This window comes from Uloborus diversus, chromosome 2 (assembly GCF_026930045.1).
Source record: "Uloborus diversus isolate 005 chromosome 2, Udiv.v.3.1, whole genome shotgun sequence".
Classification (NCBI taxonomy): Eukaryota; Metazoa; Arthropoda; class Arachnida; order Araneae; family Uloboridae; genus Uloborus; species Uloborus diversus.
Genome location: NC_072732.1, coordinates 110,958,639 through 111,030,727, shown reverse-complemented (window position 1 = coordinate 111,030,727; position 72,089 = coordinate 110,958,639). Strand labels below are relative to the sequence as shown.

Below are 72,089 nucleotides of genomic sequence, written 5' to 3'. Positions count from 1 at the left end.
ATAGAACTTCAATTATTTCCGTAACAATGGTTGACGCTTAATAGTTTACACTACCTTTACTGCCATTTAATCGTACATGCTCAGCTGAAAATAGACCATGGAACTTAATTCTCATTCCGTAATGAGCCAAAAGTCTTATGATCATCAAAACGCAAATCCGTGTAGAGAAATGAACTTGGTAGCATAAAATTAGTCCGTAAAATCTTCTTTCAGATTTTGCATTCAGACTTCTAAAAGTTTACTAGATTATTGTCAATAAGTTTAGGTGTTATAGAGGCACTGTGAAAAGGAATGCAGTTTTCCAGTAGAAATTTGAATTTTCACGGAAAGTTTGTCTCATGATACATTCTCACTTTAGAATCATGAAAATAAAACTCCTGGAATCTTTATATATTGATCCAGTGTTTTCAAAGTCAAATATGATCCAGAATTTACTCCAGTTTCAAATGTTAGTTCAGAATTCTCAATGTTTGACGTAATTTAGAATGTCACTGTTCGATTATGATTTCGAGTTTTTAAAACACAATGTCGATCCAAAATTTTCACTGCTTCACATCGTTTCAGCAATTTCTTCAATGTTGGATATCTATCCAGAATTTTATTCAGTATTTAATATTTCTTCAAAAAATGTTTTGCCTTATTTCATTACTTTTATTTTGGAAGACAAAGTTCATCACTGCAAAAGAAAGCTTTCTCATTGAGTTGCTCCAATAACGCTTTTCTCTTTCGCTTTTTAAAATTTTAGAGTGGATTAGACATAGTTAAAAAAATTCACTGATGAAAATGATAAAATATCATTTAAGAAATGAAGGCAACAATAAAATTTTGAGGAAAATATCTCCGATATTCGGACAAAAGCATTTACCATGTGCAGCGGCGAGGAAGAGCAACAAAACACAAAATGTGCAGAGCAGACAAAGTTGAAGTTTCTTTTTCGCCGGTTTTTTTAAAAATTACAAAAGCGTTTAAACTAAACTCAAATAGCTCCAATTTTTGAGGACTCTCTCTACGTTTCAAAATTTGTCTTAGCCTTAAAACAGTTTGTGGAGTTTCAGGTAATCAGACTCAGTGTTTAATTGCTCACTTAGGAAAATGCATCATTTTTCAGATTTGTTTCAAAATCGGTTTGAACATCAAAGAGCCATCTTCGCCCAATATTGACTTTCCATAATTCGACCAATTTTTCGCCAATATTGTCTCACAGCCTAAATACAATAATGGTTGCGCATTGTTAAGCCAATATTGGGACAAGATTGTGTGCCAATCTAAGTACAATATTGTTAATGCAATAAGACGCCAATATTGGCACAAGATTATATGCCAATCTAAGAACAATATTGTTAATACAATGGGAAGCCAATATTGGCTTAATATTGCAAAAATCGTGCCAATATTGGCCAAGACATTGCCAACGTGAACAATCTCACGCCAATATTGAGTCAAGATAAAATGCTACTTGGGTTTCTATCATCTTATGGATAGCTCAATTTTATCGGTTGTATTTGTTCATCAACATGATTTCTGTATATTATAATTACTGTGAAATTTATCAGCATTAAGCTTTAAAAAAATGTTTTAACAATGAAAATCGATAGAAACGGATTTTTGCGAATTTCGCAGGAACAGTATTAATGAAAGAGAGTTTTTCTTTAAAAAAATTAATAAAGTTACTCTTACTTAAAATACACCTCCAGCTCAGTTATTCCATCCGAGGACTGCAGTTTCGTGCTTTTTAGCACTCATCAGCCCGGAATAGGAATCACATGAGCTGGAGGCGAAAAACCTCTTAAGGGAGCCAAGAGAGCCAAACAAACTGGTAGCTAATGCAAGAATTAGCAAACCAGTAACCAGATGAGCGACCGCAGCAATGCTGCGGTTCAACTCAAAGAGTGATGGCATGTCAAGGTATTTTGTAGTCAGTTACCGCCCTAAGCCAGGGCTAAGGCAGAACTACTTAAAATACACCACCAGCTCAGTTATTCCATCCGAGGACTGCAGTTTCGTGCTTTTTAGGAACTCATGTGCCTTAGCCCTGGCTTAGGGCGATAACTTACTGCAAAATACCATGCCTTATTGCCATCAATCTTTGAGTTGAACCGCACCATTGCTGCGGTCGCTCATCTGGTTTTTGCTAATTCTTGCATTCTACCAGTTTGTTTGGCTCTCTTGGCTCCCTTAAGAGGTTTTTCGCTTCCAGCTCATATGATTCCTATTCCGGGCTGATGAGGGCTAAAAAGCACGAAACTGCAGACCTCGGATGGAATAACTGACCTGGTGGTGTATTTTAAGTATTTTTGCCTTAGCCCTGGCTTAGGGCGGCAACTTACTACAAAATCTACTCTTGTTGAGGAAAATTTTTTTTTTTTGAAAATCCTCACAAGCGAAATTTATTATGAAGGTAATTTTTTTTGTTTTTAATTTGATGTTCCCTTTCGAGAACGTTGGTGTTCAAAAAATTAAAAATACGGCCGAAAACCGTCTCAAATAAGCGTATTCTTAAGGTTTCAGTAAGATAAAGGAAAATAAATAGTTAGTCTCTAAATGAGAATCTAATCCCGTTAAAAGCAAAGCAAACAAACATAGGTGAAATCTTTTCCCCTGTGGATAAAATATTTGAGCTCATCAAGAAAAAATACTAATGAACGAGCAATAAAATAGCAATATTTTCACTTTTTATTTTCATGGAAGAATAGCTCGACTCATTTCATAAGCAGCAGTTTCAAATTTCCAAAAACCCTACTTTGATAGATAACGGACTCCCCCCCCCCCCTCCCCTGGTATTTTGTAGTGCAAAATACCAGGCATTGCCCTAAAATGCAAGGAAACAACTGAACATCTAACACAAAATCGAACATCCATTTGATCACGATCGTAAATATATTGTTACAAACTCTGTAAATAGTAATTATTTTTGTGATTAATTTGTCGCAATCCAGCTAAATTTGGCGTTTATTAAATTATCTTTTATCTAAAATTATTGTAGCAACGTAACCTGTAAATAGTTTCTTGTAATGAATATACAGCCCCCGTACATTCGGCCGAAGTATACGGTCTCCTCATTTCTGAATGATAAAATTTGTGAATGGAAAGAAATAAAATAACGGTCTACGATTTTCGGGGATCTTGTGGAATATTTGAGAGTTCTCTTTCGATGTCTGTAAATAGCGTCTCGCATGATAAAAAGTCAGTCTCGAGTTAGTTTTTGCTTGTGAATCGTTGTAGTGGTACGCTGGAGAGCATGTATTGCTCTGTTTTGTGAAGCCTTTTGAGCTGTATTTTTGCTTATTTGGATATAAATACGTGTGTAACCGTTGAGTTTACGGTGTTGATTCATATTTACTGAATTGCTGATGATTAATTTAGCAATTGTTAACGATCTTTCCTGTACATAGTGTAAATAAATCTCTTGTGTTTTCTCAAGAACTGTGTCATGCTTTCAAGAAAGTTGGATGTCACACTGGATCCGTAACAATATCAAGATAATAGTGACATAAAATTTCAATAACTTCAATATTAATTTATAGCAGCGGAGTTAATATTTTTAATATATTTTGCCCTATTATACAGGGTGTCCGAAAAGTCCTTGACACATTTAAAAAATTCATAGAAAACCAACAAATTGTCGTATGAATTTGCGGTTTGCAACATAATACTTCACAGGTTCAAGAGTTTTTATGACATCGAAAAAAAAAGAGGGGGGGGGGGGAGAAGAAGAAAAAAGGCATATCGCAGTCAGGGTATCAGTATATTCTATGCTTGTAATTCTTCGTTTAGCAATTTTCATTCCTTTTTGCGTTTTCCCATGTCTATAAAAACGATTTAACAATTTGTTGGTTTTCTATGAATTTTTTAAATGTGTTAAGGATTTTTCGTACACCCTGTATAATATTTTTTTAATTTCTTTCTTTAACTTACTTTTTTCGTTTCGCATTTACTTACAAATAGTAAAAATAACATGTAAGGAAGAATAAATTGATTCATTTCTAGAAGGATAAGGGCAAAATAAGCCGTACTATTTAATTCTCAAAGATATAGACGTGTATAATTAACAATGCACTTTAATTCACAGATCGAGCCATAAAAGACCCAAAAATCCTTTTATTTAAAATAACAAATTAAATCAAAAGTCATCTTTCGCTTTTCTTTTGTAGTCTTACATCAATGTTCATTTTATAAATGAATATAAATTTAATTATCTAGGAAAAAAATATATAGATTTTAGATCAAGCGTAGATGCGTGAGGAAGGGGCATTCTCCTCATTTTTCGGTTTATAAAAGCTAAAAGTTAAAAATTCAGCTTTTATTTACGTTTTGGTGAGTTCCAATTGTAACAGAGGGGACATGAGACACAGATTTTGCTTTTAAAAAGATCATAAATCTTTCTAAGATTAAAAAATACAGACACTTCTTGCATTTATAGGAACAATGCTTGGTAAATTGACTTAAAATTGAAATTTTATTCTCATTTAACCTCCGTAATTAAATTAAATGGGTATGTAACAGAGGGGACAGAAAATGTAAACACAATTTGACAAGCACTATAATTTGTGTAAAAGTCTGTGAATTAGAACTCTTTTAAAAAAGGTGGTATTTTTTCCCTAAATGCGAATATTTCAAGGTAATAATATCATCCATAGAAATGTTTAAATCATATCCTGATTTTATATAAATGTGAAAATTAGAGTGTAACAGAGGGGACACGAGAAGTAACAGATGGGACAGCTTACGAATTTGTACTGCATTACAACAAAATATCAAAGTCAAAAATGACTTCTGTTGTTTAAAACTGGAGTAGGTAACAGAGTTGATTTAATATATGACATCTAAACACATGTTGTATCATTATAAAGGAGTGTCCACCTGTGGAGGGGGGAGGGGAGTCACATTGGTGGAAGTTGCACCATTGAAACTTTGAGGGGGATTTTTTAGAGGGTTTTTGTTCTCATTATTGGGGAAGGATGCTCTGTTGCATTTGAGGAGGCATGCCATCCACCTTGGGGGGGGGGGGGGGGGGGAGGCAATACGTTTTTGACGAAGCTCATGTTCAAGTTTGGCAAATTTATAAATAAAGTTTTACTCATATGAGATAGAACTAGAGGAAATTCAGGCCAAATATTAGAGATCTTTCAGAAAAAAAATCATAAAAATAATTTAATCTTAAAGTAGATCAAAATCTCGAAGAACAAAAAATATTAGTAAGACAGTAAAATTCTAGAAAAAATACATGTTTAATTCATTCAAAGTTGCTTTCCAAAGCAAAAGCAGTTCATTTCTGCATTCCTTCTACAGTTGGGTGATATAAAAAGCGACAGGGGATCAAAAACTGAGAAGTGCTGTTTAATAAAAAAAGTAATTGACAATTTGTTTGTACTACCAAACTTGCCACGATTTCACTGTTCAAACTGAAGAGAAATTTAATAAAATAAGAATTGTAATTAATACAGTAATCGATGAATAAGTAAGAGGAGAGTAAGTGATGAAATTAATCTCCAAAACTTTTTCGTAAAAATACACCAAAAAGTAGGCTAAAATTTTAAAAATCTAAAAATTCAGTAGCAGCAAAATTCAAGGTTTTTTTTTTTTTTTTTAATCAGATTGGGGCAGACATTTATGCATTCCTAGAATCCCAGTATGAACAGTGCCAGCAAGTGAGATTTTATTAAAAAATCTATGTCGAGCAGTAACAGAGGGGACATTCCAGTTGCGTTCCCTCTGTTGCACATTCATGTCTCCACTGTAACGGCTACATTTCTTCTAATTAGTAAAAACCTTTCAAAATTATTACAAATTATTATTAAGGTATAAAATTTTACTGTGTATAATTAAAAATGTATTAATGTGTATTGTTAAAATTCTTTAATATTTTGCATAAAGTAAACTTATTCAAAATTTTGTAACAGAGGGGACACATATACTCAGAAATAATGAACATTCCTGTATAAAATAAAACTGTATGAAAAATCACTATATTTCAAAAATTTATTGCTGCTTTAAAAAGCAACATTTTTAAAGTAAAAAATCAAAATCAGAAATGTCTCTATTCGTCTCAAATTTTAGACACAACTAAGCATGTTTGTCAAAAACAGCCATTCAATACAGAAACTTCAAAAAATTTAATTTAAAATAATATCAAATACAAAGGTATTGCTTGAAGTCCAGAAAACCGTGTTGTGGTTTCAGTTGGCGTGGAATGACACTTTTTACAATTCTCTGGATATTTTATAACCCTAGTTTATCTTCACTAATAATAAAGCTGAAAGTCTCTCTGTCCGGATATCTCTATATCTGTCAGGACCTCTGTGACGCGCATAGCGCCTAGACCGTTCGGTTGATTTTCATGAAATTTGGCAAAAAGTTAGTTTGTAGCATGGGGAGTGCACCTCCAAGCGATTTTTCGAAAATTCGATGTGGTTCTTTTTCTATTCTAGTTTTAAGAACGAAATTATCATAAGATGGACGAGTAAATTACGAAATTATCATAACGTGACACCGTAACATGGGCACAAGTCAAATGGCGAGATGCGAAATTATCATAATGTGGAGCCGTAACATGGGTACAAGCCAATTGGTGAGAAAATTCACCATGCATCATTTGTAAATATATAGGCGAACCAAAAGACCTTTTAATTCTTCTATTACGGGCAAAGCCGTGCGGGTTCACTAGTTATTAATAATCTTGATCAATGACTAAGAAATGAGTAAAATTTTATTGATAGATCATATTTAAATAAATAAAACTGAAATTTTATGCTCATAATTAAACAATAAAGTATAATTTTAAAAGAAATTCCTTAAAGGTTCTCATTGCTGCTACATCTGTTACCGGTAGATATTAAAAACTCATACGATTTTTTTTATTTTTGTAAGTTTCAAAGCTAGAAATGTTTCAAGAATGCAATATTTTAGTTGAAGCAGGGCAATTCCACGAAAATGTCAATCTGAGCATCAAAATTTCAATATTAACAAAACTATGAGTATTGTATATAATTTAAAAGCTTGAAATATATATTTGTAAATTGTACCAAACAAAATTTTAATTTGTAATTTTTCATATTGAAAATAAGCAGTAACAGATGCCTATATCTTTTCCGAATTTTGGGGTTAAAATATGACACGTGGTAATCAAATTTTTTTTCTAAAACAAATTCTAACTAAAAGGAAATAAGGTAGTGTATATTGTTGTACTCATAATACATTTTCATATTGGAATAAGTAGAATTGGAAGTTTACATCCGGAACACTGAAAATTCCTTGGTAACTGACTGACACACTTGATACGGTAACTGACTGACATTCTGTTTAACTTTAAAATGGCTGCCATGTATTTAATTTAATACTCATAAAAACAGAATTAGTTTATTTTTAGCCCTTTAAGTGACATCAAAAAACCCAACTCTTAATCTTTAAGAATTATAACATATAGTATTGATTTTATTCATTGTTTATTCTTACATAATTTAGTAATGCTTGAGCCTAAATTTCAAAAAGAATTGCCTAATATTAGGAAAATACATCGATTCAAAACAAAAGAGGAAAGCATTTTACAGTCAGTACGGCCAAGTGTCAAATTTACATTATTACAACTTTCACAGGGACGAATAAAATTCAGAAATGTGGGAAGTGATGCTAGTAAAGAGCATTTCTAGGGAGTTTCTTGTGATCTACAATATTTGATAGCAAGAATGATAGATGGTAATAGGGTAAAGGCTAAGATGAAATTCTTGATAAAAAGACTGGTTCAATCATATGAGTGGCTAAGATGATGTGGAGAAAATAGAAATAGTTTACATTTTATAACTCAATAATTTGACAAGCATGTGATCTATTTTTAAATATTGAAGAAAAGGAAAATATTTTCAAATCCTCTAGAGAGCAAGTTAGAAAAATATGAAGAGAAGGAGGTTATCTATAGAAAAAAAAATCTTATTTTAATTGCTTTTCTTTTGCGTATAGTTTCATTTACAAATTTTAAGGCTGTTAGACATTCGGTCAAACACATTTATAGATGCTACAAAAAATAATATGGAAGGAAGTGCTGCAGAGCTGCAATCGCCAATAGTTTTTGTCATTTCATGTACTACAGCTAAGGTACACCGACACTACTTTAACAAAATACTAGGTAGCACAAAATTGTTATTTTGATGTTAAAAATCAATCTTCATGTACGTTTTGCATCACCCTTGTTTTTAAACGTCATAATTAGCAAATTAAAACTATATTTTGTAGTAATTTTCTGTATGTTCTATTATTTTGTGGGTCCTCATAGGCTGAGGGTCCCGTGGTCTAGCCCTGAATCAAATAAAGTTTTGCTTTTGTGTACACTTATTTATGTTTTACTGCTTAATTCAGAATTTTTTATGTTAGGACATATAGGAAATTTACAAATGTCAGCTCACGAAGCTATTCTAATTGCTCTAATTTTGTTGTTTTAGTAATATTTCTGAAATCAATGCCGTATTCCGGAAGGTTATTCATTGTTTTTTGGTACCAATTGAAATTTCTGAATAATTCCTTTGCTTTCAGAGGAGAATATTTTATTGAATCTATATTACATTTCCCGCAGGTTGCATTCATGTCAGTCAGTTACCAGGGTTTTAACATTTTTTTAAAAATCATCAAAAATGATTTTAAAAATTCAAATATACTATTAAATTCAGCTTGAAGAAATCAATAAACTAGGAGAAAATGTTCTTTTCTTTTAAATATATATTTTGTGTTGCATGTTTGTAATATCAGTCAGCTGCCAATCTGTCAGTGAATTACCAACTTGTCGTAAATACTGCAAATCTTTATTTTAGCAATGCACTGGTCGCCAAGTATATGAATCTCATTTGTTCTAAACAGTTTTGATTCCATAAAGCGGCTGATTCAATGAAGCAACTAATTCAATAAAACTGGATTTTGGAAATTTTATTCATTAAAGTGGTTGATTCAATTTTCACTGATTCAATTAACCGGAGTCCACTGCATCACACCTAGGAAATGTATTTTCATTACTTGCCCTTTATGTAAACTTATCTATTTGTTTTGCGGCTTAATTTTAAACATTTGCATTCGTATATTTAGAAGTTTCAGAAATGTCAGTCAGTTTCCGGGATGTCAGTCAGTTACCAAGCAGTTCTAAATACAGTAAAACCTGTAAAGTTGACCACCTGTCTAAGTTGACCGCTTTTGTCAGGAACGGAATTAGTCCTATCTTATGTAATGAAGGAAAACCTCTGTAACTTGACCACCTCTCTATCTTGACCACCTGTCTATCTTGACCGCTAATATACACCGGCTTTGGTTTGGAGCATTGTAAAAAACCCTTTGTAAGTTGACCACTAGGCAAAAGCATTAGATTGTACTAAAAGTTTCATCATTTATGCCTCAAATAAGTAAACAGACATTTTAGAAAAACCTATGAATGATTATGTTTCCTTTGAAAAACATTGGACTAATGTTAAGTCTCAGAAAATGAGCCAAACTTCAATAAGGAGTTATTTTGTCGAAAAGTAGATTACCATGGTTACAAATGTACAACAAAAAATCAAATAAAGAATTTGAGTCACTTTTGACTTGTTATGAATTTTTAGGAATTGTTAATATCGAGTAAGTAGTTTTTCATAAGCAATGAGGCAATTTTTTTTTAAATCAATTCACAGAAATTTTAAATTTGTATGATACTTTACGCGTCATTCTGGTAAATAATCTCTAAAAATATTTAAGCAACATTTTTTCTTATTGTTTTAAAGTAATGTTAAACAATGAAAGTGAGTTTAAAGTATTCCAATTAGTTAGAAAATGAATGCATTCTACAGGAAATGATAAAAAAAAAATCATACCCTCTATAAGTTGACCACCTGTCTAAGTTGGCCACCAAAGTACTGCACCGCAAGCGGTCAACTTACACAGGTTTCACTGTACTGTAATTCCTTATTGTAGCAATATTTTCCAACTCAAATGCCATAGGCCGAAACTTTATTCATTGTTCTTTGATCCTGATTTGAATTTATTAAAAATTCCTTTTTACTTTCAGATAAAATATTGAATCAGTATTACTTTTCACATAGGTTGCATTCATGTCAATCAGTTACCAAGCTTTTAAAATTTTTTCTAAAATCACCTAATATGTATTTTGGAAATTCAATTATACCATAAAATTCAGCTTAAAAAGTACAATAAACCAGGAGCAAATATCTCTTTAAAAGTTAATATTTTGTAGTTTATGTTTCGAAATACTTATCGTTTTGCTCTGTGAATGTCAGTCAGTTACCCGTGGAATTGCCTAGCAACTAAAGTTACTCAGATAATTATTAACTAAACATAATTTTATGTTATTTATTTCTTAGGAACTTTCAAGTTAAATAGCAATTATTGCACAGTTTCTGGTTCCAACTGTTCAGAACACAAACTTTCTAATTAAATATAATTTTCCATAATATTTTGTACATTTACAATAATTTTTTAAATTATAATTGTAAAAATGAATGTTCTCAACATAAATTATTACAGGCCGAAGCGGCCGAGTCACTTCTGATGATTCAACCAGGCCGAAATCCATCTCTACTTTGTAATACGGTTTTTACTACAGAGAAAAAAATCAAAAGATTTGTGAACAATTTTAAATTTACCATTAATTAGGAATTTAAACCATACTTTGAATTTTCAGTATTTAATACCAGTAACGTCTTCCTTCATTAATGTACAAATACACTCCTGTTTGTGAAAATTGCAGCAACACGAAAGAATTACGCGAGTGAGCTGAAAATTGCAGGAAATGTAAAGTAGAGCATGATATGCAAATGATTAGAATTACAGACCGGTAGCACATGCGTAAGCTGAGCAGCGCCCTCTGAACGGCAGATCAAACTGAATATAAATAGACGGCTGTAACAAGGCGTGTATGATTATCGGTCGTTATATGCGAGAGTAAACGTTGACTGAATTTTTACTATGCCTCTTCGACGAAAGAAAGCGAAATTTGAGCAAAATTCGGAGTTTGAACGGGGCCGAATCGTCGGCATTCATGAAGCTGGATTGTCTTATCGTGCAGTAGCCGCTCGTGTGCAGCGTAACAGCAGCACAATAATGCGTGTTTGGAAGCAGTGGACGGACGAGGGTCGGACAGCTCAGAAATCCGGGAGTGGACCCCGAAATGTGACGTCAGCTCGCGATGACAGACATCTGGTGCGTATGGCGCTGACGGACCGCACAGCTTCTTCCAGACAATTGGCAGCACAGTGGTCAACAGATACAGGTGTTTCATTGTGTGCTTCATCAAGACGTCTGCTGCAGCATTGGCTACACGCATTGGCTGCACGCAAGGGATCCTTTATACAAGATTCCTCTCACGCAAAACCATCGCCGCCTGCGGCTACAATGGGTCAATGTGCACAGGAGCTGGCGTTCTGAATGGCAGTAGTTCGTCCCTTCTGACGAATCCCGCTTCAATTTGTGGCACCATGATGGCCGAATTCATGTCAGGCGCTATGCCGGTGAACGGCGCATTCCGGAGTGCATTATCGAACGCCACAGTGGACGAACACCCGGAGTTATTGTCTGGGTGCCATAGCATATCATGGATGATCACAATTGCTACGAATTGTGGGCAATTTGAACAGTGTCCGATACATAAATGAAGTTTTACAGTCCAAGCAATTCCTTTCCTGCAAAGATTGTCAGGGGCTGTATTCCAGCAGGATAATGCCCGTCCACATGTCGCCAGGACTGTCAAATCCTACCTTGATTCGCAGCAGGTACAGCTTCTTCCTTGGCTTGCATATTCCCCGGACATGTCACCGATTGAACATGTGTGGGATTTCGTTGGGCGGCGTCTCGCTCGTGATCCTCGTCCTGTTGCTTCGACAGACGAACTTTGGTTGCGCATACAAACAATATGGAATGTTCTTCCGCAGGCAGTGTTTCACTCCATGCTGAGTCGTGTAGCAGCTCTTATTGCGGCGCGTGGTGGCCACACAAAATATTAATTTCTATCTCTTTTTATTGTTTGTTTGGTTTGAAAATGTAATCATTTATTTGTACTACTACCACTCAACTGTGTATTAAATTTCAGTCAACTATGATGCTTCCTTCATGGTGTTGCAATTTTCACTAACAGGAGTTTACATTCATATGTGTATTTGTAATCATGAAAAATCAATTTGCCAGAATGTTTCCTTAATTAGATAAACTTTTTTGAAAACAGGGCTCTTTTCGCATGCTCGTCAACGCCGGAAAAGTACTGAGACCGCTAGGAAAGGGATACTTTGCATTCTCTATTGAGGATAGTAAGATGAAAAAAAAAGCGCTTAGGAAATATAGATAAAATGTCCCTCAGCAATTTGAAGCATCAATAAAGCATTTGACTTTTCAGAAGGAGAAATTATCAATAATAATACAAAAACATGAATTACATAGAATTACAAAAGTTTTGGAAGATAAGAAAATTCTATACGCAGTATTTCATTAATATTTATTGAAATTTATTCAGGTTAGTTACAAAACAACATTTTTTACTCATAATCCGGAGAACAGATTTCTACTATGGGAAAGAATCCAGTACTTCTTCTGAAAAACTTAACTTGTAAATAGTGTGAGTTGTTTCAAATATTACAACTTTGTTTTCACAGAACTTGGTAGAAGATATAACGAAAGGCAACTTCATACGAGGTAGCAGAATTCTTCAGTTAAAATAGAGTTGGTTGCTGTTGTAACTTGTACTGCTCGTTCTGAGGTAAGTTTTTGCTGGTAGGACCAATTCATTTTTTAACGAATTCATTTAAAGTTTCCCAGTTTTGAAGAAAAAATGCCAATCAGAATCTGAAAAACAGAAGACAAGATGGGTTTTTACTTTTAATTTTTATTATATTTTAATTTAAATCGTACTAAAACATAAAAGAATGTAGATAGTAGAGTACCTTCCAGATGAACAAAGGCTTTTATGTTTACAGTGTCATGTATGGGGAAATATTCCGCAAGGTATACTTTTGTTTCATATTTGCTATTTTTTTACAATTTTTCTTGCTGGACAGCTTCTGAGGATTCATAACGGAGAGGAAATGTTCTAAAGTGTCCCATCCACCACCGAGTCGAACTACTACATTGTTTCCACGAACCATCTGTAAATCAAAGGAAAAATAAGTGTTCTAATAGGAATAGGTTTCTAAGAATCTTTTGCAACACAATTTATTAAAACGATTATGACTTTTAAAAGCACAGGGCATGAACTGTGTTTGGGGTCCTCTCCCCTTCCCCTTTTTAATATGATGAGCGGTTTTCAATATGATGAATAAATAAAGTGTTTTAGATTTAAAATCGGTGAATGAAGTTTTTTTTTTAATTTTTAATTTTGTTTAATATTTACATCTTGCTGAAGTGCGATATGAAATTATTTCATTTTTTAAAACTTAAGATAAAAATTTGGAGACCTGCCAACTGTCGTGATCTGGGCCTTTGCGCCATGTGCCTATGCCTTAATCTGGCCCTAAACGGCGCTTACTGCTCTTATATTCAGAGTTTTGACTTCCCAAACCAACAGTAACAACGGCATTTTTAGCAAAAGTAGGGGAAGAGTGAATACAGAGAGGTATGAAAAATTAATTACAGTTTTTATTATTAAAAACACAGAAATTAAATTCTTTCAAATGGTACAATTTTTGTCACTGTAATAAGTATTATAAAAGTGGATCCAGAAAAAACCAACAAATGCACACACACACACACACACACACACACACAAAAAAAAAAAGAAGTTTCGTCTAGAACTAGACGAGCATACTTTCCCGTATACTAATATCGACTTTCTTGTTTCTGATCAATATTCTCCAAATTAGCTAAAATCGCGAGCTATTTCGAACACATTTAAAAAATATTTTAAGCTGATTTCTAGAAATAAAATATGCCTCGTACACCAAAAGAATTAGGTGCGTAAAAAGACATAAACAAACAAATAAAAATGCAACACCTTTAAACAAAGCAGCTAATACATTTTTTCCCACTAAAAAATATCTTTAACCGTTTTCAAAAAGCAAAAAAAGAATTAAAATTAAAAACTCATTAAAATATATACACTTTCAAAAATAAATGAATAAAAACAATAAAATGACAACTTAAAGAAATAATTTTCATCGTCAAAAAAAAAAAAAAAAAGCAGCTCTGTGTATATCTTTATGTAGAAACATAAGGGACTCCGAATTTTTCCGCCAAAAACTGAATATGTAAATTGAAACTTTAGAGTGAAAATAAAAGCAAATCATATTAGGAATTATTATTTCCCAGTAAAAACTATAGCTGCAGAGTCGGAGTCGGAGTCAATCTCATTTTGGGACAAAAGAGTCAGGTTTGGGAGCCGAAGGTTTTTAATTCAAAAACTCTGCGTTGGAATTGATCATTTTCCCTTAAAGTTCGCAACTCTGCCAATGTTTGCGGAGTCGGAGTCGGACTTTTTTTGATACAGCAGTAGGAGTCTGAGTTGAATTTCCAAGAGTCGGAGTCAGTCATTTTTCCTCCGTGTATAAATTTTTGCCAAAGCTACGAAGTCTGAGTCGAAGTCGAGGAGTCGGAGACGGACTAATTTTCGGGCACAGGAATCGGAGTCGGAGTCAAGTTCCTCAAAATTCTTGGAGTTGGAGTCGGGAGTAGGCCGCCGAGAGCTATTTCTAACAAAATTTGTTTAAAGAAAATTCGCCTTTAAGTTTGGGATTGCCTTGAATTTCCCCGAAGGCGCTAATGTTGTTTCTTTTTGAACTGTTCAAAATTAAACGAAAAATTGTTCAAATCAAAAAACGAAGTATGGGAAAGAGGTGTCCTCCCCAAGATCTTTCGAAAAAAAAAAAAGTGATCGAATTGGACTCGAAACGTAACGTATAACTAACGGATCATAAACGTAACGGGGGGAAGTGCGGCAGATTGTGGAAAAATACCAAAAAGGAAACATTTCAAATCCCTCGATTACAGGAAAAACCTGAAAAGTCTGAATTTTATTTCTTCATATCCGAGAAAAAAATGGCAACACATCTTTCTTTTCAATGATTTTCCGCACGCTACAAATTTTAATAAAGGCATTGTTACGGAAAGTTGAGATGAAGCACTGATAATAATTTGAATGGAGGAAAGCCTTCGAACAATAAGGATTTTATGTCGAAATCTAAGAATCATAATTTTTTTGTTTTTAATCGATATCTCCGCTAATTATTATCGGAGGATTACGTTAAATAGCCAAACATAAAGACGGAAAAATTACGAATACATCGATACCTGGTTCGATGGTTAGTACATTGGCGTCCGGGAAAAGTAACTCGGACATTATATACATAGGTACATACGCTCAATTTTTAATTAGATAAGATATTAATTATTTTTGAATTTTTTTGTTTTTTGCGATATTTTAAAGATGCATTAAGCCTTCTTTCATGCTTTTTTCTTCTTCCTTTGACTTTTACTGGGAAAGTAGGCTAATAAAAACGAAATGCAATTTTGTCTCACTGTAAGTGGGAGCAGTAACACACATATTTCTTGAATTAACGAACTTTGAAAGAATCTAAATTTGCCTGGAAAAATATGAATGATTGTTGTCGTTTGGTTATGGCATGAGTTATTGCCTTTAGCAAAGTAAATTAGGGTAACGGCACCAGTAACAGACAAGGGTCCAGAAACTAGACAGTGTATAAGTTTAGATTGATATAATAAGAACTTTAGGCGGTTAAACTGATGTTGCTGAGACTCATGAATACGGTACAAACATCTATTGTTATCAAATTGAATTTTATGAGCGAGTTGGTGTTTACAAGGCAGTGGTGGAAAGTTATGAACAAATACCACGAGATCAGCTGGCGTTTCATGTTCATTTGAATTTAGTAAAGTTTTGATCTAAAAATTAAGAACTTTTGCTCATTTTGAAGAGGAAAGGAGAATTCTGCCCATTACTCACTCTTTTCTCATCCTATTCGTTACTGGGAATCATCAGAAATGTCGTTGTCTGTTACTGGGGGCCGGACCTTTGTTCAAAATTGAGCAAATAAAAATAGAATTGACAAATCCAGAGGATCCAGAAGCAGCCAAACGTTAGATGAGATGTAGTTGCATACCGGGGAAAAAGTTTAAAAAGTCTAAATTCATTAAAAGGCTCAAAAAATTGAGTTAACCTGAGAGCGACGCCTAAAGCATGTCTGTTACTGCTGCCGTCACCCTACTGTTACAAATTCTGTAAATAGTAATTTTTTTGTGATTAATTTGTTGTAATCTAGCTAAATTTGGCGTTTATTCCGTTATTTTTCATTTAAACATATCTTAGTAACGTAACCTGTAAATATTTTCTTGTAACGTACATACAACCCTCTAACATTCATCTCAAGTATATGGTCCCTGGATAAAATTTGTGAATGGAATAAAAAGAAAATATGAGAAGCATTTCGAATTTTGTGGAAACTTCTCTAGGATTTATAAATAGCCACAGCCGACTGCAGGATGAGTTAGTCTCGAGTTAGTTTTTGCTTGTGAATCGTTTCAGCGGTGCGCTGAAGAGCATGTATTAGCTCTGTTTTGTGAAGTCTTTGAGCTGTATTTTTGCGTATTTGGATGTAAATATGTGTGTAACCGTTGAGTTTACGGTGTTAATTGATATTTGCTTACTTGCTAATGATTGATTTAGCAGTTGTAACTACGCTTCCTGTACATAGCTGTAAATAAATCTCCTGTGTTTTCTCAAGAACTGTGTCATCATTTCAAGAAAGTTTGAAGTTGTATCGCGAACTCTTAACACTACTTATCCTGTTGACACTCAGTAGTGACATCTACTGCGTATTTGTTGGGAGCTGAGATAGAATGACATAGATTTAGATGATTCTGGATTAGTAAATTGAGTTTAAGTGTCATTATGTGCTGTAGCATTAGATAAGGGTGGTATGCTTACACTTTAGCCTTTGCCTATCAGTAGTAGTGTGTTTCAGAAAATCTCAAAACTAGACTATCGGATTTCTTTTTTTTTTTTGCCATGTTGAAGTTTTAAAATTTGGAAAAATATTACATTTCGCGTATTACAATACAACAATAACAAAAAATAATGTGAGTAGAATAAGTACGAAATATATATTTGAAGGGCCACGGGGAAGAATGATCATAGTTCACCATGCTCAAATTTCCCTCATTATGTTTTTGAGCTTGAAATCTCGAATCGTTTCCAAGTTAGCCTCATTCTTCCCAGTTAAAACTCACTCACTATGATGATTCTTGCTTGAATAATATTTCTCTTGAATACTGTCTGTAATAATCTACATGTTCCCATAGGTTAACCAGAGTTTTTAGAAAAATTGACTTTAATCGTTCTTCCCCGTAGCCCTTCATTTATGTGCTATTATATAGCTTTAAAAAATCATAATTCCATTCAAGCATCCTTATTTTGTTGATGCAAGGCTTTCAAACTTATTTTATTATTATTTGAATCAAAAGGCTAGTTGTAATTAATTTTAATTTAGCCTATAATTTCTCCTCTTTTAATATATGAGGACCGTGGAAGCAGTGACCAACGAATTAATGGTGTCTTACTGTTCGCTCATTGCAAAATATTAATTTAATGACTGCCATTTTCAGACAAAGAAAATTAACAACATCATTCTTTTGAAAAAATAAACGTTAGTTGATAGGCTAATGTAAGATTGATAAAACCAGTCTGTATTTTTACCTAACCGTTTTAGAAACAGTGGAGATATTTTACTTCTATGAGTTCAAACTATGATAAAATAGTTATTTTTCTTACATGATATTTGAAAGCTGACATTTTTCTATAATATTGTTCACGGTATGTCAACTTGATTTTTCAAAATCTTACCAGGCTGGAAATAGCTAAAAAATTGCTATCGTCTCACTATTCTCCCTGTCTCACTGTACGCACTTATTCCTTACTACTAGAGATAAACTGCAAAATTATTGCATGCACTTGGTTCGGAATTAAGAAGAGGCCCTTTATCAATGCATAAAGTTGTCTAGTTTGGGATGTAATTCGAACCAAACTACTTAAATTTACGTTCCGAAACTTACCACTTTTTGCATTTATGATGAGGTTCCTCGTAAATATCACGTGTATGAAGCACGTTCATTTTTAGCCTACTTTCCCAGTAAAAGTCAGAAAAAGAAGAAAAATGCAAGAAAGAAGGCTTAATGCATCTTAAAAATATCGCGAAAAACAAAAAAAAGTCAAAAATAAATAAAATAATTAAATAAATATCGAAAAATTAAAAATTGGAAAGTAGGGTATTGAGATGGGGAAAAATGTCTGTCGGTCTGTCGGTCTTTCGGTATGTCGGTCTGTCTGTCTGTCTGTCCCCCCCTAATAACTTTTGAATGAATAGTCCGATTTGAACAAACTTTTTTTTGTTCGAAAGATCTCAGCGAGAACATCTCATTCCCATATTTCACTTTTTGATTTGAACTATTTTTTGTTCAATTTTGAACAGTTCAAAAAAACTTAACATTAGCGCCTACGGGGAAATTGAAGGCAATTCTGAACTGTGAGGCGAATTTGCTTCAAACAAACTTTGTAGGAAAAAGCTTTTGATAAAAACTTGTATATAAAATATCTTTTTGATTTGAACAATTTTCCGTTCAATTTTGAACAGTTTAAATCCCTTAACATTAGCGCCTACGGGGAAACTGAAAGTCAATGTAGATTCCGTACTTGAAGGCGGATTTACTTCAAACAAATTTTGTTGGAAATACAGTGAAACCTGTGTAAGTTGACCACTCGCGGTGCAGTACTTTGGCGGTCAACTTAGACAGGTGGTCAACTTATAAAGGGCGGTATTTTTTTTTTGTCATTTCTTGCACCATATATTAATTTTTTTTGAGGAGTTCACCCTTACTCTTTCTGTTCAACTCCACTTTCATTGTTTAACATTATTAAAAGTGAAACAATAATTAAAAATACTATTCAAATACTTTTGTTAATTTTCCCTTGTTTTTAACTATATTAGACACTGTAGTTTTAGAAATTCCATTATTTTCTCTGACTTTATCCATACTCAATTATTTTTAATATTTCATACTTTTTATTAATCTCAAGTTCCACTAACTTTCTTTTGAAGCCTTTTTATATAAAACTTATAGCACGAAAAGCAACAAGCTCGACTCTCCCAGTTCATAAAGGCAAAATTAAAATGTCCTATCTCTTAATCCCTTGCGCCAGAAACATGTAACTTTACTCATTACCAGGCCCAGGTCTGCTTACCCGCAGTGTAAGGAGCCCGCGTCCTTAAAGGAGCTAACGGCCCTAGAAATTGAAGAAAAATAGAAAAAAAAAAAGACTAGCACTAAGGCTTGTTTGCTTTATAAATAGACACTGCTGGCCACTAGGGAGGGGCCCTACATATTTTGTTGCCTGGGGGCCCAAAATGTATAGATCCGGGTCTACTCTTTTTAGCAGAATTCCTGTGTTGCCGCAACGTATTGCAACTGAAAGAAAAGACTTTAAACTTTTCTACTGACACCTATTTTCATTGAACAGAGTACAAAAAGCTATCTCGAATAGAACAACAAATTAAAAACAAGTTTGGAGAATAAAGAGAAGAATAAGCTTTATGCTGCTGTTTAGTTAGTAAAATGCTAGTATGTCATCAAAGCATTAAAAACATTCTTTGAAAGCTATCAAAATATATATATATATATATTATTTTATTATTATTATAAATAAATAAATAATAAAATAAAATAATATGCTGAAGAAAGTTTAAAAAAATAAACCAAGTGGTCAACTTACAAAAGGGTTTTTACAATACTCCAGACCAAATTTGGCGTACATTACTGGTCAAGATAGACAGGTGGTCAACTTACAAGAATGGTCAACTTTACAGGTTTTACTGTAGCTCTTGACGCCAAACTCCAGACTCCAACTCTGAAAATTTAGGGGCACCTGACTCCGACTCCGACTCCTGTGCCCGACAATTAATCGGACTCCGACTGCCCGACTTCGACTCTGACTTCGCAGCTTTGGCAAAAATTTATACACGGAGGACAAATGACTGAGTCCGATTCTCGGATATTCGACTCCGACTCCTTTATCTCAAAATGAGATTGACTCCGACTCCGACTCCGCAGCTATGATTTTAACTGCGAAATAATTATTGTTGATATGACTTTTTTTTATTTTCACGCTAAAGTTTTAATTTAGGTATTTAGTTTTCGGGGAATAAACTCGAAGTCATTAATGTTTCTACATAAAGATATGCGCAGACGATTTTTTTTTTGACATTTTATTGTTTTTTTTTTTGTTTTGTTTTGTTTTGTTTTGGTAAGTGCATTAATTCATTAAAAAAAATGTTTTTGGCAACAGGGGAAAAAGAAACGATTTTTTTTGATATGATGTATTTATTTTAATGAGCTTATTAATTTTAATTATTATTTTTTCGTTTTGAAAGCTGTTAAAGATTTTTTTAATGGAAAAAGTGTATTAGCTGCTTTGTTTAAAAGTTGCTGCTATTTTATTTGTTCGTTTTTTTTTTTAAATACATACAGTGGCTTCCAAAAGTCTTCGTACACCTACGACTTTCAACGAAATAGGCCCCAATCAATTGGTTAGAATTAATATTTCGGAACAGGTATTTAATTATAAGATCAATGATCAATTTGTAACAAAATACATGAAATTTTTAAAAAAATATTAAAACCTAATTTTTTAAAAATCAAAAACCAAAAAGTGCCGGAAATTTTATTTTACAAAAGTCTTCGTACACTTTATAAAATGTCTATATATTATTGAATAATCTAACTTTTGATTAAGTTATTAATTAGTAGAATATCATACAGTATTCACAACATCTTTTAAACGTCTGGGAATAGATTTCATTCTTTTTCTTTCTTTTTTTTTTGCGTAATTTCTGAGTAAGTGTTCTACCACACTTCGAGTCTTACTGTTTCTAGCTCTATTTTCGTTTTAAAGCCCTATTTTCGTAATCTAGCCTCCAGATATCTTTAAATACGTTACACTAATTTAAAATCTGGAGATGTAGGGGGTATTTTCTAAACTTCAGGACAATTTTCGTGGCACTAGACGCAAATGTTGAAAACCGTGTGCTTCTTATCGTTATCTTGATACAAGACAAAGTTGTTTCCAATAACCAAATTTTTGGCTAAGAGTTCAAAATTGGTTTTTAAAATATTTAAAGGAACAGCATGATTCATTATTTCATCAAAAAATTACAAACTACCAAGTCCTGATGCTGATATGCACCCTCACACTAGAACACCTCCACCGTCCTGATTAACTGATCCAAATAAGTTCTTAAGATTAAGTGCCTAATTTTTGAGTTCTACTTACAGTTATGAAACAATTTAACCAAAAATGTTGAATTAATTTTTATCTGTAAGTAAGACGTGATTCTAAAACGTTTTTAGCCTATTTATAATTGATTTTGCGACGAAAAGCGTAAGCTTTCTGTTTTTCGCACGACCAAGAAAATTTCTGCGGGAAGAGGTCCCATTTAATCCAGCAAATCAGAAAACTTGGCGAACAATTTTAGGTGAAAACTAAATTTAATATGTTTAATTTAACTTTGCAAAAACGCTTACAGCACTTAAATGTGTATTTTTCATAAATTTTTTAACTTTAAATCTCCGATCACGTTTTGTCAACTTTGCCGGTTGACCTTTTCTTACCTTGTTTACGGTCCGATTCCTTTCTAGCATTTTATCAAACACTTTACTGTACAAACAAATAAATTAATTAATTTAGAGTCATTTCAAACCAATTTACCAATACTGTGGGAAAAAAATTCAAATTTTTGAATGATGTTTGCGGTTTTTTACGAATACCAGCCATTTTACACTAATAAGAACAATATTAAGGAATAAATAAACAGAAAGTTAAAGCCAAATGACTTAAAAGGGTCAACACAATGCAAAAATATTAATAAAACGGCATATGATAATTTTAATCATGAATTTTTTCGAAAATATTTGAGTGTACGATGACTTTTGTGGCGTGTTATTTCTCTGTATCTTCGTTTTCTGACCCATTTCAAAAAGAAGATCCGTCAATATTTTGAAAAAAAAAAAAAAAAAAACCAATAGGTTGTATTTAGAATGATATAGGAATGATGTGAAAAAACATTGGACTTCATATTCGAATTCAGTTTCGAGTTATTTTAGTTTTACTAAAAAATTTCAAAGTGTACGAACACTTTTGGGAGCCACTGTATCTGTTTTTTTAGATGAGTGAGGAATATTTTATTCCTAGAAATCAGCTTAAAGTATTTTAAAATTATGTTTGAAAAAATTTGCGATTTTAGCTATTTTTGAGAATATTGATCAGGTACTAGAAAGTAGTACGGGTATACGGGAAAGTAGGCTCGTCTAGTTCTAGACAGAACTTCTTGTTGAAGTTCGTGTAGTAAATATGTTAGTTTGCTCATTGTTAAAATCCAAACGAAAATAGGCAATTTACTTTTTCACGAGCAAATATTTTTTCTCAGTATTGTTTCTTAAAACTGACACTTTAATTGAATGAAATTTATTTTAGATGTGATTTTAAACCCCTTGTAATTTTTTACTAAATATTAAAAAATAAATAAATAAATAAATACACAGAACAATTAATATCATTAAAACAATTATAAATCAATAAATTAGCTCATTTCCTGCAATAAGTATACCTTGAATACAAACTTTAAAAAAAGAATAATTACAATCTTACTATTATTATATGCGAAAGTTTGTCTGTATGGATGTATGGATGTATGGATGTTTGTTACTCTTTCACGCAAAAACTACTGAACGGATTTTGATAAAACTTTACAATAATATAGCTTATGCATCAGAATAACACATAGGGTAGTTTTCGTCGCGTTATGGGGGGCAAAACCCCCTTAGGGGGACAATAAAACACAATTTTTGTATAAATTCTCTAATATTGGGATGAAAAAATACTTGCACATATTTACATTATATGTCCATCGAAAGCTCTGATTTTTCTGCTGAAGATGGCACCTGTTCGAAATTTCTAAGTAGAATAAGAAACGAGTTATGAGCTTTTTAGTTCCATGTTCGAAGGCTTTCCTCAACTCAATACAGTATTTAGTGTATCATCTCAACTCCCTGTCGATAGCGACAATTGTTGTATTGTTGACTATCTTTGCTTTTCGTGACTGTTCAAGGCTTTTCTCAAGTCAAATCTTGAAGTAAGATTTTTGCACAAGATTGGCAAAAAATACATGATTTGGCTGATCATTTTCCACTTAAACGGAACTTTAATGTAATTAATGGTTTTTATTATTATTTATGCCGATTGAACACTTATTCATTATCCAATCAACCAGCAGATCGCCAAAATGTTTGCAGAAAGATTTCCGTAGCTGATGCATTTGGCAGTTTTTTCAACGTCGCTGTTTTTGAAGCCGAAGACTACGTCATAATGTTTCTCAGCTTTCACCATGTAAACAAAATATCGCCAATCAAAGAATTTTCAAAAGACTTTTTTTACTGTGTTAAATAATCCAGCAACTAAATTAGGCAAATCCATATACAGCACAAAAACTTCCATTAATTTCCCTTTTTGCACAATTTCAAACAATCACCAGATTTTACTACTTATTTTGGAAACATTTCGGATGAAACTGTTTAGCGCCATTTTATGGTGACCAAAAGTATCTCAGCATCTGGCGACGATATCTCTGTAACGAAAATTAACATCATATCGTTTTACAAAGTAAGGAAAGAAGGGGGGAGCATCATCGAAGGTACCCCAAAACGACTCTCGCAAATTCGGTAAAATCGCACTAAGAGCCCACAATGATTGAAATTTCCCAAAATAACTAAAGCAAGTATAAGGGGATTACGAGCGCAGCTACTTTTTTTAATCACTTAATACTTCATTAGCCATACAGAGAAGGTTTTAGACTCCATGTTTAAAAAAAAAGTATCAACAGATTAATCATTTTAGACATGAGAAGATTAATTTCATGTTTTGGGAATTTGTATATGCTTAAATATATTGCTTTCGTTTCTAAATCAATACTATTTTGTTCTTTATACTTATTGCTGTTTTAGTTTTATGGGTAAGGAAGAAACTCAATTTTTAATCACGTCAAAAAGATGTGTTTTAAATTCTTTCACTTAAAACAGAAAACAAAAGCAAGTAACGTTTTTTTCTCATAATTATTACTGACCCAGGCAACGCCGGGTATTTTTGCTAGTAATAAATAAATAAATAAATAAATAAATAAATAAATAATGCGTTTTAGATGTCTACTGTACAGTTCACCGACAAAAAGAACAGATAGGAGAATTGAATCTCTTTCAAATCTTTTTTTTTTGCCTCTATTCACTGCATACTAAAGGTGTAAGTATTTCAAGGGACTTCTTACGCACTCTAAGACGCTATTATATTGTATTTTTGTCTTTCATAATCGTTCCATAGTTTTTGTGCAGTTTTAGAGATCACAGACGCTAATAAAAACATCAGTGTCTAGGGGAACAAACCAGAACCCTTGCCCTGGATGGCAATATCCTGGTGGGGGGGAGGGTGTCAAGTTTCCTTATTCTTGTGTTTTTTTCGTTGAAAATTGATAGAAAAATTGAAGGAAGATGTGTAAAGGAGGCAGTTTTAGAATTTGATCCCGATCGGAGAAATCAAAGATCCGACAATGAAAAACATCACTTTTCTAAACATTTGAATGTACAATTCTCTACGTTGACCGTGCTTTTATCTGTGTAGGAAAATACCTAAAAAAGCTATTAATTTAAGAAGTATTTCTTCTAAAGCACGTACATGGATACACGAACCCATTCTTTTGAGTAACATTGATTTTAACAGACGTTAAAGGAAGTAATGTGGGTTTCACAGCAGATTTTTTACTTCCGAAAAGACTCGACGCTAGAGTTAAAACGTTGTACGTGGTATCTACTAGTCAACAATTTTGATACATATTTTACTTACTCTAAGGAAAGCGTTCTTCCCACCAAAGTTGTAGTGACCATCTGAAATTCTGAAGATTTTGTTTTCATCCTGTCGGTATTGACGAGCGACTTCCAGCACCTGTGAAGCACGGAAAAATTGAATAAACGGTTGAATGTGGAAGCTGTTTTAAGCGACACATGAGTTTGGTAAGTTTAAAACTTTAACTTACAAAACTCCATATGGAAAAAGGAAAAAAACAACGTTATTTTAAAAGGTATTTAAAACAGTGATAAACTGGAATTGCTTCAATTCAAAAATTTAGTCATAAGCATAATTTTATATTTTATATAGAAGTGGCACAAAACCTAAACAATAAAAACATAAATAGTTTCAAAAAATCATAAAACATGAAACCTGACTAAAATCTCAAAGTATGTCCTAAAAATATCAATGAACAATCTAAAAAAGCTCAAAACGTAAAACGAAATAAACAAATAAATAAACAAACAAATAAAATGAAATTAAATAAAAATAAAAGAAAAAGTGCAAAAGCGACTTCAAAGCTTGAGCTTTGATTTACACTACGTAAGACGATTTTCATTTCTGGGTAACTAATGTACATTTCTACTTGGGTTTAATATAAAAACATGAAACAATTTCATGTCCCTACAAACCTTTTTGGGTCAAGACAAAGAAATATTTAAATTTGAGTTAAATGTAAGAATTCTAAGGTTTTTCCTTATTTAGAGACATAAAAAAAAACGTTATATTTCAAATTAACAGCATATTTCAACCAAAATTCAACAAATTAATGGCAAGGGAACCTAGAAATGTGCATTTTTGGTTCTTAACTCGCTATTTAATCTTTAAGTTCTCGCAAATAAATTTTGCTTGTCCTCAGTAAAGTGCTCCTCTTGCTCCTTGGAATACGTTCTCTATGAACCCATGTTCGTTTTACAGCTTTCAAGGTGGGTATCAAGGATGCTTAGTTTGAGAGACATCCTTGAGTCCATTTTGCTAAAATTTTTAACAGGAGTCTCAACAACATAGTTCTACATAATTCTTACAAGTAACCCTACCCAACTGTGAACAACGATTGGAATAAAACTTTGCATATAGATAGAACACTTAAAACTATTGAACCCGTGTTTTTGAGCAATCACGATTGCTTATTGTTCTCATTTGACCGTTTTTGGTGTCCGTGCCTCTTTCAACTTGGACCAGAAACCTATGCAGCACCACCGCCCACCGTCCTCTGCTGGCGGCGCGGCGTGGCGCGTCTGCTCCGGTTTTGAGCTACCCGCTTCTCCTGGTCGGAGATGTCCATGTTCTACACACACGCACGTTCACACACATACACACACATACCCTCGCACACGCCTACCTGCATACACACAGGTCTACGCACACACACAACTATGCACGCGTAACCGCCCAGGAGGAGAGGCAGGCTTGGAGGGGGGGGGGGACAGAAGCCGTTTCTAGAAACAATAACTCCAATAAGTAGGGTTCTGTCTCAGTTCGTGATTGCGAAAAACATAATTTGAATTCAAAATTTCAGAATTCAAATTAATTTTCTTTCTTTTTTTTTTTTAATTTTTTTTATCGGCCCTATTGGTTTACCCCTATAAATAGTATTTTCAGAAAAATCCTTAAGCACATCAACTTAAGCTTGTTTAGTTTTTCCAAATTATCAATCATTATTTGAATTTTCGTAATTCAAATTTAAAATAAAAGAATATATTGTACCCTCTAATTTCCAATTATTCAATATTTAGGGACAAATTTTACCCCGTTTAAGGGTTCAATATTTTTTAAGTGCTCTATCGATGGGCAAAGTTTTATTCCAATCGGTGATCGACACTTGGGTAGGGTCACTTGTTAGCTTTATCGTTGCCAAAATAGAGCTACTATTTTAACATAACTGATCCATGACTCATTCTCCATCGCACTGAGAAGAATGGGAAAATATTCACGCTCAATAACTTCCTTTTTCAACGAAAACACCAGCCTTAACTTTTGAATCGGAAAGCTTGGGGAACATATGACGTAGATGGATGAATGTTGCAGATTCCTTTTCCAATGTAGCCGAAAATTGCTTCATGAGCCCCTGCTTTTTGTACAAAAGAGGCATTAGTTATTTTGATAACATACAAGTGGTCATTTAACACAGTACTTCTTCCCACAGTAAACTCACAACGTTTAGACTAATAATAATTTGCTTATAGAAATCCTGTTACTTCACAAAGGGCATTGAAAAGACTTTTCGAAGATTGTATTATATTGAAAAAGATTGTATAAAAGAATAAAAAATGCATAAAAAATCGCAGCTGTATAGATATCACTTTGACAGTCACAACACAGAAATTTTATGGTATTTATCAAGTACAGGAAACGAAACTGGCATACCAGAAACAGTTTTTTTTTTTTTTTTAATTTGGTGCATAGTGTTCTAACGAACATTTAACATTACCCTTTTGTCGAGTGCGGTTAGGCTTCCTGTTCTCTTTTTCTTTGTTTCTTTATCGGGGGATTGGAGAGACGAAATGCTTCGACTCAGTCCGGATCGGATGCGGCTGCATATAGTGTCCGTCTTGGCCAACGTATCAGTCCGTCTCGCGGCTGGAGACTGGGATCGTGGCGATGGGCACGCCATTTTTGACGAGTCCAAAAAGTCGGAATCACTTCCAACCAACACTACAACATTTTTTTCTTTCTTATGTGATGGAGTTCTGTGGATGGAAAGAGATTTTAGTAGTACGTATATCTAAATATATTATACTATTTGTCCGTGCGTGCTGTATGATTCTAAAGTAAGCTCGCTCTAATAGGTGTAACAAATTTGTTACCTTTTTCACATTGCCGGGGAATGCATGGACAACTGGACATGCTAACTGCAATCAAGTTTGTGAGTGATCTTATGAAACATTATCTTTATAATTGCCGATTTTTAAACAACCGAAAAATTGACGCTACCTGAATTTGACGGTAGAATTTCATGGTGATTTGTGTTCCATCAAGCAACTAACTTAACAAATGCCTTTCTCCAGCGTACAGTTTCATCATTTTTTTTCTTAAACAGTTAACAACACATTTGCAACCAATTTTTTGTAATAATGATAAGATAAAAAATAAATTAACAAAAGCATAAACAAAGGCTTCAAAGGAGAGGGGAACTTCATCTTCACCTAAACACGTCCTTCACAAGTTTAATTTTCATTTTGAATTATTCTTTCTTCAATCTCCTACCGTTAAAAAAACTTAGCTCTACGATCTATGGGGAAAATTTGTGCTGATATAAATCCATACTTAGGAGACAGATTAGCTTCTTTAGTTCAATAACAATGAATATATGTATATAACTTGAAAGGTTTGGAAATTTTGTAAATAAATATAGCTTTTTTGCTTCAAAAAATAGGAAGAAATGTCATGAATTAAAATTAAAATAAATTTCACTGCATGCTTAACTTCAATATCATTTCTCATCTTTGAAATGGCGTCAAAGGTAAAATCATATCATTCATTTGCATATCATGTATGAAACAATGTTTTATGTCGGCAGTTTTGTCTAGTGCTCAGACAAGTCTGATTGCGATGAGAAGGTCCTAGGTTTGAATCCCCACTCAGGTATGGATGTACTTTCTCTCTCCTGTCCTTGTCCTTTCGTTATGAAAATGTGTTATACTATGAACTATTGCCTCTCCTTATAAACGGGTCCTTATGGCATGTGTACTGTGGAAGTCGGACTTTGCACCGAATTACGGTGCAGTTGAAAAGGTGAAGCAGAGAACTCCAAATTGCCAGCCCAGCTAGCACAAGACAACAAAAACAACAATGTTTTATGCATGTACTGTCTGTTTTCCTTAGCGAGACCTAGCGCCAATTTGCGCATGCTTCAGGTCTGCTCTGATTGTATCAAAATAGGGAGGGAAAACTGGAAGTAAAAGGCGAAAAACTACGCGTTCAGCAGTCCTTCCAAAGTCGCGTCGAAAAGGTTAAGAGATAGCAAGTGCGAGCGGAAAGTGCCCATCCTTAACCTATCGCTCCTTTTTAAAATGGAATCTATCCTGAGTAGTAGTCTTTGCTTTCGAGAACGGACAGTATGAAACACTGCTTGTGATCTTAAAGTTTCAAATTACTACTAGGAGGTGAGAGTGAATGTCAGTTTACTCACACTTTCTTCTGCAGCAAAGTACTTCTCTTCAGAGAAGATCCGGGCGAACTGGGAGACGGACTTCCGCTGGAACAGCCCGAGTCCCACCTTTGAAGTCGCGGAGAAGATGGAAGAGTTGCAGCAAAGAAGAACTCGTCTTCCGAGGGTTCTTCCTCGTCTTCGGAAGCAAGGACGGCTCCATCTTCACCGAGAGCTACAGCTGGTAGCTGAAGCGGCGGAGGGAGAAGCACACCGAACCGGGAGGCTAGGCGAGATAGTTCCAGAAGGCAGAGTAAGACGGTGCGGGGCTGTGCCTGTAAAACTAAATTAGCCAATATTTCGTCATTAACTCACCATCAGTGAAAAATTTAAAGAAATGTACACATATTGATTTAACGAAAATCATCAACAGATAGCTGAGTCAATCAATTACAGGATGTTTTTTCAACACACTGATAAAGAAAATTCATTCAAAACCTATTTTAGATCTAAGCATAATTCTTTTTTATGTTTTAATCCGAATCTGAAAAGTTTTTTTTTTCTCAACGTCAATACACAATACACTTCTACGCGTGCAACTTTTGTAGTTCGAGAAGATTTAGAAAATTTTAAACTTCACTCCAGGCACCAAAGCAGCCAAAATTTGAGTGTTGAAAGACGAGGGTTTTATCATAGTCTTTATCTATTTTAATTATATACAGTTGAAGAGTTTGTTTGAACGCACTAATTTCAGGAACTACTGGTTTGAGTTGATTTTTTTTTTGTGTTGAATAGTCCCTTTATTGTGGAGGACTATAGGCTATATAACATCACGCTATGACTAATAGGAGTGGAGAAACAATAAATTGAAATGAAATCAATAATAATCATGATGCATGTCTAACGTTCAAGATAGCCATCGCCGAAGCCTGAATTGCTCAGTCGGTAAAGCGCTGGACCAGCAACCCTAGGGTCTCGGGTTCGAACCCGCTGCAGGCGGGAAGATTTTCAGCATTTATTACCCGACTCATAAAAAATCAATTGATTTATAAATCAAGTGTTTTCAATTATTTGTTGTTGTTAAAAACGTTTGTCGGTTTTCTTATTTAACGGAAAACATCGAAGTGGATAACGGTCTCCCAAATGAAAATCTCCAAAAAGTCCAGAAATAAATTCGGTTGTCTTAAAATCTCTAAAACTGTGAAATTTTAGCACTTGAGCATATGACTGGAGGAGGCCTGATTCTGATCCTGATCGGCCCTGCTCCAATGACACTCCGGAAACTTTCTCCACCTGTTGGAAAACCTGGGATTTGAGGTGTCCACTCAGAAAGCATGAGAGAGCCGTCTGTAGTCTCTTTCGGATTTTGAGACCGTGAATGATCAAGTTACGTAAAGTTAATTTGAGATACATTTAATTTTCAAAATTACAGAAAAGCAATTAGTGCTTTCCTTTTATTTTTGAACTTACCCAAACCATCAGATTCGAACAGTACGGCTTCTCGAACACCAAAATCGCTGCACCAGCGGATGAAGAGCTCGGCATTGTCTCGAGCGAAGAAACTCTCTCTACGAGCACTCTCCCAAAACTTGAACGATCGCTTAAAGTGAGAAAACAATAGTACATCATGTCACCATAAATACAATTTTGAAACTGTAAATTTGATTTTTCAATTAATTTTAATTAAAGTATGTCATATACCAGGGTTTGTCGTGTACCTTTCCAAGTCATGGCACGCTTTGAATTGTAAGAATTTCCTCATGGCACATTAGTATCTGCATGATATGATATGCATAGATCAATGGTGCCAGATTCGGCCTTCCGGCAGAAAAAGATTGAGGTATAGATAAATACAGTGGTGTTGCTACGGCGGGGGAGATGGGTAAACCTCGGCTGTCGCCCGTCTGGGGGGTGACACTGAAAGTGGAGATGCAAGTTTTTTGAAAAATATGAAAATAAAATGCATTTTAAAGCCTACAAATTTGAAAAATTTTCGGGAAGGGGGGAAACCCTGGACCCCCCCCCCCCTTTTATTTGTTTTTTGTATATTAGTCCATTTTAAATTTCGTTATAACACAAATGTAGTTGTTTCTGAAAATTGCATGAATATCATGCTTACATAATGTTTTTTTCTTTTGCGTTTGTGGGTTTGTGGGAAGGGGGGGGGACACCACAAATTACCGCCCCGGGTGTCCCCCATGCTAGGTACGCCTTTGATAGATAAACACCATGCTTCAATATTTGTTGTTTTTTGGGGGTGAGGGAAAGAAAAGGATCCAGAAAAATTTTAGTGACTAGGAACCCACTTGTTATATTTTTCCCACTTACTGAAATAAGCTCTCTATAAAACTTAATATAGAGGAATGGTGCCGCTAGTGACGTAACATATTTGAAACCAGATGAAATTTTTTTATGAGTAACTATTACAATATTTCAATATTTCGTTTCATTAACAACAAAGGTTTGATGTGTGGACACTTTGAAGCACCCTTCACTTCTTCCTGTTCACTCCGGGGTAACAGAAGAGTGAAAGAAGATTTCAGGAGATATCGTAGACAAACTTGTACTTTTGATTGTTAATGTTTTAAGTTTTGCATATACTCTTTTGATTTATTTGTCAATGCATTTAATTAGAGCCCGTTCACGTGATGCATTAACGATGCAGCTGCCTTGCCTTAGAATCATTCATGTTTAGAGCTCACGTGCAGTAGTGATATACCAAGTGATCTATTAAGATTTTTCATCTTGACGCTAGGTGCTTGTTCTAGTGATGAGTTTACGTTCCGCCTGCGCTGTGTTAGCAAGCAGCATTCCACATCGCTGCTTTGAAGTTGCGTTAGAGCTGCAATATGATAAATTATCATTTATGCAACAATTTTCAAAATTTCTAAGGATTATCACTGTAATCCCTTTGTTTTCAAATTTCTGTCTACACAAACATTCACCGTGAATACTGCCTTTCTATTTTCCCAATTAACAGAAGATATAGTTTAAAACGAAATAACACTTAATTATGACACACAACTAAGACATTTGACGCACGTTGAAATCAATGCGCGTCTGCATGAGATCTCTAAGTATTTCATGTCGCGTGTTAGATCTAACCAATTGATGGTTTGTTCGAAGTGAGAAATTGCCATTTAAAGTTTTCCACCTCCATTTATTTGATGCTGATGCAAATTTGTCGGAAGTTTTAAAACAATATTTCCCATTGGCAAATGATCATAAAACATTGTATTTAGGTGAAATATGTGACAAAGAACCACCTTGTGACCGTCATTCAATTTCGATAAAAAGTGCAGATACGACCTTTATGCTTAGCGCGGCACGCGGCAGAATAGCACAATCAGGAAATCAAAAATATTTCAACTTACAATCAACATCAAAATTGAGTCGACTAATTCCTCTGCCGAAATTCCCCCCACAATGACTCTTTGTCAATGCTCGTCAACAAGAAACGAATTTCAATTTTTTACACCTTGTCCTTATGGCATGGGAGCTCTTTTTATATCCATTTTCATTGTTCGAACTTCGTTTCCAGGGACTATTTTTGAGCAGTTCTTCTCGTAGTATTTTAGCTATCACTTATTAGTACTTTTCCCAGACTCTAATTCTAATATCTCTTTCATTTATTTTTAAGAACTGGCCTAATCAAGGACTCTGAGTGTACTGACTCAATAAGACTCAATTTGAAACTGACTCAATTTTATGCTCTTAAAATTAGATGAATGATTAAACTTTTCTGATAAATGGTACCGAAAACGAACCAGAGTTTTGTTCTAAATCTGTTTACATGTTCTTAGAAGTTTTGGAACTTAATAAGATTAATTTAAGATTTTTTAACTTCCAATTTAATGTAAGTCAGTACGACACTAGTTCGCTACGACTAAAACTATTTTTTACTAAACTAACATGCACTGTTGATAACAAAAATTTACTTTTTCTTCCTTAATTTTCTCATAACCACGTTTTCAAAGTTTTTATTGACACCAACAGCTTTAGTGAAAAAAATTTTAACTCTAAAGATTTGAAACTTTGCAAAAATGATAATTCAATATATTACTGTGATAATCATCGAAAAAATGATGTACTTGCAATACGTGGTTTTGAAATAATGATCAACTAAACCTAGAGGACAAAAAGCACGTTTTTCGGGGGAAATTTTTAAACATTTACCCATTAAACCTGTTTTCAGTTAATTATTTCCAAAATGGCAGGTCATATGACTCTCTGGTATCTAACAAAGAGATCAACACAAAAAGTTTTTAAAATTATGAAAAAGGGAATGCACTGAAAGTTTTTTGCTAAAAATATGACTTTTTCTATTACAAAAAACCTATAGAAAATTATTTTTTCTACAAATAAGTAGTCAAAGTGTGTTATGCTATATTCAATAATCGTATAAAGTTTTAGAAAAGTGCAACGAATATTGAAGAAAAAAATATTTAGGGGGTTCGCCTACTTCAGGGTTCCATACTTATATTCCATGTACACCGTATATTCTCAAAAATTTTTTAGACACATAGCGTATACCCTCAAGCTTCAAAAATTTTCATTTATATTCGCATTCGTGTATGATCACATACACATATTGTGCATAATCGATTACTGAGAGTATACCCTCAGAAAAATTGATGGGAACATACCCCTGGCTACCTTAAGCAATTCGGGGGAGGAAAGAATTTATTTGAAAAAAAAGGGGGGGGGGGGGCTCTATGGTAGAAGCTTCGCTTCACATGCCGGAGGTTTCGGGTTCGCTACCTGCCGCACAGTGGGGCAGCCTAATGTTAATTTGGACATTGGGCGGAAAATTAAACCATTTAGTTTTGCATTTTTACTGTTGTATTGATAAACTAAAAACATATTCCCACTAATCTTACTAGTTTTTAACATTATTACCCGAAGATAATACCTTGAATTCGAAGAATTAGCTAGCTACTTCGTTAGAAGACAATTTAGTAAACAGTAGCTAACTTGTTTAAGAACTGTTCAAATTTAATAATGTGATGTGCCGGGCTTTATGCACTCCTAATAAATAAGAAAAACACCCAAAAACGTTTCTTAGAAAATACGAAAATTTTGGAGATAACTTTCAAAGTATTTTGAATATATTTTTGAATTACGAAAATCGCTAACAAACGCCAATAAATCTATTATATCCCAAGCATTGTAGAGAGTTTCAGTTTTCATAATCCGGTTACAGTTTTTGCCTAAACCTGCCTATTCAAAAGATATTGAAAATTAAAGATAAGTAAATATTTTACTACGAGGACGACGAAACGAATACGAAATGAAAGTTGTACGAAACGTATTATTTACGTTGGTTTTTTCACTTTAATCAAGTAAACATGTTTACAGTTTTCAGTTTGTTTACTTTTTATTGCAAATTATTTCAATTAAATTCTTCGAGGAATCAGTTTCATTGTGTCATTTGTCGAATGTGGGACAAAATCATATGAGATGCTTAGAAGCATGGTTTCGTTTACTTATTCCGGGGACTACAAAAATTGGGACTATTTTGAGTTGTAAGTGACAGCAGACGAAAAAGACACAATATTCTCCCCAAAATACTTCTCATAAATTGTATGTACGCAATAACAAACACGTCACAAAATGAGTAAAAATGAAAACAAGGAGCAGGCATATTTTGAAAAGATCAAAATATTATACATGTACATCAAGAAAAGTGTTTTTCTTCAAAAAGCAAACGTTTGTCCTTAATAAACATCTAATTTCTTTTATTACATTCTATATTAGGAGAACTTACAGCAAGCTATTTACTTTTTACAGCATTAAAAGCTATTTACTTTCGATTTTAGTCCAGCAAGTTGTCTAACAAACAAAAGTAAACACTTTTTAATTTAAATATCCATTTAATACTTCACCAGATTTATCCAAAATAAATTCTGAAGGAATTATCATGCCTAAAAATTTCATCTTTTATTCTGAAGTATCATCGTCAGAATCCCCGAGTTCAGCTATCCAATATGGGTCATTCCATGTCAAGTGATCCAAAATTTGGGAAATTTTTTCCCTCACCCTTTTGTATTTCTTTGAAATTTGGCTCATCGATTGTACCCTTTGAGGTAATCAAAAGTCCAAATTTTTAGATTTTTATCTCTATTATTTTTTTATTTATGACACTTTGATTTTTCGAAAAACCCGCTTTTTTTCATGGATGCTTGAACATAAAATGGACGATAACTCAGCACCAAATATAGATAGAAAGATTTGGTAAAAAGCATTTTAAAGTACATTAGTTGCTGTTTAATGGGATATGCAACATGAATAATTCCAAAAAAATTTTAATTTAAAAAAAATAAAATTTAAATTTTAAATTTGAATTTCTCAAAAAAAGTATAATGAATTTTTTTTAAAAAATTCTCAAAAATTTTTGTGTATTTTATCTTCATTTGTGCAAAGTTTCAAGTTGGGATCTCAATGGGATCATACTTTTATGAATTTTTAAATAAAATTTGACTTATGAAATAATGACATTTTTCAGATTCTAACTAGTTAAAAATGGGGTTCTCTCACTGGGGATGGTCTAGTAAGTAGTAATTGATCATAACTATGCTTGAAATGAGCTGACGTGAATTTCTAAATTGGCAAGTCCCCCCCCCCCCCCGCGCCACCACTTTTATTATTATTTTTTTTCAAAACTATTTTTAAAATGTAAAAAATAAATAAATGAATAAAAAACCAAATTGAATAGTAAACTTATTAAAAATTGGTAAATGTTCTTCTTTAAAGTAAGAAGAAGACCCCCCCCCCCCCAAGCCACCACTTTTATTATTTTTTTCCAAAACTATTTTCAAAATGTAAAAAATAAATAAATGAATAAAATAAAACAAAATGAATAGAAAACATATTAAAAGCTGGTAAATGTTCTTCTTTAAAGCAAGACAAAGTACATTCCCCCCCTCCCCACATTCACTCACACATACGATTAACACTATACTAGTATCACGCTTCATCTGATGCTTTTTTTTTTTCAGACCAAGTGTTTCTTTTTCAATCCGAACTTCGCAAAGTGTACTTGGTTATTTCACTATCTGATAAGGAAAGTTATGATTCATTTCGTTCCTTACCCTTGCACCAACTTTCAATTTTGGATGGAGGAAAGAAATAGTTTGCCCCAAGATCACAGCAAAATAGGAGTGTTTCCCCCCGTGTTGTTTCATTCTTTTTGCACTAAACTAAAAATAAATTTAAGTATCAGGTCATTTGTCTGTCAGCATAAAACTAACTGTCTTTCTATAACATTTGGAGTGCAGCTGTTTTTTCTTTTCTTTAATGCTAGTTTTCTTTTAATTTCACTTGTAAACGAGAGCAATGCAGCGAGATCTATTTATACATACATTAAAAGCAGTTATAGATCAAACAAATTTTGCTAATTTGAGCATAACCTTCCATGTTGTTATGTTTCATTCCAGATTGCCCCCCCCCCCCTACCGTCCCACTTTCCGAAAGAAAAAAAATCTGCAAATGAGTGGTTCTCTTCAGTTTTTCTGACTTTTAGTTTTTATGCCCCCTTCCCCCCCATTTATAAGCTTTAGTCACTACTGATGTTTAGCAGCGTGTGTCCCAGTTTATTAAGGTTATAACTCTTACGTGCCGGCTTTTTTTCTAAATACAGTTTTGAAAAAAAAAAAAAACGATAAAAAGTGGTTGTGTGACGGAGGGGGGGGGGGGTTACTAATCTACAAAGTCATGTCAGTTCATTTCAAGCATAGTCATGATCAATTACTACTTACTAGACCATCCCCAGTAAAAGAACCCCATATTTAACTGGTTAGAATCTGAAAAATGTCATTTTTTCATAAGTCAAATTTTATTTAAAAATTCATAAAAATATGATCTCATTGAGATCCCAACTTGAAACTTAGCACAAATGAAGATAAAATACACACAAATTTTTGAGAATTTTTAAAAAAAAATTCATTATACCTTTTCTGAGAAATATAAATTTAAAGTTTAAATTTTATTTTTTTAAAATTAAAATTTTTTTGGAATTATTCATGTTGCATATCCCATTAAACAGCAACTAATGTACTTTAAAATGCTTTTTACCAAAACTTTCTATCTATATTTGGTGCTGAGTTATCGTCCATTTTATGTTCAAGCATCCATGAAAAAAAGCGGGTTTTTCGAAAAATCAAAGTGTCATAAATAAAAAAATAATAGAGATAAAAATCTAAAAATTTGTACTTTTGATTACCTTAAAGGGTACAATCGATGAGCCAAATTTCAAAGAAATAAAAAAGGTGAGGGAAAAAACTTTGGATCACTTGACATGGAATGACCCATATCCGAAAGTAATCAGTGACGCTTCGGATTTTTTTTCGTGTATGCCAAGTTTTAAAAAGTCATTAAAAAAATAATTTAGAATATCATCTGTTATTAAACAGTCATAAACGAAAAAAATAGAACATTGTGATAAAAAATGAATTTAATTTTAATTTTTAACCTATCGTCTGCTCATGCTTCATTTAATGATATTTTCTAAATAGGTTTTGGCATTAGTTAGAGTTGTTGTTTACGTTCTAAAGATTTCGCTTATCAATTATTGCTATTCGGTGATCTATAAATACGTTTTTGTGCAGTCTAAAGTTTTGTACTTAACAATGTAATTCTACGATGGCTCTAGTGTATACGAATTCTTGTGTACGCTGGCTTTGGTAAGCAAACTTGAATGATATCGGTGCTTGACCCAATAGACTTCCTGGTGAAAGATGAGTTTCAAAACCAACCGTGACCTTTTTATTTTTTTAAACACAAATTCTATTCCTTTTACCGATTACGACCTGGCTCTGGAAAAATGGATTGACACTCTTGGTTCTGAGATTACAAATACGACAAAGACGAAATTAAGAGATAAATTGAGAAAATAGTGCAATTATTTATCAACGAAGTGGTCTTCGTCAAATAGAACTTTGGAACCGTTTCTCAGGAAAAATGAACAGTGGCTGAATATGGATTTGTCTTTTTTCGAAGAATTCATTTATGAACTTGTGCCTTCACTGTTAAAACTACAGGTTGCGTTTGGCACCTTTCAGGGTTGAAACGCTTGTTCACCAGCGACACCCAATACGGAGCCGGAATAGCACCTCTTACTAGGGCGAAAAATGGGCACCTTTTAAAAGACAGGCAGCGCGGGGGAAAAGAAGGAACCTTCGGAGAGAAAAATGGCACCCTCACTGATTTCTACAGTAGATCCTCTTCCCCCTCCCCCCGATTGTGTGCGTTTTTGAATATTATTGTGTTCTATTTATTGTTTGGGTTTATTATAGACAAAGTCTTGGTATTTTTTTCACATTGAATTCATTTTGGATTAAAACTTGTCATTTAAGGCATTTGATCACATTTCAGACTTTCCAACATAATATAGAAGTGTTCATGACTTCAATTCCTCTATCTGAGTTCTAACTCTCATAAAAACCCTTGGATTGCTCAGTAAATGATATTGACATTTACTATAGCATGATACTAAAAAATAAGACTGTAGGCATTCATGGATAATTTACAAGCACAGCCAAAAATATTCAGTTATATTACAATCACGGAAAAATCAAATCGTTTCATTAAATGCAGGCGTTTCATAAACGTTCAAAATATTTTAATCAAGAGTAACATATTGATACGTATTATATAGTTCGACATTTGAATATCCTATTTGAACATAAGTAATCTAAAAAACCACTTTTTTTCTTTGTTAAATAGAAACTTTTTTGACATTAAAAATCAAAACAAATTTTTAGCATCCTACATAATGAAAAGCATTGGAAACAGAAATTAGAGAGAGAGAGAAAAAATAAACGCGTCTAGACACTGCATTCGGTTTTGAAATAACACCAACGAAATATTTTCACGTAATGAGTCATGGCATGAAACACACAGAGAGATTTCTTTTCAAAGCTTTTTTTTCTTTTCTTTGCTACGTCTACGCAGTTATTTTATTGAGAAGAAAAAGACATTTAGTCTATCTGCTGTAGCAGTTAGTTACATCATTGAATTTTCATCCCGGTTACTTATTAATTATTTCGTATTGCTAACAATAAACTATTTTGGGGAAAATCCGTGAGACCGCAGACGTGACAAGCAATGAACACCATATATTAGGACACGTGATAAAAAAGCCATACATCACTATGTTAAAACGGTTAACTATAAACAATAAGCTGTACTCAGTTTACTTTGTTGAAACACAACTCTGAAAACACTAAAAGCCTGTTGGAAAGCCTTAAATGTTATACCATGATTAAATGCCTGTACTTACGCAAGGTTTTGAAGGATTGTCTCAGAAATGTGGAATTTTAATCCAGTTTCGTAGTCGATTCAATGTAAAAATTTAATGTACCTTTCAACTACGTTGCAGCATCGTCTTCCGTCATTAAAGTGGCTGAATTGAACTTATGCCGGAGTGTACAGCGCATGTGCGAGCGAGGCACCTTTGCGGAGGAAAAGAGTCGCTATTGGTTACTGCGTGGGCTGATGGCTCTTCATTACCTTCTTTCATCCACTGAGGTGCTAAAAGATATCGGAACAATATTTCCTAGTCTCTATGGCACCCTGTGGCTCCGTCTTTGCACCCTACGACGGAAAATCGCACTCAGCTGGCACCTCTGGTTATAACAGTGTTGTTCATCAACAGGTATTTCTCCTCCATTACGCTCGAAATCGTTTGAACATTTGTCCGATCTACAAAAACGCAGAAAAACTGAACATTTAAGAAACTGTTCTGACGAAATGTTTAATTTTGTCTTAAACAAAAAGTTCAGGTCTGACGACGAGGCAGTATATATTTTTAATTTTATCCAAAACCAACCCGAGCATATTAAAACAATAAAAGAATTTTGTGAAAATCTCTCTAACCCTAATAATATTCCTGGTTACAATGAAAAAATGTTAGCCATGTATGCAACTGCTAAACTTACGAGGTTTCAATATGATGTTCTCAGAAAAAATGCAAAAGATTTGGGCAGGAACATTTATCCGGAGTAATAAAAAAATTCAAATTACTGAAAAAGAGTGCTATCCTGATAATGTAAAAGTTACAGATTCCGGAGTTAACGTAGGTTTACAAAATTTATTAGATCATACTTCTTCCCGATTCATAAAATTGTTATCTGATAAAATTGAAAAAAGCTCCCTTCAGAACCTCACTATGATATTAAAATGGGGATGTGACGGTGCTTCCAACCAGTCGCAGTACAACAATCTTCTAGCACTGAAATAGATGACTCAACGGTATTTATTATTAGTGTAGTCCCTCTTAAAATTATCAAGAAAGATGAAGATATGGTGGTTTAGATCAATGAAAAGACTTCTTCTACTAGATTTTGTCGACCAATAAGTTTTGAATTTGCAAAGGAAACGAAAGAAACAGCGACAAATTTCGTAGAAAAAATGCAATCGCAAATAGATACCCTTCAGCCATACATACTCGTAGATCAAGATCATGTTATTACCATAAATTATGAATTGCATTTAACTATGGTGGATGGCAAAATTTGCAACTACTTAACGGAAACTACTTCCTCGATGCGTTGTTATATTTGCGATGCGTTACCTAAAGAAATGAATAATTTAAGTGTGGTGAACAAAAAAGAAATTAAAGAAGACCATTTCCGTTTTGGTTTATCACCTCTGCATTGTTGGATACGTTGTTTTGAATGCCTCATACACATTGCTTATAGGCTTGACTTCAAGGAGTGGAGTGCGGAGTCACCTGTCCACAAAGAATTGTTACAAAAAAGAAAGGCAAGAATACAAAACGACTTTAAATCTAAGCTGGGGTTGATGGTAGATTATGTAAAACAAGGCCATGGAACATCCAACGACGGAAATACGTCACGAAAGTTCTTTGCGAATGCAGAATTATCAGCTTCCATAACCGGAATAAATCTTGACATGATAAAACGATTTTCAACGATTTTGCATGTTATTTCATCTGAATGCACGATTAAATTCAAAAAATTTGAAATATATACGAAAGAGACAGCTCAGATGTATGTGAATTTATATGGTTAGTATTTTATGCCCGTTACAGTGCATAAATTATTTATACACGGACCCGAAATAGCTAAGTATGCTATAGTACCAATCGGTCAACTCTCCGAAGACGCTCCAGAGGCAAACCATAAGTATTTTCGATCGTATAGGGAATTGCATTCAAGGAAAACGTCCAGAATAGATAACGATGGAGACGTTTTTATTAATTTATTAATCAATTCTGATCCTCTTATCTCAAATTCGCGTCCAAAGATTTGCAGTTTGCACCACGAAATGTCACAACAAGTGAAGAATTTGCTTGAAGATGATGGAATGGAAATTGGCTAAAATACTGTTACATATTTCTTTAAAAATTGTTTTTAAATGAAAATTAAATATTTTAATTTGCACTAATGACTTAGTATTTGATTATCTTTACATTTTAAATAACGAAATATTATCACATTTTTAAGTAGAAATTGGTTTTACTGAAATGTCCAAGATCTCCGTACACTTGCCCCATTTTTCGCCGGTGCCCTGGGTGTTATTTCCTCTCTATGTGCTGTAAATCTTTCTTGTGTTGTCTTATGTGTTAATAAAGAAGTGCAATTCTTCGAGGCAATGGCACCAATCTTTCCGTAGTAGTTTATTACGGACACGCCAACAACAACAAAAGGTTTGAAACGCTGATAACAATATTTTGCGTCTTGCCAGTCTGCGAATTTCTCTTCTTTCCACCCAAACATAAATAAGCACGTTCAAGGTCAAAAATCTTTATACTAAACTCAGGCTATAAGCAAATAAAAAACATGTATATTTGTGTATGTCTTGTATCAAAATATAATATTTATATTAAGTATGCTAAAAAATATTTTAAAACTTTTCAAGCAAGCGTGTCAAGTATTCAAAGAGAATTTCGGATTGTGTAGTAAAAGAAGTCATTCTTTATTGACTAGCTGCATGAAGCAGATTCCCACAAAGCATCGATTACCGGAATACTGATCAACCGAAACATCGGTTAATCGAAAGCCGTCCGATATTCAGAATCCCTGCAGGTATTTCGATTTTTGATGAGAAACTAATTTTCAAGAGTATCATCTGCTTGTTAGTTAATATTTAAAGGGAAAAAACTATATACGTATCTAAAACTTTAAGCAGTTGGCACTGAAATTTAATCCTTGTTCCTCTCAAGGATTTATGCTTGCTGATTTCATGCTTGCTAATTTCATCCTTGCTTCAAAGAAGCCTTGATTCAAAAGTTTTATTATGATTGCTTTTAACATTACTGTTGCAAGGCAACAAAATTTGTAACAATGGGTTTTATATCTAAACATTTAATTGGGAAATTACATGAAATTTGCTATTTTCCATCCCAACCGAAATGATAATTTTATTTCAGAATTTTCATTTTTCAGCGCTAAGTTGTACGTTGAAACTAAGCAAATCATTTAGTGAAATCCAGAAGTCTCTAAGTGATCTAGTTGCTGAAATATAAGCAAAACCAGACCTCAGATTATTCCGTGACAAACAGGCCAAGTATAATAAAAGTGCTTAAAAAGCAGGTGGATTTCCACAATAGATGTTAATTTGAATTGTTTTAAACTCAAAATGTAGTCTTTGAGCTGTTTAAATGCAAAAATTCTTTTATGTATAAATTCTACGTGAAAATTTGTTTCTGATAATTTTCCAAACCAAATTTGTCGGATACATCAGATATAACAGGCGTTATCGGAAATATGCATTACATTTTTACAGCTTTTAATGTTTTAAATTATGAAACAGTAAGAAAACAAAATCAAATATTTAAAAAATGATAATAGATTCTCTTGGAGAGGATCTTTGAAAAAATATAAAAATAATAAATAATAATTGTTCAATGCTCTGTGAAGTTAGGAGCAGGGCAGGGGCAGGCAGACACACATTTCGTCCTCTGATAAGCTTGCTTAAAAAACGAATTAGTAAATAAATGAATCGGGGCATTTTTCTCTCTGGATTTTAAAACTTTTAATTTGCTGCGTAGTTTTTGTTTCCTTTGACAAAATTTTGATGTGATAAAATTACTTATGAAGTTTGAGAAATAACTCTCTTTCATGAACATTTTATAACGAATTTTAGTGCTATTTTTAGAACACATAAAACTCCTTATGATTCTCAGTTTATGGCAGCATAAAATTTGTTTCAGGATATTTGAATACATACCATCGAACTATATTTTTCATCCCTCCTTAAAAACTGCTTTCATAAATATAAACGCAAAATGTAAAATAAAACAAGTTGTAATTTGAAAACAAATGCTAAATTGCATTCTCATAAATTAATTTTACGGCATTTTCCATATCATCTAGTTTATTAACTTCACTCAAACATAAATTCTTTATGCGAAGATTCCTCAAAATCTGTGCACTTAAAACGTAAATTAACGTTACAATGGGGTCGTTCACAAATTTTAAAAGTATTTTTTTTTTTTTTTTTTCTGAAAGAGCAATCTCTAAAAACATAGGGTCTGACTTCTTTAAAAAGTAATTTGACTAAGTTAAATATTTTTAAAAAAATGTTTTAATTGGTGCGTTTTTATTGTTTACGCTTCTGCTGATGGCATCACAAATGATGAAATGCCATTCACTGATGTCATTCACAGAGCACTATATTTAATTTGCATCTTCACTCACATGTGTTGGCAACGATATGGTTGATAGCAAACATAGAGCGCAATACTTAATTCGCTTCTTGATTATAATAACGTGGAAACGCGGTAGACAGATGCGCCAAAGTACATCATTTATGACGTCATAAAGACTACGCCTTATTTTCAACATCGAACATTAAAAAAAAAATAATTAAAAACTAACCGCTGGGAAAATAAAAGTTCTTTCTCGCTCCATGTTATTATTTTACTTATTCTATCAATTTGAGTGACTAAAAGTAGTACTTTTGACTGAAGGAAATAACACCCTCACAGTTCAAAACGTTAATAATTTTTCCAAAACCCCTACCAACTGATTTTTTAAGCATAGAAGTAATTCTTTTTTCGTAACTCAACTTCTTCTCATTGGAAAAAGAAGGGGGAAGGGAGGAGAAGTATTGAGATTTATAAATGCTCAGCCTTTTATATCGATACGGAGCTGATGCCATTAGCACAGTGCGCAATATTTAATTCTCATCTTTACTCGCGTGTACTGGCAACGATATGGTTGGTAGCAAGCCTAGAGCGCAATATTTAATTCGCTACTGAATTATCATAAGCAGGAAACGCAATAGACATCAAGCGTAAGCATTCAGCGCACTAACGGAGATGCGCCAAAGTAAATTATTTGTGACGTCATAAAGTTCACGCCTTATTTTCAAAATCGGACATTTAAAAAAGTAAAAATAAATAAAAAATTAAGCGTTGGGAAACTGAAAGTTTTTTCTCGCTCCATGTTATTATTATAATTATTATTATTATTATTATTTTGACTTTTTCTGACAATTTCAGTGACTAAAAAGTAGTACTTTTGACTGAAGGAAACAGACCCATCCATTGCAACTCAATATTCCTTTCTATAGCATTTAAACATACCAAAGCAATATGCAAATTAGTAAAACAAAAATTTCTCGTGATCAACATTTCTTTTAAAAATTACTAACCATTCAATGACATCGAACTGATGTACTTATGTAATACTTAACTAGCTGCGTCGTCCGGCTTTGCATGGTCTAAAAGTTTTTTCAGGTGACGCGTGTTCAACAATCCGGCTTGAGAAAAAAAAATCAGTAAAATTTTGCGGCAGATTGCGGAAAAATAACCAAAAAGGAAACATTTTAAATCCCCCGATTACAGGAAAAGCCTCAAAACGAAAGCCAGAATTTTATTTGTTCATATTCGAGGAAAAAATGGCAACAGATCTTTTTTCCTCAATAATTTTCTTTACGCTACAACTTTTAGTAGAAGCATTGTTACGGAAAGTTGAGTTGAAGCACTGAATACTAACTTGAATGGAGTAAAGCCTTCGAAAAATAGGGATTTTATGTCGACGTCTAAGTAGCATAGTTGTAGTTTTTAATTGATTTCTCCACTAATTATTATCAGAGGATTATGTTAAATAACCAAAAATTAAGAAGGGGAGATTACGAATCTATCGATACCTGGTTTGATGATTTGTTCACTGGCGTTCGGAAGAAGTATCTCCGACGTAGATACACGGGTACGCTCAGTTTTTTAAGATTTTTGTTCACAAAAAATCGCAAATGCATACTAATCTAAAATGGCTACTTGTTACCTAGGATAAACTTCTATTTCAACCCATTTAAGAAATAATGTACAGTCTAACTCGCTTACATCGAAAGCAAAGGGTCCGCGAGGTTTGCTCGATATAACTGAGTGCTCATAAAAAAAAAAGAGTTTGTGAAAAAAATCATGAAAATTCATTATAGTTGCCATTTTTCTTCTTTTTAATTACTCTGCAATTCGAAAGAAGTTGGTCAATTTGCTTTGAACTGTCTGAATGTCTCTTTCTTGTGTCATTGTTTTTGAGGAATACATAAAAAGACACTTCATTTTTAAATGCTTTTTTACTCCACAAATTAAAAAAAGTTCTGCCATCGCTTGTTCTCAGTATTTATGATATATCCTTTACCTCCCTGTGGACTTTTGAATGTCAAAGAAAATTTACCAAAAAGGTACAAGCTGAGTTGGAAGTCAACAGAAATTTTCTAAATCACGAGATATTGCTCGCTTTAAGCGGGGTTTGCTCGTTAAAAGCAAGTTATGTTCCCATAAACGTAACATTGTACCAACCAAGTATTTCTGAATGGGGTGGTTTCCTTCTGTCAAAAGTACTACTTTTAGTCACTGAAATTGGTAGAATGAGTAAAAAAAACTAACATGGACCCAGAAAATGCTTTCATTTTCCCAACAGTTATTTTTTAATATATTTTTTAAAATATCCGATTTTGAAAACAAGGCGTGGTCTTGATGACGTCACAAATGATGCATTTTGGCGCATCTTTCTACCACGGTTCCACGTTGTGATAATCAACAAGCGAATCAAAATTGCGCTTTACACTTGCTATCAACCATATCGTTGCCAATACACGTGAGTAAAAATGTGAATTAAATATTTTGCTCTGTGATTGGCAACACAGAATGGCATTTCGTCATTTGTGATGTCACACGACAGAAACGTAACAATGAAAGCGCACACAGATTTCAGTATTTTTTTAAATATTAAACTTAAACAAATTATTTAAAAAATGGTCAAATCCTATGTTTTTAAGAATGCTCTTTCAGAAAAAAATACTTTTATAATTTTGGAAACGATCCCATTCCTCGTTAAATCCGGGCTCTCGCTAAATCAGAGCTCGTTTTAACCGACTTCGACTGTACTAACTAATACACATTCGAAAAAAGTATTTGGCTTCAAACATTATTTCACGGATATAGCTTTAAAGAAAAATATTGAAATGCTTACCTGAACATTGGTGTTAGTTGCTAAATCAACCTTTTCTTGGATGCATCTTGCAAGCTTGCACAAGATTACACCAGTTGAAAGTTTGGTCATGAGATTGTCGGCATCCACCACTGTGGAGCCTAAAAGAGAGGTGTAGATGTAAGCAATTTCTTTTTATGTACTCGTTTCAGTTCTTTTTATTAACCTTTTTGACCGTTGTTGATATTTTAACCGTTTTAGGCATACATTTTAAAGCATAGGGGAGGGTGGCCCAAAGCAGGTAGGCTTTTGTATGCCTCCCCCCCCATGGTGTGTAAGCGGCGATGCATATGTATTTCGTGTTTACATGAACACCCCCGAATTTTAATCAGTTCCAGCGAAGCAGCAGTGAAGCGGCATGGCGCAACCAGGCTTAAAATTAAAAAATGATACATTTCTAAAAAAAAAAAGAAGTTTTGTAACTTGTGATTAGTCGAAGACCAGCTTATTTGTTTTAATTGTCAATAATATTACGTTACTTTGACACCATCCACCTACAAACAACGATAGTCATTTCGTTTGTTTCTTTTTTAAATTTGGGGTTATACTTATTGAAGTGAGAAACGTGCCTTCGAGCAAAGTGGCAAAAATCATATATTTATTTATAATTTCTTTACTCGTAAACTGACTTAGATTTTCTAATTCAATAGGATAAGTATAACTTCAAAAAGTTAGTTTTTAGGATGGCAATTAATTTGTCTGTTAATTTAATCAGTTATTTCTTTATGTTTTACTAGTGATACCCGCACGGCTTCGCCCGTAATAGAAAAATCAAAAGGTCTTTTGGTTCGCCTGTATATTTACAAATAATGTATGGTGAATTTTCTCGCCAGCTGACTTGTTCCCATGTTACGGTTCCACGTTATGATAATTTCGTAATTTACTCGTCCATCTTATGATATTTTTTTTCTTAAAATTGGAATATAAAAAGAACCACATCGAATTTTCGAAAAATCGCTTCGAGGTGCACACCTCTATGCTACATACTAACTTTGTGCCAAATTTCATGAAAATCGGCCGAACGGTTTAGGCGCTATACGCGTCACAGACATCCTACAGACAACCAGACATCCAGACATCCTCCGGACAGAGAGACTTTCAGCTTTATTATTAGTAAAGATAAACAAATGTGCTGACTTTAAATTGAATAAGTACAACTTTTTAATACTTTTTTTTTTAATAATGGCATGTCAAATATTTTAACTATTTATAACTTTGATTGGCAAATGTACCGAATCACAATTAGTTAAGCCTACCCGCTTTGGGCTCTCTGGTAGGCAAAGCGGGATTTTCAAATGTTTGTAAAGTTTGATAATAAATAAATATTGGGTTTGCAAAAACACAAAAATCAGTTTTATTTTGAAGTTCAAGAGCCCTACTAGGGAACAAAACCGAAATTGTTGTGATAAAAATATAAAAACTACAATTTTCGAGCGTTAGGAAAAATAGAGGTTCGGAAAAAATATTTTTCCTATAAAAATAATATAAGTTCTATACATATCTTGTTAGTATTAATAAACAGTTTAATTTTGTAAAAATATTAACTAACAATATCATTTGTTATTTTAAGAAGAAAAATATTATTCAATAACGAAAAATTTTATAAGTAAATTAAAACTAATCAAACATTTGAGCCGATCCGTTACCGCCGATCCGTCCCGCCGAAGTTACCGATCCTATATCAGTGCTATAGTATTTTTTATAGCTATTTAATAAATAAAAATTAAACTTACCGCTCTAAAAGGAACCTAAAATAATTTATTTCAAAAAAAAAAAAGTCGTAGTAACAACGATTGTTTTTGAATTGATTATTTTGTGGCCTATAATTAAATCCGTTAAAAATGACGTACCATAAGTAACAACCACATATTATATGCAGTACACAATTTCATCTTGTTGATCTACTTCCATTCTTGATTAAACAAATTTTTTAGACTGAAAATTTTTCCTTTATTTGACTTTTGTTTTGTTGCAAAATAAACTTCGAATCATCCGGCATGCTGGAAATTTCGAGTTTTCCGGCACGCTGGTCAACCTTGCTTTTTTGGTTTTTTCCGACATGGCGGACAATGCGGGGTAACATGGTATATTTTTCAATGTTTCGTTGTACCTGGTTATTAAAGTTAACTCGTAGTTCAACGATGTTTGTGCCACAGATCATTGGAAAGGGGTGAATTTTTTTTTTGTCTCAAAAACGTTAGTATTTTGAACTTGAAAAATTTTTGTCTCTGACAATAGTATTTTCGTACTAAATTCTTCAATGTTTGTCTAAAGCGAGAGTGATCTTTAATTCTTATGGGATATGTATGATATCAGAAATTTATAAATTATATGTCGGTTGATATATTGAGAATTTTAAATTAACTTTAGGCTAATCTTAGATTTAGTGTGTAAGTTCAATACATTTTTTAAAGAAGTTTCTGTTACGTTAAACTTTATTACATATATGAGTACATAAAATAACGCATCTTTTAACCAAAATAGCTAAGAAAATTTTGAAGAAAATTAGATTCACGAATAGTTTTGGATAAAACTAAATATTTGAAAAACATCACATTATATATTTTTTAAAAGTTTTGGAATAAGTATGTTTAAAGATTTTCATGCAGTTGGCTCTGTGATGAAATAAGGCAAAGTAAAGTATGGTCATGTTTTTTTTTTATTTCTTTTTTGCAAGTTAGATGTATATATATATATATATATATTGCGGTTTTCTTTTCCTAAAAATGCTCCATTGAACATTAAAAACGATATTAAACCGTATAGTCCAAATCATATTTGATTTCACAAAAATGTGGAAACCAGCTTTTAATCTAACATGAATACTTGATGGAAAAATCAGAATATATTTAAACTTTCATGTTCAGGAACTTTATCAAAACGCCTTAGCTCGTAGCAGAACAAATAATTTGCAAAGAGCAAATGAACAGTAAGCACACATTTAATTAGGAGCATAGTAGCCTTAGCGAAAATTCTAAATGAATATCAAATCAATTTGCATATCGATGGCGGAGATATCATAGCATTTCTAGTCTGTTCCTTTTAAAAGAGGAAAAAAATCAGTGGAAGAGGGACAACTCGCCCAGAAAGCATGATAGTAATTGAAACATTATGGAATTGAATGACAGACTTAGAAAAATTTTGTGATAAAAATACTTTTTGAAAAGAAAATTGGATGTAAATAAGCTCAAGATAATTTGTCAAAGTGTATGGAATTAATAAGACATTTTTTCTGAAAGAACTAAATGACTTTAACCTACCTAGAGTGTTGTTAATCCATGCAGCTATAGATCGTTTCTGTGCTTTAATAATTTCCTTTTCTTTTCCGTAAATAATCATATCTCCCAGGTCCAGTAGTTTTCTTTTGGTTTCCGAGTCCTGTTCAAAGATATGCTATTTATTCTGCCGTCCGAGTAGAAAATGAGAGCAGGTTGAAGGATTCAGGATCAAGACCGAACTAATAATGGCCTTATCACAAAGTGACATTACTTTCTCTTTCAAATGAAGTAATAAAGATGTCTGACATCACTAAGAACACCATCTTGTGAGACAGCTATGCTCAAATGACATTGAAGAACGTTGAAGTACTTCACTGACATCGAATAAGCTTCAAATTACACTAACCGTTTGAAAATTCTGTAACAGAATTTGTCAGCAACTGAGAAAGTTCTGCAAAAGGTGTTGCTTTAGCAACTTTTTCTTCACCAGGAAGTGATGCAAGCAGCTATTTAAGAAAAGCACACGTTTCGCAATTGTTGGATGGTAATAGCTTGATACATTGAGCTCTACTTTCGCCTCCAAGTCTTGTTTGTTCTCTTTAATATCACGCTATATTCCACGCCGACAATTAAAACAGGACCCCTCATTTATTTTCATGTTCATAGTGGCGAAAGTGAGTGTAGAGAATTGTCCATTCAGCTTCCGGCCATTGAGTCTTTGCTGTTTGACAGAGAGGTGGGGCTTGGCTATCAAAACTTTTGTCCCTGAAAGTGATGATGTTCACGGATCGGCGATTGTCAGTTTTTCTTTTTTTTTTCGCCCTATTATCCCTTTTTTAAACAACTTGTTGCGTCACTTTGCCGAATTGCGTTTCACGGTCAAATGCGAGACAAAGTCTAGATTAGAGGAATTAAGAATGCGTATTCTTTATTTGGGGAAGCTCACTTTATCCTCTGCCACCGACTTTCACCTTTGTCAGGTGAGATTAGCTAGGTCAGCGAACTGATTGCCTGTATATTGCTGAACCCTATGCTCAGTCTCAAAACTTTACATTACAGATAAAAATCGATATTAGTGCTATTAAAAAAGCCAAATTGTTCTTCAAACGTTGAATTTTATTTTTAAACTAGAAAGTCGCCCGTCAAGGTATGACGGATGAAAATTGCTTCCGCATTTGAACGAAGCCATTGTCTGTTCGGTGATATTTTAATAGTTGAAATTGTAACCCTAACTCCAGTGGATTAACCCTAAACTCAAGTAATAGCGTTAATTGTTTTGGTTCCTTCGTTTTCCTAAAAAGAAAGTCTTACCAATAAAACAGTTAAGTTACCGGATCGAGTTCAGCCTTGTCACAACAAAGCCTTTCGCTGCATGTTAAACATTACCAAAACATATTATCAAATTATCATGCCGTGGCGCGAGTTTCACTGTTGAAACATGCGGGTTACTCGATCATCGGCTATTATTTATATTAGGATTTTTCAGCACAAAGACAAAACTTTTTACTTTCTATAATCATCCGTTTTTTCTGCTTCACAAAAAGACTTTTCTGTATACATACAATAAAACTTTTTTAAATTGGACTCACGTGAAGCAAAATATGTTTACTGTAATGGGAAATTTTGCTTCATTTGTTAAATTGAGGGGAAAAATCAATAAATGTCAAAAATGTCGCATGAGGAATGTTGAAGATTAGAGATAAATATGAGGCAGTGAGAAGCAAAAGGTCAGGGGACTTTTTAACGTTTTGGAAAAGAAAATCGCGAGGGAAAGTTTATTGAAAAGTTTTCCTAAATCAGGCTGCACATAGCTGCACCTATTAAAGCTACTTGTACTATCGACTGCCCCAAAACATATGAGAGCGACTTCTACAATTTGTACTAGTTATCTCCAAATTTTCTAGTTTTCACACTTAAATACCTTCACTTATAGTTGCTTCATATAAATCTCAGTGCTATTATAAGAATATTAATAACAATGCATTAAAAAAAAAGTTATTGTTGCACACAAATATTGTTTTTATTGAATCTTCATACCTATATATCAAATCAAAGAAATTTTTGATTTCTCTTTACGTTAATCATTAATTTAATTCTGGTCAATCATTCAGAACAGATTTTAGGATGGCAAACAAATGTAAGTGCTGCCACTACTATTGGATATTTTATTATTAACTAGCTGTACCCGCACGGCTTTGTCCGTGGTAGAAAATTAAAAGGTCATTTGGTTCACCTGTGTATTTGCAAATAATGGATAATGAATTTCTCGTCAATTTGCTATGTTCATTTTCTCGCCCATGTTATATTAATTTGCTCGTACACGTTATGATAATTTACTCGACCATGTTATGATAATTTACTCGTCCATGTTATGATAATTTGCTCGATAAAAAGTTATTAAAATTGGATTAGAAAAAGAACAAAATCGAATTTTTGAAAAATCGCTTCGAGGAGCTACGAACCTACGCTACGAACTACTTCTGTGCCAAATTTCATGAAAATCGGCCGAACGTCTAGGCGCAATGCGCGTAACAGACATACAGACATCCAGAGACACAGACTTTCAGCTTTATTATTAGTAATGAAAATAATCATCTCCTCTTGTTTTTCATAGGACTGTTTCCAACGCATGGACTTGTAACTGAAACATTATGTTTCGTATTATCAAGGGACTACGCATCAGCACCATAGATATCGTTATTTCTTTTACTTTTCTTCAAAGGAATATAGCCAGGAAAACCACCAAAACGCTCATTATGTGGTTTATCGAATTGCTCCCAATGGAGCAAAGTAATTCCTAATTAAAAGCCACCCCATCACAACTGTTTAAGAAGTAAATTAACGTTGGCAACAAACATTATTTCTCAAGAAAACCAATTGCCAATGCTCCTCAGAACACTTCGAATGAAGAGATATCTAACATGGAATGGCAATATGGAAGAAGTGTAGCTATTGGGAACATTAAGGAGGATTTTTTATGGACATAATGATTTTGTATTAGCATAAAATAATATTTGTGAGGCATAGATATTTTATCTTCACTGCAACTTCACACAGAAATAATTAAAATGTCACTTCACGCTATTGCTGATGAAAAATGATGGAAAATTATTCCTCGGATAGTAATTTGTTTAATGACACCCAAGTAGGTCAGATCCCATTAAGGTTATGTTTATGATATCTTTTTTGATGGATATAGACCAACTATGTTTGTCCATGTTCTATGAAGTTAAATATAAGTGTCATTTGATGCCGTGTCTCAGAGTTGAAGTGTGAGTCATTTATTTCTTTCGGTTCATTGAAACAGAGAAATAATTCTTCACAGTGATAAATGTTTTTCTCTATTTACCAGTTAATTACCTTTTTTACTGAGAATTGAATATTATAATACAATTAAATAAGTAACTGAAATCGTTAATGATCGGTGATATAATTGAAAGTTATTTACTGTTATTATCACAACCACACCCCTCTGTACTTTCTTGTAGTCCGTATGGAGGCAGGGTTAATGCTGTAGGGGAGAGCGCTGTTCCTTGGGACACTTTTCATATTTTAATTTTAAGCGTCAATTACAGTCGAGCCTCCATACATCGAACTTCCACATATCGAAAAAAATTATCCAAATTTTAGAGTAGACGTACATTACTGAGTTATGTAAATGATGTGAAATGAGCAGCTCTCCGACGCACGTGAAGTAAGATATAAGGGAAGGAACTTGCAGAATGGGCAATATTCGTGTCGTTTTTTCTGACTGGAGAATTATCGAAGAAATTTTGTTTTGTCTTCGAGGATACGTGTAACATGAGAGAATGCCAGGCCGCCGTCAACGAAGGCACTTCCAGCAGATAGACGATTTTACGAGGAGTATGGTGATTGGATTGAGAAGGGGAGGTTGGTCCGTACGTCAAATCGCAGCTGATACCACATGGATGCGAGCACTGTGCATCGGCTGTGCCGAAGATGGTTGCAACAACGAAATGTGGCAAGATTGAGGAGTCCAGGGACAGCCAGAGTGACGTCAGAACGCGTGGATCGACGCATCCACCGACAAGCTGTAACAGACCCACAAGTCACTTGTTCCTCGATTCTGCAGCAGATGCAAGACACCCTGAATGATCCCGTTTCAACCAGAACGATTTCCCGTCGTTTGGTCGCACGTGGTTTGCAATCACAGCGTCCGCTAAGAAGACTGCCATTGACCTCACAACATAGACAGCAACGTTTAGTATGGCGCCGGACTAGAGCGACGTGGATGACAGAATGGCGAAATGTCGTGTTCTCAGATGAATCCCGCTTTTGTATATCCAATGATAGTCACCGCATACGTATGTGGGGTCGACGTGGAAACAGATATAATCCGGCAGTAATTGTGGAACGTCCCACCGCACGACAACGTGGCATAATGGTTTAGGGAGCAATTGCGTACAATTCCATATCACCTCTAGTTCGTATTCAGGGCTCTATGACGGCTCAACGATACTGGGATAATGTGCTGCGACAGGTGGCAATCTCTTACCTTCAAGGGCTACCTAATGCAATTTTTCAGCAGGATAACACCCAGCACACAGTGCTCGCATCTGCCAACATGCTCTCCAAGGAACACAGATGTTTCCCTAGCCACCATACTCTCCTGACCTATCACCAATCGGACATGTGTGGGATGTGATTGGACGCCGTTTGCAGACTCTGTCCCTGCCTCGTTCAGAAGACGAACTGTGGCAAATGGTTGAAAGAGAATAGAGAGCCATCCCTCTGGACACCATCCGCACCCTTATTGACTCTATGCCTAGACGTGTTTCTTCGTGTATCGCTGTCCGCGGTGGTCCTACATCCTACTGAGCCGACGCCGTTCTCGCTCTGTATTCTGCCTATCATTTTGAAATTAAGATCATTTATTAGTCCTTGCTGTCCCTGTCTTTTTTTCCAAATTATTCACTTTATGACCACTCCTTCTCGGTGTTGCATTTTCAATGTCAAGCAGTATATATATATATATATATATATATATATATATATATATATATATATATATATATATATATATATATATACTAGTCGACCCGTGCGGAACTCCGCACTGTACTCCGAATCGTTTCATAAGGCATTTCGCTCTTTAAAAATTTCAAAGAAAAAATATTATGAAGAAAAACCGAAAAAAGTAAACGGGAAAAAATAAGCGCACAAGAGAAGGCATGTAATTTGAAGACATCAGTAACAAAACCTCGTTAAATACAACGTTGTGATAATTTGATCATCGCTCCCCTTTTGGTTGTACGTATTTTCAATGCAAATATAAATATCATTAAAAGTGTGGCTGAGTGACACGTGAAAAATCAGTAATTTTGCATGTGAAAAAACAGGTTCTGGCAAATACAGTCCTGCCCATGTGAGCATCTGACGGAAAAAAAAGAAACATTAAAGAGATATTTAGTGGCATGGATTCGAACTGGGGCCATTCTGATTAACAGTACGACGCTCCAAAAAACCTAGCAACTGCGCCTTCCTTTTCGAATGCTATTCATTAAAGGAATGCGTGATAAAACACAGTAAAAAAGCTTTTTGCCGAAAAAAATATAATAAGATCATGCGTCTATGCTTTGTCATTAGCCAGCATGATACGATGTAAAATTATTCGTAAAACATGGAATTTGATTATAGAATGAGGAAAATCTCACGTAGTGATTGAAACAAACATTCTAGAGAAGTAATAAATTCGGTTGAAAAAATATGTGTTTTTATTTTTGAATACTCAACAATTTCCCATAGCAGGCTTCTTTAACCTGTACGGCTTAAAAGCCCGCACTTGTTTTTCTTTTAATCGAACACTTAAAATTCAAAACCAAAAGCAGTAAAACTGAGTCCGTTTTTTAAGTGTAATTTTTCGAACGTAGACAAAATGTTTTTTTTTCAGCCGAAAGCAGAGGAGTAGAAAATGATTTCTTACTAATGAAGTTGATAATAATTTTAATGTTTTATATCGTATTCGAATAAATAATTAAAGATTTGCTGGTTGGAACTCGTAGTTTTAATTTGGCGTAGTATTTTTTCATTTGTACAAAAGTTCGAACACTGCTATTGGAAAAATCTACATATCAGCATACAATGAAAATGTTTTTCTGCACAAAAAGGATTCCCTTGAGGTATATCTAATATTTTTTTTATGCTTGCATTATGCTCAGTGGTCTGGACGGAGTCAAAGCTTTAAAAAAAGCGAAGAACACCCTTCGATTAGCAGTCAACTTATCTGAATAATAACTGTAACCTGCATAAAGGAGTCGAAACAACAAATAGCATTCCCACTGCATTTATTTTATTACGTGTGTTATCTGTTGTATGTTATGAGTACATGTAATGCATAATATTATTGTAAATTTTCTATTATGTCGGACAGCCCGAACTGGCCCGAAGTTCAGACAGTTTATAGCCGAACGCTGTACCGAAAAAAAAAAAACCAGGTAATTTTAAATTTTTTTTCTTGCCGAGAAGTGTTTTTATTTATTTTTTTTTTTTTTTAATTTGTTATCGCGGGCAGTTTGAACCGTTATGACTTAGATGGCAGCACATGTTCATCATTTAACAGCACGGTTAAAATACAAAATAATTTGAACTAAGTTCTTTTCTAAGCGTAGCTTTTCAAATGTAGTAAAAATGTGATACGCTATTTGTTTTTTTGCTAAAAGAAGAAAAATATATATATATTACCCTTTAAATTGAGGTAGTATTTTTTTTATTTGTACAAAAAGTCTAAAACTCATTAGAAGAATCTATATTTCAACATACGATTTATTATATTTTGCTGAACAAAAAACAATTCCAATGTAGTCTGAAATCTTAAGCCTGATACTTATATTTTCGCTTACATTATGCTTAATTTTTCTTCCCGGAGCCTAAACTTAAAAAAAAAAAAAAAAAAAACCTTACAATTGAGTATCAATTTAGCTCCCTGTTGCATCAAGATTTCATAACAGCTAGGAGCGTTTCTACCTCATATTTGTTATTCACTGTTCTTGTAATGCGCGATATTTTTCTAATTTTTTTGATGCAGATTGTCCGGACGTGAGCCCGAACACGCTTTCTCCTGATTACGAGGAGAACGCTCTGCCGATCAAGCTATTCAGCTCTGTCGGTCATACTGCAAGTTATAAGTTTAACCGCAAACCTCATTCTGGTTCTTTAAAACACGTTTTTTGGCTGAAAAAAACAATTTTTAGACCGTGGGTCTATTTTTCGTCAGTAGCCAGCACCATAAGCTTTAAAATAAGGTGTAAATCAAAGAAATCGATTAAGAATTGAGGAAAATCTGGCGTAGAAACCAAAAACAGGCTACAGAAATAATATATAAGGATATATATATATATATATATATATATATATATATATATATATATATATATATATATATATATATATATATATATATATATATATATATATAAATAAAATCAGATGATTAGTTTTAAAAATACAAAGGCAGAAAATGAAACAGAAATGAATAAATTATTTACTTTGGAGTCATGAAATGTTCTTTCTCTCACAAAATCGTCAATTTTACTCATTTGATGCTGATTTTTACTATGGCACTATTTAGTAGTGAAGGTTACTATTAGAGATTACAAAAAACAGCTCAATCATTTATAATTTTATCTGCTTCCAGTTTCAATTTAACAAATAAAGTCATCGTGCTTCTTTTAGTGTATAAGAAAGGCTTTTAAATTGATTTTTAAATTTGTTCTCTATGACTCTGCTTTTGCTACTAGCAAATTCTAGTAATTGTGATTATGTCGTGATTTTTTTTCCCGAAATTTTAGATTTAATATTAATTCTTGTGTTGTTGTGCTGTGTAGGTTGGAATAAACTATCAGCCACCTACAGTTGTGCCAGGTGGCGACTTTGCAAAAGTACAGCGTGCTGTGTGCATGCTCGCCAACACTGCGGCCATCGCTGAGGCTTGGTCCAGACTGGATCACAAATTCGGTCTGATGTACGTCAAGAGGACATTTGTCCACTGTTACGTTGGAGAAGGCATAGAAGAAGGGGAGGAAGATGAGTACTAACAGTCAAAATGGAAAGCTTTTGCTTTTATTAATGCACTAGTGGTACCCGCGCGGCTTTGCCCGTAGTAGAAAATTTAAATAGTCATTTGGTTCTCCTGTATATTTACAAATAATGGATGATTTATTTCTCGCCAATTTGCTATGTTAAATGACTCGCCCATGTTAAGGTTCCACGTTATGATAATTTGGTAATTTATTCGTCCACGTTGTAATAATTTGCTCGGTAAAATTTTCTTAAAATTGGAATAGAAAAAGAACAAAATCGAATTTTCGAAAAATCGCCTTGAGGTGCTGCACACCCCCATGCTATAAACTAATTCTGTGCCAAATTTCATGAAAATCGGCCGAACGGTCTAGGCGCTATGCGCATCACAGAGATCCAAACATCCAGACAGACACAGATCCCGATATCCATATAGAGAGACTTTATTATTAGTAAATATAAAGGTAAAGATAAAGATAAAGATTAAAAAACTAAATCTTTTGAAAATTAAGGAAGAAAATAGTTTAGCTCAGTCATATTGAAAATTTTCTAAGCACAAGAAACTAAAAATAAAACATCCAAATTACTGGACTGAAAATGTCAGTTCCTTGCAGTATACAACTTCTATTTCATTGTTTTCTCCTTAGTTAATATTTATTTTATATTTTTGTACTGTTCAAAATTACCCAGCTTAAAGTAACATTTTCTAACTGAACATATGTTTTAAATAAATTAACTTTAAGAACACGATTTGACTTTTATTTTCTTCAAACTGATTTGCTATTTTTATTATTAGGGGCATCTCAAAAAAATATACTAAAATTGATGAAGACCAAATCCTTATTATTTTTTCCTTTACTTTAGTACTGAGCATCAATCTAAGAAAAAGCTGATGGGGTGACTATCTGAAAATTAATGCTAGGTTTAGAATTCAGTAACGAATCATAAGCTGTTTTCTTCATTTGGGTTGTTTCACATACAAAAACTCCTGTATAGCTTAATGAAAATATTATGAAAAAAGAAACTTTCCATGAAAATATTAAATTTGAATTATTTTTCAGCTCAAATACTTATATAGAAAAGAGTTCGATGCGCATTGACTACTCTTAATCCTGCTATTTACCCTATTTGAGGAAAAGTAATGCGACTGCCTGTGATCAGTTGTTTAAACAACCATACGTAGCACATGATTCTCTCATCATTAGGGGAGAGTGCTATACTTTGGGACACTTTTCATATTTTAATTTTTAACGTCAATTATTTAAAGCAAATTTAAAATCTTAAAGTCACATTAAAAAAATCCAACATATTTCTTTACAATATATTTTTTAACATTCAGACAGTTTGAAAATAAAATATTACCTGCCATTTAAAGTAAGAGTTCCAAACTGTCCCAAGGTACAACATCCTATTGTACCTTTGGACACATCCTGTTGTACCCACTCTTCATGACACGGAAAACAGCCATATACTTAAATCAATTTTGCAATAAAAAACAAAAAAAAAAAAAAAAATTTTTTCTTGATAATGAATTAAATTATGAATAATGAATCGCGTAAATAATGAATTTATGAATTATTATCTAACGTTAAATGTGTTTGAAAGACTACAACATATTAGAACATTTTTCTACGTTCCTAAACATATCTTAACTACTAAGAACCATGCATATGCTGCACCTTGGAACGTGTACTAAGGTACAAAATATACTTGGAAGAAAATATTTACTTTGGAGTCATGAAATTTTCTTTCTCTCCCAAAATCATCAATTTAACTCTTTTGATGCTGATTGTTAAAATGGTACCATTTAGCGGTGAAGGTTACTACTAGATATTACAAAAAACATGGCTGCTAAAAATATACTCTTAGAAATTATAGCAGTGTCCCAAGGTACAACACTCTCCTCTACGTCATAAAAAAAGAAAATATAACTCCACTATGGTTCCAACCGAGTTTCAGTAGCTTAATGATGATACGTCAGAAGTGAAATGATTCTTCAAATTGTTTAAAATCTTTTATACGTTTTGTAAAACATACTTCCAAAACAGTAGTTGCTTCAAAATAAAACATTCAATAAATAAACTTAAACTTTAGAAAATAGTATGGCCTGAAATATTTAAAGAAAAACTACATCGAAGAAACGTTTTATTTCTTTTATCCTGTTGTGTTTGAGTGGTTAAAAATGAACAACTAAATGATGCACTATTGATCCCAAACGATATTTCAGATGGGAATGCTTTCTAAATCATAGGTCAACGTTTTCATATATTTTACAGAATAAGAAATCATTCTCATTCAAAAGATGTCATCAGATCGAAGGCGACAAGAATAAATTTTGCTATTAGTCATGAATACTTGTTTTGCAAGAAAAGAAATAAGAAAAATAATGATCACAGATTCATTTTGTTTAATCGCATGAAAGCTTTTTTCGCAGAAATATTTTATGGATGAATGATTTCTAGACTCAGGAAATATCAATTCATCAAAGAGAGTGGGCAAGTGTTTTACGTTTTGTGATGTATTTAAAAGTCAAATGAAACAGACATATAGCTAAAGTTTATCGTTGCTGCTCTAAATAGAACTACAGACTTTGATATAACATAAACTAGAAATATTTATTGCTCTGAAGATGCAAGTAGCAAACACAAAAACCATTCGCTGCCTGGTGCGAGAGCATGGAATGAATCCTTTTCAATCAGGTCGAAAACAACTTCTAAAAATAGATTTTATTTCAAAACCAGCTCAATCCATGCTTGATGCTTCTACTGAATCACCACTGTAAATACCACGGATAACTTTAACAACATTATAGTAGTGATTTGTGTAATCTAATAACGTTCTTGATTGTGCAGAATAGTATGGATACTGCTTTTAGTAAATTTAACGTCTGTTGTGGTTTGCATTTTGTTTTGCTATTTATTACCGTCTGCAATGCATATAATTCTTTATGTTATTTTATTTATCTATCGTCTGCGCTATCTGTTTTTTTTTTTTTTTTGTAATTCGCAACTCCAACGAACTATAGGGGGCACTGCAGTCACTGTCTAATGGCCGACTTAAAAACTAAAACAAACGCATGTGGTAACGAAGAAAATGCTAAAAGTGTTGTGATTTTTGTTCGTATGTATGATTTTTTCGCTTTATTCATTTGAAATGATTTTTCAAAGTCTTTTGGTTATTCTGACCCATATAGAAAGAGATTAGAAACCAAAAAGTATTACGAAAGTAAACAATTAATGCAGAACACACAGTAAGTTATTCTGAAGCAGCCATTTTCACGATGTTGAATTCGGAATTCATAAATTTTTGGTTCGCTTCGAACGGCATTTTCATTTTGTACCGTTTTTTCTATACATTAGTACATATTAAGGTCAGTTTCGTGACATTTCCAGCATTTGTTGACATTTTTGTCACATAGTGCACATACGTGGCAGACTGTCAAGAGTAACGTTTAACACTAGATAATTTATTTCTATGACTATATGATTGGATATCCAAAGAAATCATGCATTTAATTCATTCGTCATGGAAATGATTTACCTGATATGCGAAACCTTGTCAAGATACATTATTCTTTCACACAATTTTAAAACCATAACCCTATAAACAGATTTTTGGCGAACTTTTATTTTTTATTGTTCAAATTCTTAACGTTCTTTCTGGATTTTTCAATCTGTTCTGCGATAAATATTTTCAAGAAAATTTATTTGCATACTGTCTATTTCAGTAGGATACTGTAGTAACAAAAGTAATTTAAATCATTTATGTGGAATTAGGTTAAGGAAAAGTGTCCAGTCAATGTTGTTAAGTTCGTTTTTTTTTTCATCGAATTGAAAAACTGATATTTATTCAAATTCACTCAGAACAAAATAAATAAAATGTGTACTCACAGTTTATATATGGTGGTAGTTTTCTTTTCAGTTGATTGACCATTATTTCTTTTTACTTATCGAATTCTGTAATCTTACTATCATTTTATTCCACTCATGATAAAAATTAAAAATGGTTTAACTAAAAACGCGAAATCTCGCCAAGGTTACTTTGCTCGCACAATACTAAAACTATAACCCTAAACAAATTTGGCGAAACCTTTCAGCTGAGGATAAAAGGAATAAAGTAAATTCTTTCTCGGTTAAACATTTTTCATTTTGTTCTACGATAATAAATTCAAGAAAATATTTTGCATACTGTCCATTCCAACTAAATGCTGCTGTAAAATATGATTAGTTATATTAATTTAAGATTAAAAAAAACTCATATTCTTACAAATTCATACAAAACAATAAAAATTTTCACCTGGTATAACGTTATCCAATTTTGTTAATCCAGAGTTTTCTTGTTTACGCTTCCACCATTTAATACTTTTTTGAAAGAAATAAGGAAAACTAACATTATTTTGAGAAGCTCGAGAATACTACTAAGGGACGAATTAATTTCTGTAGCTGAAAGCAAACTAAGACACATCGATTGCGTTAATAAATACTCAGAACAAACTGCCTGTGTTTACGTCAACAGACACACGTGGAACGCAACGTGGCTATGTTTTAGTTTCATTTGCAGTTTTGTAAATCACCGCAAGGTAGCGTATTCGAGCGCTGGAGTTCCGAATGTCAACTGTAAAAGAGATGGAATAGAATAGTTGAGCTATTATGAGGGAATATGAATGTTGTTTTTTCTCGCCCTATGTTGGCGAAGAACATAAAGTATACTGTTTACATAATTATGTAAATAAAAGTATTCTTTTCTGAGCTTATATTGTTTACATAACTATGTAATTAAGAGTCTTCTTTTATTAAAAAGAATAAAGAATTTGGTTTGTTTTGAAGTGCAGAAATTCCTCTATCTATTGAATTTCCTAAGATGTGAAAAAGAAGAAACATGGCATGAAATAGAGATACCACATGAATTTGAATTTTGGATTCGAAAGGGAAATAGAAAAAGTTTCTTTTACTTAAAAACCAGTTCAACGTAAATTATTTTTTCTCTAAATAGGGCTAATTTAAAACAGAAAACAAAGTTGCACGCCAAGGCTCTGAATAAAAATTAATTCCTTTGCCGAATTTAAGTAGGCAGAGAGTGAATTGTTTTTTGTCTCTGCTATGAAATTTTTACAGATGGATTCGCCTACAGTGTTAATCAAAATTGAAAATTGATTACTGTAAAAACCGCATTTACTTTTTAAAGAGGATCGGTGAATGTTTTAATTTCTAGTACTGCAATAAAAAAGCGTTTTTAAATATCTAGAGTTGTATTTTTCTTCCTAAAATTCTATTTTGTTGCTTTTTGCTTGAATTTTTAATATTATTTTCACAGTTTTTACATTATTCAACAAAAGAAAATATCATAGTTTGGGCAATTTTAAAGCCCCCAATACATTGTCAAATTTGTTCCGACTTTTTGCTCAGGAAGTTGTATTTGCGTAATAATTACGTTTAAACATTTTCAAAAACATAAGTTCGAGTATCATTGTCGAATCGCTAATTTTGTGTGTTTTTTTTTATTTGGATCGGTATAGATAAAGAAGATGGACGAAAAGGGACGCCAAGCGAAAGCATGAATATCATGCAGTCGTTTAGGGTACTTTTAGGCCACAATTTCTCTATTTTAAAATACCTCAATCATATTTTGATATTTCGTAGTATTTTTTACACAAAACTTAAGAAAAACTCTAAAAGTACCAATTGCATAGTTATCAAAATTAAGAAATAATATTTAATAAATCCATTTCAAATGAGTTATCCAGCAAAATAAAACTCTCAAATCTTTAAAAACTCCCCCTTTGTATTATTTCGCCAGGTTTCCTATGGAATTGGCAAGTTGCCAACTAGGACGATTCTATCTGACTTAGGGGAAAGGAAAAATTGATGCTTGTGTTTCGTTCATTTCAATGTGACTCTGCTTAACAAGCATGTGTAACGGCTAGACCAACATACATCTGGAACACGGAAAACTGGCATCCCTGCTAACTAATAGATGCGTCCCTTTCCGCTAGTAAACCTGCGGTGGTCAAAGAGTACTTCATAACATCACAAAACTTCCATTGCTTATAATACTGCTTGAAATATTCTAATGTAGGAATAACAATTTCATCAATTTCAGAAATAGCCAACAAACAGTCACTTCAGAATTTTTGCACGATGCAATTAGCTGTGTACAATATTGCCATTTTTTTCTCCTTCTAAAGTAAAGACAAGAAAACTTATTCCATAAACACGTATCATATATCACACTCCAGAGTCCCCTGAACCTACCACCCTTTGTGGCTTACCCGCCTGTTTTAAAGTTCTATGGCTGGAGGGGGCTCGGTGACCAATTTGACAACTGATTCGACTTGACTCACGGCTGCCCTGGAAATGATAAATAAGAACCAAGCTTTGAAATGAAGTCAATTTAGCCAACAACCAGTTCTGGCTGCAATACATATCTTGAAGGGTTACTACTGATATAGTTACTGGTTGCTTAATAATAAAGTAGCCATTTCCATTAATCAAAATGTTTTCTTGAGGATAAACTAATGAACTTAACTAAGCCAGCACACCCAGCGTAACGATCCTGGACTGCAATACATGCCTTTAAAGGTTACTATTGAGAGAGTTTTTGGTTGCTTGATAATAAAGTAGCCATTTACATTAATCAAAATGTTTACTCGAGAAAACACTAATGAAATCCGCTTAGTCAGCATCCAGTATAAGGAGTCTTGAGCTGCTGTACATCTCTTCATATTTTATTACTGAGATAGTTATTGGTTGCTTAAGATTAAAGTAATCACTTTCATTAATAAAATTTTTGCTTGAGAAAGTAGCTGATTCCATTAATCTAATTTTATATTTCTTTCTAGTTTTCTTTAGACGTGTTATTCATATGTATAATTTTTTACAGCTTGTAGCAAAAAATAGCTTTTATGTGATTTAAAAAGTTCATCTTTCACCTTCAAATATAACAATTCAAATAAAAATAATTGATATTATTTCATACATTCAGATTTTTCATTTTGTACTTTTATTTTTTATGATCAAATATGAATATTATTCTTGTGTGGGTGACCCTATTAAAATGCTGTGAGTGAAGTCTAAGGAGTAAAAAAAGCACCCCAAGCTCCATTCGCCCGATAATGAATGGAAAAATAACGAACTGTCGAGCACCCGTATTTGTCTGATTAATGTAAAGATGCATTCAGCGCTCGGCAATAGCAATGACAAAGCTACACCAAAGCAAAACAAAAACAAAATGGATGCAGAGAAAAGATGCATTATTCGAGACTCGTTCTTTCTCTCCTTCTTTCTTTCTTTTATTCTTTTTGTTTACCTCTTTTCTTCGCAGCGCTTAAATGTTCTTCGAAAACTTCAAACAAGGAGGAACTTCCAACATTCTAGTTCGTGGCAATCGTCCAGGTCCGGCTTTGACTGTCCGGGGATGTCTCATTCAATTATAGTTACAGATGGGCTCTAAAACCACTTCCCGCTTTTCGTGCTGATCATTTTAATGCCAAGGTCCATTTTTTGTTCAAAATGCTGGGATGATGAACACTTTTTTCTCTTATTTTCCATTTTTCTGTGTAGCTCTTGTAACGCAGAGAGCTTTTTGTTTTAACCACGGAGAGTGAGTAAGAAGAGGGAATACAATCGTGCCTCGTATAACGCGGTTAATTTGCTCCGTGTAGTATCGAGACCGTGTTATACGAGACTTTTTAAAAATAATTTTTTAACTTATTTTTTTACACTAGTCATGCACATAGTAAAAATCATATCAATATGTATCGTATTGTATCGAAACCGTGTTATACGAGACATAAACAATGTATATTATGAAATGTGTACTGTGTTATATAGAAACCAAGTTTCATGAAAACAAAGTAATACTTATTAGAGTTATTATGAAACATTAAGAAAATATTTGTAACAAAAATGAAATTCTATCTTTTTTAAGCATGACTTTCGTGTTACATCAAAACCATGAAGTATTAAATTCAAGTTTCGTGCCGTGTAATATCAAAGCCGGGTAATAATAATCGAAAATTTGGTACCGTGTAATATCGGAACCGTGTTGTACAAGAGCCGTGTTATACGAGGGACGCCTGTACCTCGACGTTTTATTAGACGTGCTTAAAAATGTCAGTAAATATCCGAAACTGGGAGAACAACATTACATGCAAAACAAATTTAATCATGCAAAACAACTAAATCTTTTTTTTTTTTTTTTGACGGGAAAGATTTGAAAAATAGCTTTGTTTTTGGCAATTTTCCGATTGAAAAGCTTTAAAGGATTTCAACCAGAACACCAAATGAGCTTTCTGGTCCATATTTTTCTTGTATGTAACTAGAACATCGCCCGTAAAGGTATGACGGGCGAAAATTGCTTCTACATTTGAACGAAGCAATTGCCTGTTTGGTGACTTTTTGATAGTTCAAATTTTAACCCTAACTCCAGTGAATTAAATCTAAACTCCAGTAGACAGCGTTCATGGTTGACCACTTTTTCATATCTTCATTCTTCTAAAATGACATCCTTACCAGTAAAACAGTTAAGTTACGGATCCAGTTCAGTCTTGTCAGCATTTCCTTACATGTCAAACACATTTCCAAAAAATATTATTAAATTACCACGCCGTGGCGCAAGTTTCATTGTTGGTGACGTCAGCGTTACTCGATCAGTGAATTCGCTTTTATGTAATGAAGATGGATGATAACTTTCAGCATTGCGTTTTTCTCAGTCCTATCAAATTCGAGAATATTACATATCGAGAATATTAACTAAGTTGGTTCACTGAATTCCCAATTCCACACAAAAAGAATTTTCAAAAGAAAAAGAAGCATGTAGTTAATATGATTTAGGCAAAAAGAACTTTCAGTTATGCTTCTAAATAAATTACTTTAAAAAAAAAAAAAAACCCCTAACACAAGATTAATGATGACAACATCGATTTTTATCCATAAAGATGATTGGATTTCCAAACGGACCACGTACATTGCCTAAACGGGGGAAATAATGTACTGACAGTATTGCAGCGTAGTTTTTGCATCTCTTTCCATGATCAATATCTGTGTCAGTTCACAATCTTCGTGTCGTCTGACATTTTTATTCCTTTACTAGTGTTACCCGCACGGCTTTGCTCGTAGTAGGAAATGAATACGTCATTTGGTTCGCTTGAATATTTAAAAATAATGGATGGTGAATTTTTCGCCAAATTGCTCGCCCATGTTACGGTTCCACGTTATGATAATTTGTCCGGTAAAATGTTCTTAAAATTGGAATAGAAATAGAAGGAAATCGAATTTTCGAAAAATTGCTTCAAGGTGCACACCTCTATGCTACAAACTTATTTTGTGCCAAATTTCATGAAAATAGGCCGAACGGTCAAGGTGCTGTTCGCCTCACAGAGATCCAGACATCCAGACAGAGAGATCCAGACAGACTTTCAGCTTTATTATTAGTAAAGACTATCATAAGGAAATTTTCCAAAGTTTGAAAAATACAAAAACTTTTTCCAAATAAAATTATAGGAAACAAATTTCTTTCGGTTCATGCGTAGATAATTGCGTCATCTGTCGGAAGTAGTCAAATAAATTTAAGAGCTTTTGCTAATGCATGCTTTTTTACCTGTATTGAGAGCTTTTTCATTATAATCTTTTTCCTATTTCGTGTAAAAAGAAACTGAAAATGTTATCATAGTTTTCGCAATCTTTATTCATTTTTAAGTGTAAAACTTGATTTTTATCAGTATTGGTTTTTCTTACATCAAAAATTGAATTAACCTGAGACTCAGGATAGTACTGCGTCCATGTTTTGGCTAAATATTATATGCTGCAAATTTTACTATACGTATTGTATTTAATAACAAAATAAATTGCTTTAAGAATTTGTCCATACATTTGTCGTTTTTATTCATGGTAAAAAACCGAATTCCTGATAATCTCTAATTGGAGGAAAATTCACGAAAACTAAATTAGATTTTTTGTACCAATTTCTGAAAAAGTATTTCTTTTTTGTTCCTTTAAAAAAGCGTTTTTATCAATAGTGTATAGAATACCACTTCATTGTAGAAAAAAAAATGCTATTTAAATTCTGGAAAATGTAAAGATTTAAAAAAAAAAGCATTCCAATGTCAAACAAAGAAAAAAGTATAGTTTGAAGAGCAAAGCTCCATCATTGAATGAAACTAAGAAGTCTCCTTACCAAGTTTTGAAATGAAGAGTAAAAAAATAAATAAATAAATAAATAAATAAATAAATAAAATAATAATAAATGCATTGATTTCATTATGGAGCACAATTGTAAAAGAAAAAAAAATATGTTTTCTGAAGAAAACTCTTGAGTCAAAGTGATACTTTTTTATTTTTTTTTCACTCTGAGATCCGTCAATGTAATACTGCAAGAAGAAACATTTTGTCATTTTGAATTCAAGTTATGTTTTTTTGCAATCAAATGTGTGTGTGTGTGTGTGTGTGTTTGTACAGGCGTGTGTGTGTGTGTGTTTGTACAGGCGTGTGTGTGTGTGTGTGTTTGTGCAGGCGTGTGTGTGTGTTTGTGCAGGCGTGTGTGTGTGTTTGTGCAGGCGTGTGTGTGTGTTTGTGCAGGCGTGTGTGTGTGTTTGCGCAGGCGTGTGTGTGTGTGTTTGCGCAGGCGTGTGTGTGTGTTTGCGCAGGCGTGTGTGTGTGTGTTTGCGCAGGCGTGTGTGTGTGTGTTTGCGCAGGCGTGTGTGTGTGTTTGTGCAGGCGTGTGTGTGTGCGTGTGTGTTTGTGCAGGCGTGTGTGTGTGTGTGTGTTTGTGCAGGCGTGTGTGTGTGTTTGTGCAGGCGTGTGTGTGTGTGTGTTTGTGCAGGCGTGTGTGTGTTTGTGCAGGCGTGTGTGTGTTTGTGCAGGCGTGTGTGTGTTTGTGCAGGCGTGTGTGTATGTTTGGGCAGGCGTGTGTGTATGTTTCTGCAGGCGTGTGTGTATGTTTGTGCAGGCGTGTGTGTATGTTTGTGCAGGCGTGTGTGTGTGTATGTTTGTGCAGGCGTGTGTGTGTGTGTGTATGTTTGTGCAGACGTGTGTGTGTGTGCATGTTTGTGCAGGCGTGTGTGTGTTTGTGCAGGCGTGTGTATGTTTTTGCAGGCGTGTGTGTCTGCAAAATGCTGTGTGCTGTGTGTGTGAAAGTACTAATATCTTCATATTATTATTATTATGAGAAAGGTCTAAACTGTTTGAATTGTACCTGGAAAAACTATTTAATCAATTGTTCTTAGTACGAAACAACATTACATGAAAACTAAATGATTTAATTCCAGAAAGTAATGAATAGATAAACAAATATTAAACTTATGAACAAATAATATAAATTAAAAAAATAAGAAACTAGAGAACGAAACATTAATGAATTGCGATAAAAAGTATATGAGAAATTTTAGAATGTTACTTAGAATAAAAACTAAACATTTCAACCATCATTATTAAAATATTTCTTCTCAGTTTTTAAACATTTCTACTGATTTGGAGCCGTTTAAAATATTAACACGAAACCTAAGCCTCAATTATTTACAAGTTAAGAATAAACAAACGGAACTTCTCCGTCAATATTTCGGTTGGGAGAGGAAGCTATTATTAATTAAAGTTTTAAATGTAACTCGAATGATTATATGTTTTGCTATCCACAAAACAATTACACTTTAATTATTTTTAAATTTTATTAACTTTTATAAAATGCAAAGACAAAATGAATAAATATTAGCGCTCACGCAAAGTGGGAAATCAATATCTCTGTACAATTTACTCCAACTATAATTTTTTTTTTTTGAAATAATGGAAAAACATTTAATTAAACTATTTACTTAAAAATCATAAAAGGCAAAAGAACTTTGTATGCTGTTTAGTTTTGAAGTCCCTTTAAAAAAAACTGACCATTCAGAAAAGGTTTTATTGCTTTAAATTTATAAACTATTGTTATCTTTATATATTAATAGGCAAGCCGTTTTCTTTCGGTACCGACTTCTCCTCTATTTGTAAACCGATTTCCTTCATTCTTTTTTGTTCAGTAGCTATTGCCGAGTTTTAGTGTCATCAATAAAAAAATTTGAAATCGAACGCTAATTAACGGAGACATTAATAAAAAACGCATTTTCGTCCTAAAAGGCTCTTTCTACGCGAACGGATGGTCCAATTTTTTCGAATTCAATATGGTTGGAAAGGTCTTTAAAAAACACTCCTAACGAAAAAATTGTCAGAGCGCCCAAGGTCCAATAACCTAAATCCACCAGAAAAAAGTTATAAGCGTTTTTTAGTTAGCGAAACTCAAAAATTTTAACTTTATCTCTTTTCCATTGTTGAAATTCATTGTTGGAAGCGTGAAACATTGAGTTTTAATTCATTTTTAAACCGCTTTTTCTACACGAAAAATGCATTTTAATGCTTCGAACTTGGTATGGTTGGAAAATTCGCGAAAAATGCTTTAAAACACGTTCTACCCGGTTTATCGAGCAAAAATGCCAACCCGCTAGAAGCGCTAGAAACAGCACTATAAGCAATTAAAAGTTCGTGAAAATTCATTTTTATTTGCTTTTTCACGCGACATAGTTAGCGTGAAGAAATTGCTGGATAATATTGTGGTGTTGCCAATTCTTGCTTGAGCATAAAGAAATGAAATACTTGCATTTGTTTTTATTGTTGAGGCTTTTTGGGTAACTACGGGCATTTAAAATACATTCATTTTGATTATGTTTTCGCGATTTTAATTCGCAACTCCAACGAACTGTAGGGGGCACTGAAGTCACTGTCTAATGGCGGAATTGAAAACTAAAACAAACGCACATGGTAACGAGAAAATGCTAAAAGTGTTGTGATTTTTGTTCGTACGTATGATTTTTTCGCTTTATTCTTTTTAAATTAATTTTCAAAGTCTTGTGGATATTCTGGCCCACGTAGAAAGAAATGAGAATTCAAGAAGCATTACTAAACGTCAAAGATTAATGCAAACTACGTAGTTCGTAGTTCTAAGCAGCTATTTCCATGATGTTGAATTCGATATTTATCAATTCTTGATAAAACTAAATAATAATTGTGGCCTGACAAGAACAACAATTAATGCTAGAAAATTCAATGACATTACAAATTATTATCGAAAGAAGATGATACTTGGCTTGCTTGGCTAGCGCTTATTTTTTTTCCATTTGTAGCTGAGTTATTTCTCTCGAATTCCCGAATCGGTTCGTTTAAAAATTTTCTGTTTCGATTTTTCTAATTTCTGAGTTACGATTTAATTGTGTCATGTTATGCAAATCATCAACAAAATTCTCACGGATATATGGTGGTAGTTTTCTTTTCAGTTGATTGACCATTATTTCTTTTCACTTATCGAATTCTGTAATCTTACTACCATTTTATTCGCAACTCCAACGAACTATAGGGGGCACTGAAGTCACTGTCTAATGGCGGAATTGAAAACTAAAACAAACGCACATGGTAACGAAGAAAATGCTAAAAGTGTTGTGATTTTTGTTCGTACGTATGATTTTTTCGCTTTATTCTTTTTAAATTAATTTTCAAAGTCTTGTTGATATTCTGACCCACGTAGAAAGAAATGAGAATTCAAGAAGCATTACTAAACGTCAAACATTAATGCAAAGTACGTAGTTCATAGTTCTAAGCAGCCATTTTCACGATGTTGAATTCGATATTTATCAATTCTTGATAAAACTAAATAATAATTGTGGCCTGACAAGAATAACAATTAATGCTAGGAAATTTAATATGACATTACAAATTATTACCAAAAGAAGATGATACTTCTTTGCTTTGCTTTGGCTAGCACTTGTTTTCCATTTGTAGCTGAGTTATTTCTCTTGAATTCCCGAATCGGTTAATTTAAAAAATTTCTGTTTCGATTTTTCTAATTTCTGAGTTACGATTTAATTGTGTCATGTTATGCAAATCATCAACAAAATTCTCACGGATATATGGTGGTAGTTTTCTTTTCAGTTGATTGACAATTATTTCTTTTTACTTATCGAATTCTGTAATCTTACTACCATTTTATTCCACTCATGATAAAAATTGAAAATGGTTTAACTAAAAACGCGAAATCTCGCCAAGGCTACTTTGCTCGCACAATACCAAAACTATAACCCTAAACAAATTTGGCGATATCTTTCAGCTGAGAATAAAAGGAATAAAGTAAATTCTTTCTCGGTTAAACATTTTTCATTTTGTTCTATGATAATATATTCAAGAAAATATTTTGCATACTGTCCATTCCAACTAAATGCTGCTGTAAAATATGGTAAGTTTAATTAATTTAAGATTTAAAAAAAACCCCATATTCTTACAAATTCATACAAAACAATAAAAATTTTTACCTTGTATAACGTTATCCAAGTTTGTTAATCCAGTATTTTCGCTTTTACCAATTAT

At 33.4% G+C, this 72,089-nt stretch overlaps 1 protein-coding gene across 1 annotated transcript; it reads right to left on the bottom strand.

Moving 5' to 3' along the window:
- Positions 1-12,457: 12,457 nt before the first annotated feature.
- Positions 12,458-50,297, bottom strand: LOC129217238 (growth arrest-specific protein 2-like). The gene is made up of 8 exons (XM_054851510.1): positions 49,717-50,297; positions 46,439-46,557; positions 30,465-30,594; positions 29,037-29,337; positions 27,336-27,594; positions 24,902-25,000; positions 12,900-13,100; positions 12,458-12,801 (listed from the first exon to the last, which is right to left on the bottom strand). The coding sequence occupies exons 1-7, from the start codon at positions 49,793-49,795 to the stop codon at positions 12,927-12,929; spliced, it is 1,161 nt and encodes a 386-aa protein (XP_054707485.1). The 5' UTR covers positions 49,796-50,297; the 3' UTR covers positions 12,458-12,801; positions 12,900-12,926.
- Between the last annotated feature and the right edge of the window lie 21,792 nt (positions 50,298-72,089).

Coding starts and splice junctions, on each gene's coding strand:
- LOC129217238 (XM_054851510.1), bottom strand. CDS start 49,795: ATGATTATTTACGGAAAAGAAAAGGAAATTATTAAAGCACAGAAACGA. Junction 46,558..49,716: donor ATGGATTAACAACACTCTAG/GTAGGTTAAAGT, acceptor CCTCTCTTTTAG/GCTCCACAGTGGTGGATGCC. Junction 30,595..46,438: donor CAACTAACACCAATGTTCAG/GTAAGCATTTCA, acceptor TCTCACTTTAAG/CGATCGTTCAAGTTTTGGGA.